Source organism: Nicotiana tabacum, chromosome 6 (genome assembly GCF_000715075.1).
Source record: "Nicotiana tabacum cultivar K326 chromosome 6, ASM71507v2, whole genome shotgun sequence".
NCBI lineage: Eukaryota > Viridiplantae > Streptophyta > Magnoliopsida > Solanales > Solanaceae > Nicotiana > Nicotiana tabacum.
In genome coordinates this window covers 54,185,624-54,257,712 of record NC_134085.1, presented here as the reverse complement: position 1 = coordinate 54,257,712, position 72,089 = coordinate 54,185,624, and the positions used below count along the sequence as shown (strand labels likewise).

General features: G+C 36.8%; 4 protein-coding genes across 14 annotated transcripts; 1 reads left to right on the top strand and 3 right to left on the bottom strand.

Moving 5' to 3' along the window:
• Positions 1–24,161: 24,161 nt before the first annotated feature.
• LOC107803029 (beta carbonic anhydrase 5, chloroplastic) lies at positions 24,162–27,858 on the top strand. 2 transcript variants are annotated; one of them, XM_016626624.2, is made up of 9 exons: positions 24,162–24,469; positions 24,547–24,614; positions 25,214–25,372; positions 25,465–25,513; positions 25,803–25,916; positions 26,041–26,094; positions 26,615–26,697; positions 26,816–26,918; positions 27,469–27,858. In XM_016626624.2, the coding sequence occupies exons 1-9, from the start codon at positions 24,407–24,409 to the stop codon at positions 27,658–27,660; spliced, it is 885 nt and encodes a 294-aa protein (XP_016482110.1). In that variant the 5' UTR covers positions 24,162–24,406; the 3' UTR covers positions 27,661–27,858. The 2 variants fall into 2 exon arrangements, with proteins under 2 accessions (XP_016482110.1, XP_016482109.1); XM_016626623.2 differs by having other exon boundaries at positions 24,186–24,469; positions 25,208–25,372.
• A 5,777-nt stretch (positions 27,859–33,635) lies between these two features.
• LOC107819530 (non-functional pseudokinase ZED1-like) lies at positions 33,636–35,278 on the bottom strand. Of its 2 annotated transcripts, XM_075254754.1 has the most exons (3): positions 34,905–35,278; positions 34,138–34,585; positions 33,636–34,056 (listed from the first exon to the last, which is right to left on the bottom strand). In XM_075254754.1, the coding sequence occupies exons 1-3, from the start codon at positions 35,185–35,187 to the stop codon at positions 33,831–33,833; spliced, it is 957 nt and encodes a 318-aa protein (XP_075110855.1). In that variant the 5' UTR covers positions 35,188–35,278; the 3' UTR covers positions 33,636–33,830. The 2 variants fall into 2 exon arrangements, with proteins under 2 accessions (XP_075110855.1, XP_016501131.2); XM_016645645.2 differs by having other exon boundaries at positions 33,636–34,585; positions 34,905–35,277.
• A 2,200-nt stretch (positions 35,279–37,478) lies between these two features.
• On the bottom strand, positions 37,479–47,825 carry LOC107819531 (uncharacterized). Of its 9 annotated transcripts, XM_075254751.1 has the most exons (11): positions 43,114–47,825; positions 42,725–42,833; positions 42,579–42,645; positions 41,320–41,359; positions 41,106–41,227; positions 40,407–40,481; positions 39,033–39,621; positions 38,714–38,840; positions 38,370–38,648; positions 38,171–38,287; positions 37,479–38,092 (listed from the first exon to the last, which is right to left on the bottom strand). In XM_075254751.1, the coding sequence occupies exons 7-9, from the start codon at positions 39,617–39,619 to the stop codon at positions 38,526–38,528; spliced, it is 837 nt and encodes a 278-aa protein (XP_075110852.1). In that variant the 5' UTR covers positions 39,620–39,621; positions 40,407–40,481; positions 41,106–41,227; positions 41,320–41,359; positions 42,579–42,645; positions 42,725–42,833; positions 43,114–47,825; the 3' UTR covers positions 37,479–38,092; positions 38,171–38,287; positions 38,370–38,525. The 9 variants fall into 9 exon arrangements, with proteins under 9 accessions (XP_075110852.1, XP_075110848.1, XP_075110850.1 ...); XM_075254747.1 differs by having other exon boundaries at positions 42,725–47,825; XM_075254749.1 differs by having other exon boundaries at positions 42,579–42,833.
• Positions 47,826–54,498: 6,673 nt separating this feature from the next.
• LOC142181823 (uncharacterized) lies at positions 54,499–54,969 on the bottom strand. Its single transcript, XM_075255377.1, has one exon. It carries the CDS (start codon positions 54,967–54,969, stop codon positions 54,499–54,501), a length of 471 nt encoding a protein of 156 aa, XP_075111478.1.
• Between the last annotated feature and the right edge of the window lie 17,120 nt (positions 54,970–72,089).

The following is a 72,089-nucleotide window of genomic DNA, read 5'->3' as shown; positions in this document are numbered from 1 at the left end:
CCTCATCCGCATCCTCATTATCAGATTCCTTGTCAGTGTTTTCATCCTCAGACGGATGAATGGGACTGCTTAGTGCTATGCCCAACATCTCCTTGGAAGAACTGGAGAGATCACTTCGCAATTGTGTGCGCTCCTCATATGACACCCCTAGCTTGCTCATAATAACATTGAGGGATTTGTCAAGATACCTGTTAAAATTTTCGTCCCTCTCATTCCTAGCAGCTTGGGTGAGCTTTGATGTGGACTCTAGCAAGTATGTGATGTATAGCAATGCCTTGGGTGCCTCCACTACCTCATCATAGCCAGGGTACTCCGGTACTCCACGAGATAGCATGTACTATGTCAGGATGTTGCCAAAAAAGAACCTTTTGTTCCTCTCTCCAAAATGGGTGCAGACCATCTCCCCAAGCATGAGCTCACCCACATTTATAGGGTGCCCAGTCATCAAAAAGTAGATCATGCACACTCGAGCTCGATTGCACTCACTATTATGCTCTACGGACATTAATCTAGCCTGCACAAAGTTCTGTCAAACCTTAGCCGTCTTGTTGAAGTCAAACCAAAGCATTTCAAGGTGAATATCCCCCTTAGTCCGCATCCACTTTGCATTAGAATCAACGCTACAAAGTGTGTGACGTATTGCTTGGTAGCGTGGACTTTTGATGAACTTTCGAAGCCTTCGTGGGTTCGGGCTATCAACTCCCAAAAAGCGACACAAGGTTTCCCTATCCATTGGAATTTTCATTTCTGTGACCCATGACTCATTCTTTTTCGTGTCCCAGTTTGCATATAGCTCTCTGACCATGCTTAGATTTGCATGGCTCGGACATTCCAAGAGCTTATCCATCTTCTTGTCGATCAATGTAGCAAGTACATCTGGGAAACTCCGTTCTAAGGCCTTCACATTTATCCCCATTTCAGACACATATCTCCTATATGGAACAAAAGTATCATGCCATTTCTTGGCGTCATCTCCTACAAGTTCCACCCGAGGCAATGATTGCTTCATAGACCCGCTAGCCATTTGCTTTCCCTTGGCTTGTTGGGAAGAGCTCTCGCATTGCTTGCGTTTCTTTAAAGGGGGAGCAGTATTGGAGGTCTTCCCCACCCCTTTTCCTTTCGCGGCACTATCACGATCCATAGAAACCTACACATGACAAACATAAAGATGAGAGTGAATCAAGAAATTCTCCTAAGGTCATTGTGAGGGGCAAAGAGGACCCCACACTTAAAATCGAAGGCTATGCATAATCAAATCAACACATTGGCTCAACATACACCAATGTGTCATCACAAGCCTATAGGTACTCAAGACTTCCCTATGCCATACAATTCAATTAGTCTAACATGGTCGTAACTTAACTATGGTGCAAGCATAACAAATCTAAAGTCCACATTACTACACTAATTTAGTACACTAACTACTACTTACAAGAGTTTACAACAAGATACAATACCCTCAAACACCCCACACTTCGCCCAAACTCATATACAACTACACTCGGCTACTTATACTTCACCGATGTTTAAATTTACTCTCTTAGGCATTATAGCAAACACCTTGTGGGCATCAATTTTTCTTCTTTTACTTCAATAATGGTGGTGCAAGGTGGCCCTGCCAAATTGACATGAAGTAGAGGAAATGATAATTTACTACTTCAAACACAAATTCACAATCAATTTTGGGACACAATTTCGTGCATATTAAGACCACCACCATACAATAAAGCATGTTTAAAAAACCTAGGGGATTGGGGGTTGTTGGAGAAGTGGAGATAATATTACACTAAAAAAAATTCCAAAATACAAGAAAAGAGAACAAGAAGAACACACCTTTAAGTCTTGAGATTAAATTGAGCAAGAAAAGTTGAAGAATTTGAGAGAGAGAGAGAGAGAGAGAGAGAGAGAGAGAAAGCGGGGAAAGAGGGGGGGGAACAGAGTGAGGGCCGTTTGAGAGAGGTGAGGTTTTTTGAGTTTTTGTTGTTTCAATTTAGGTGGGAGAAGGGTTTGGGTAATTGGGTATGGGTTAGGTTGTGTGTGTATATGGGTAATTGGGTTGGGTTATTTGGGTTTGGTATTTTAATTAAACAAAGAAAACGAAAATTAAAAAAGGAATTACTTACCTGACCCGCCAGCCCAGCGCCCCACGCTGGGGCTGGCATTGGGTTTTCGGAGCATTCTGGAAATTACGCCCTAGCCAGCGTGGGGCACTGGGCTGGGTGCTCAATTTGCTAAATTGTTTTTAATCCTGACTACCCGAGCACTCAATACATACAATACACACACCCCACTCCATTCTCACCTAAGATTTTTGCAACTACAAAGAAAACAAAAGGAAATAGTCTACTCTAACTAAAGGAAAACAAGAAATGAAACTATGAAAGTAGTAAAAATTGGGTTATCTCCCAACGAGCACCTAATTTAACGTCGCGGCACGACTCAACACATTTTAAGCATCGTCCAAGTCCACCGAGGTCTTGTGACGTCAATGTCACCACCCCAATAATGTTTTATTCTTTGGCCATTTACCAAGAAGGTACCATTTGAGCTCGTATCACAAAGTTCCACCGCTCCATGAGGCCTCACACTTACCACAACAAAAGGACCTGCCAAACGAGACTTAAGCTTTCCGGGGAAAAGCTTCAACATCGAATTGAACAAGAGAACTTCTTGGTCTGGATCAAACTCTCAATGTTGTATGTGCTTGTCATGCCACCTCTTCGTCTTTTCTTTATATAATTTGGCATTTTCATATGAGTGCAATCGAAACTCATCAAGCTCATTGAGTTGCAGCAACCTCTTCTCACCAGCTGAGTCCATATCCATATTTAGCTTTTTATTTGCCCAATAGGCTTTGTGTTCAAGCTCGACGGGCAAGTGGCACGCCTTCCCATAAACTAACTTATATGGAGAAGTACCTATGGGAGTCTTGTATGCCGTTCGATATGCCCATAATGCATCGTATATCTTCCTGGCCCAGTCTTTTCTATTTCCACTTACTGTTTTCTCCATAATCTGCTGTACCTCTATGCTTGAAACTTCCACTTGACCACTCATTTGGGGATGATAGGTAGTGGAAACCTTGCGCTTAACTCCATAATTTTCAACAACATTATTCAGCAATTTGTTGCAGAAGTGAGTTCCTCCATTGCTTATCAACACTCTTGGATTCCCAAAGCATGTGAAGATGTGCTTCTTTACATAGTTCACCACTACCTTTGCGTCATTAGTAGGAAGAGCAATGGCATCCACCCACTTAGAAACATAGTCGACCGCCACCAAGATATACCTGTGACCATTAGAGTATGGGAACGGTCCCATGAAATCAATTCCCCAAACATCAAAAAGCTCCACTGCCAGAATATTTTGCAGAGGCATCTCGTGCTTCTTTGTGATTGTTCCGGTTCTTTGGCATCTATCACACTTTTTAACAAAGTCATGTGCATCCTTAAATAAGTTTGGCCAATAGAAACCTGATTGTAGCACTTTTTGGGCGGTTCTATCCCCACCGTGATGACCTCCATATGGCGAAACATGACAGTCATGCAATATTGCATTCATCTCTTCCTGAGGGACACATCTTCGCACCAACTGATCTGTGCACTACCTATATAAGAATGGCTCATCCCACATGTAGAGCCTCACATCATGTAGGAATCTTCTTCTATTATTGGGTGTCAATTCTAGTTCTGTCACCCAGCTTGCAAAAAAATTCACATAATCTACATACCACGGGGCTTCACTTGAGGTGATTGCTAATAACTACTCATCAGGAAATGTTTTTTTGATTGACCCTCCTTCAGCTACGTGGCTCCAATTTTCTAATCTGGACAAGTGATCAGCCACTTAATTCTCTGTCCCTTTTCGATCTTAGATATCTAAGTCAAATTCTTACAAGAGGAGGACCCAACAAATCAGCCTCGGTTTGGCGTCTTTCTTTTCAAAAATGTATCTAATAGCTAAATGATCTGTGTAGACGATGACCTTGGTCCCCACTATATAGAATCTGAACTTGTCAAACGCCCACACAACTGCAAGTAAATCTTTTTTAGTAATTGTGTAGTTCATCTAGGCTGGATTCAGAGTTTTACTTGCATAATAAATGGAGTGAAAGATTTTATTTCTCCTTTGCCCCAAAACAGCTCTGATTGCTATGTCACTCGCATGGCACATCAACTCAAATGGCTGCTCTCAATCCGGAGCAAGGATAATAGGCGCAGTCCCTAACCTTCCCTTTAGCTCTTCAAATGCTTTCAGACAAGTATCATCAAACTTGAAGGGGACATCTTTCTCAAGAAACCTGCACAAAGGAGAAGAAATATTTGAAAAATCTTAAATGAAATGACGATAAAAACCTGCATGGCCCAAGAAACTGTGAATGCCTTTGACGGATGTCGGTGGGGGCAATTTTTCAATCACCTCCACCTTCTCTTTGTCCACCTGCAAACCACTTTTGTACACCTTGTACCCCAGGACTATACCTTCACGTACCATGAAATGACATTTTTCCCAGTTCAGCACCAAGTTCGTCTCTTCACACCTAGCAAGCGCTTTATCAAGATTCATTAAACAATTATCAATAGAGCATCCAAACACAGAAAAATCATCCATGAACACTTCCACAAATCTTTCAACCATGTCAGTAAAATAGCCATCATACACCTTTGAAAAGTCGTAGGTGCATTACAAAGACCAAAGGGCATTCTCTTGAATGCATACGTGCCATAGGGACACGTAAATATGGTTTTATCTTGGTCCTCTAGGGCTATAGCAATCTTATTATACCTCGAATAACCATCTAGGAAATAGTAGTACTCCTTACCAACTAATCTATCAAGCATTTGGTCAATAAAGGGGAGGTGGAAGTGTTCCTTTCGGGTGGCATTATTCAATTTTCTATAATCTATGCAAATTCTCCACCTAGTGACAATTCTTGTGGGAATTAAGTCATTATTTTCCTTAACCACTACAGTCATCCCCCCTTTCTTAGGTACACATTGGACGGGGCTTACCCATTTGCTATCAGAGATTGAAAATACAATACCTGGATCAAGCCACATAGTCACTTCTTTTCTTACCACCTCTTTCATGATGGGACGGGACTTACCCATTTGCTATCAGAGATTGGAAATACAATACATGCATCAAGCCACATAGTCACTTCTTTTCTTACCACCTCTTTCATGATTGGATTTAGTCGGCGTTATTGCTCTACACTTGGCTTGTGTCCGTCCTCTATGAGGATTTTATGCATGCAGAAAGCTAGACTAATGCCTCTAATGTCAGACATCATCCACCCAATTTCTCGCTTGTGCTCACGTAGCACTCTAAACAGCTTTTCTTCCTGCAATTTCGACAAGTCAGAAGAAACAATAACAGGTAAAGTGTCAGAATTGCCCAAATGAGCATATTGAAGGTGAGGGGCCAAGGGTCTAAGATCCAATTTTGGAACTTCCTCAATTGACGGCTTTGGAGGAGGACCACTTGGCCTATTCAGGGGATCAAAGGGTGTATCCCCTACATGTAAGCACAGGATGCATCTAGGATATGCATCATCTCCTCAACCTCATCATCAATCTCCAAGCTATCGAACAACATGAGTGCTTTCAATAGAGAATCATCTAGATATACACTCGTGTCAAGAAGTGCTCACACCTCCACAACAGATATCATTGAGAGCTCCTCATAGTGGCGGGGAAGTTGGATTGCTTTGTAAATATTAAAGACTGCTTCCTTGTCATCCACCATCAAAATCATTTTTCCCTATCTCACTTTAATAATTGCATCACCAGTAGCCAAGAGAGGTTGTCCCAATATGGTTGGAACTTGTTCATCAGCCTCATAATCCAGGATAATGAAGTTCGCTGGAAAGATGAATTTCCCAATTTGCAGCAACACATCTTCAATCACTCCTTCAGGGTATGCTATGGACCTATCAGCTAGCTACAACATCACAGTGGTGGGTCGAGGAGCTCCTAGACCCAATTTCTTGAACAAGGACAACAACATCAGATTTATGCTCGCCCCCAAATCACAAAGATCACGACCCACATCAATATTACTAAATTCTTATAGGGATGGTGAAGCTGCCAGGATCCTTAAACATTTGAGGAAGCTTGTTTTGGACCCTTGAAGTGCACTCCTCAGTAAGTGCAACTGTCTCGAATTCAGTCAATCTCCTCTTGTGAGCCACTATATATTTTATATACTTTTCTTACTTTGGAATTTCACTAAGTACATCTACTAATGGAATATTCAATTGAACCTAGCTCAACATAGAGAGAAATTTGCTGAACATGCGATCATCATTCTTTTTATGCAATCTCTGGGGGAAAGGTGGTGGTGACCTTGCAGCCTCCACTGGTTCTGAACTTGCTTCATTTTTCTTTGACTCGTGTGTTGCTTTAGGAATCAACTCCCCCTCAGGTATAGGCTTGTCTTTTCTCTTCTTTGGCACTTCCTCTAGTTCCCTCCCATTTCTAAGTGTAACTGTATTAACTTGAGGGTTCTTCTCTATATCACTAGGAAGAGCACCTGCAGGTCTAATATTTTGGTTTGCTTCTAACTGCCCCATTTTCCTATCAAGATTTCTAAAATCGGTCCTGAGCTGTTGATTGTCAAGCAACAACGTTTTTAACAAGTCATTCGTACTCTCTTCTATCTTTTGGAGTGGCTTTTGAGGTTGATTGAAATTTCCTTGGGGCCTATAATGATTCTGATTCGGTTGATTTCCGCCCCATGAGAAATTGGGATGATTCTCCCAATTTGGATTGTAAGTGTTCCCATATTATGCATGGTGATTTATTGGACCTCTGCTTTCTTTCCCCACATAGTATATAGATTCAGGATTCGTGGGGCATATGTCACTCATATTACTGTCACCACATAGTTTGCAAAAATTGGCATATGTTGTACAGGTTGCAACTGTTGTTTTTGTTGCATTGTTATTCTATTCATCTGATTTGCCAATTTTTCTATATCGGCTCTCATGGATGAGAAGTCATCAAACTCAATCAACCCAGCTGCCTTCTATTTAATTGCTCTTCGTGAATCCCCATCTCCATGCCAATTATGGTCATTAGCAGTGATGTTATTTAGCAAGAGTTGGATTCCACTATACGGCCTTGCCATGCAACTACCCCCACAAGATGAATCAAGATTCATCTTTGATGCCTCGTCTAGCCCATCAATAAAAGTGTGACCCAATACCTCATTAGTCTGACAATGATGTGGGCAGTCTCTGAGTAGCTTCTTGTATCTTTTCCAAGATTGACGAAGTGTCTCTCTATCTTGCTGTTGGAACCCAAGAATCTAAATCCTCAACAACTTTGTCTTCTTAGTGGGGAAAAACTTGATTAAGAATTTCATTGCTAGATCATCCCAAGTTTGGATTGAGTTTGCGAGATCCTTTTGCAACCATTTCTTAGCATCCCCCAGCAGTGAAAAGGAAAATAGTGTTAGCCTGACATAATCCTTGGAACATTCAGATAATTATAAATGTCCGTAATTTCCAGGAACTTATGAATGGGCCTCTGCGGGTCTTCATGAGATAGATCCACATATTGCCCTATGGACTGAATCAGTTGTACCATGTATTGTTTGAGTTCAAAATGTCCTGTGATCTCAGGCTTCACAATAGCCTGAGTCATATTAGCAAGATTGGGCCTTGCGGTTTCTATCATCGCACGCTCTTCGTTACCTGCCATCTCTGTTGGTCGTGGTTGAACTACGATGTCCAACTCTCTTTCTATTCTAGTTCTAGCTTCAAATTCCCTCCTCACTCTATGAAGTGTTCGTTTAATTTCAGGATCAAGAGGTAGGAGATTGTTTGCGCTTCTACTCCTCTGCATTCAAGAGAAGAGCCTGTGTTAACACAAACAAGGTAAATTGAAAATTAGAGCTTGAACAAATAACTAATAAAAGCTTAACTCAGTCAAGTAGCTAATTTCTAAGTCCCCGGCAGCGGCGCCAAAAACTTGTTGCGACCAAAACACTCATGTAAGTATACGTGGTCGCCAAGTAGTAGAGTAGTGAGTAGAGTATCGTACCCACGAAGACTTATGATTAACTTTTGATAGATTCAAACTTAATTAACTTATCAATTCAAGAGATTTCTCACAAAATATAGAAGTTAATAAGTTACTACCTAAAACTATCGAGCAATGAATTAACTAGAAATCAACAAAAATAATTAAGAAATTTCGAATAACAATCAGTAGAAGCGGATATTCCAGGGTCATGGGTTAGCTAACAATCATGTTATGTTCTTGGCTTACAATGACTAGTTGATCTATCTGGATTGTTGATTGACAGGGTTGATATTACTCATAAGAATCTGTCGAGTTCTTACTTGCCTATTCAAGCTAACTTAATGCCTATATGTCTATGGAATTAAGATTAACAGGAATGCATTTACAATTCCTGTATTTCAACCAAGCAAGACAATTAGGTATATGTCTATCCTAATAGTGAATTTGTTCCCCGATGCCCGGGTTCAAGAACCTGGTCTATTTAATTCTATATGCAATTTAGAGTTTCCACTTTCGAGTTCAACTCTAGATTCATAGATAGTAATTCACTGTTAGCTACTCAGCAAAATAATTAAAAACATAACTAAATAAACAACCCAATATGATAAAATCAACTTCGTCAAATTAAACTTCAAACATCAACATTCATGTTTCACCCATGACCCTAGAACAATAGGGTTCTTAGCCACTAATATTCATAAAATCATTAAAAAATAAGGGTTTCAAACATAAAATCAATGAGTACTAGAAAAGGGATGGAAGAATTGATCAAATCCGTGCTCCCGAGTGTTTGGCTCTTTTCTTCTCCTCTCAAAGTCACATCCCCCTCTTCAAAATAGGTTTGGGTTGGCTTTTATATCAATTGGGGGCATCTTGGGGTTAAAATAACCGAGTCCTAGTTGAAATAGGACAACTTTATATTTCAAGCATCCAAGAAGTATGGGGCGCTGGCCCTGGCGCCCAAAATATTTTGCTTCTATAAATTGTGCCACAGCCAGCACCCCACGCTGGCTGTGGCCCTCAAATTTCATTTTTTGTTTTTTCTTCCCAATTTCGCTCTAATTCGCTCCATTTCGTCCCAAATTGCATCCGAATGCTTCCTACACGTAGAAATACCACAAATGAGCATAAATAGTCATATTATACATTTCACAGTTTCAGAGGCCTCGGTATGATCGATTTACCTATTCTGGTTTAGGTCAGAGTTCGAGGGCATCAGGCTCACAATTTCATAGAGATACTAGTCAGACGAGACCCCCAACACCTCGTTGTGATCAGTGCGGCAAGGCCCACTTTGGACTGTGCCGTCGAGGTTCCGATGCGTGCTATTCTTGCGGACAACCTGGCCATATGATGCGGGATTGTCCTAACAGAGGAGGTGGTGGTATGGCTCAGCCGACTGGATCTGTGTCTGGTTCTCCCTCATTCATTCGATCGCCAGCACAGGGTTTTCAGTAACGACAGGTCATAGTAGAGGTAGAGGTGTAGTGCCAAGCTCGAGTGGTACTCAAAAATGAACCTATGCTGTAGTAGGTCGATAGGATCATGAGTTATCTTCGGATGTTGTTACAAGTATATTGTCTTTGTTTTCTTATGATGTATATGCGCTAATTGATCTAGAATCTACATTATCATATGTTACACCCTTTGTGGCTAATAAGTTTGGCATTGAACTTGAATTGTTAAGTAAACCACTTGCGGTATCCACTCCAATAGGAGATTATGTGGTTGCTAGAAGGGTATATAGAGGTTGCACAATGATGATTTGTAGTCGTCAAACCTCGGCAAATTTATTTGAGTTAGAAATGGTTGATTTCAATGTGATAATAGGAATGGACTGGTTGGCCTCATGCTATGCAAATGTTGATTATCGTACGAAGAAGGTTAGGTTTTAGTTTCCTGGTGAACACATTATTGAATGGAAAGGGAACATTGTTACACCGAAAGGTAGGTCTATTTCCTATCTTAAGGCAAGGAAGATGATCTCAAAAGGTTACATGTATCATCTTGTTCGCGTTAGGAATACGGAGGCGAAGCCGCCTACTCTACAATCAATCCCCGTGTCAATGAATTTCTAGACGTTTTCCCAGATGAACTCTCAGGCCTTCCTCTGGAAAGGGAGATTGAGTTTAGCATTGATGTGTTGCCTGACACTCAATCGATATCTATCGACTTGCTAGATAAGGGCTTCATTAGGCCTAGCACTTCACCTTGGGGTGTGCCAGTCTTGTTCGTGTGGAAGAAAGACGGGTCGTTAAGGATGTGTATCGATTATCGACAGTTGAATAAGGTTACTATAAAGAACAAATATCCACTTCCAAGTATTGACGACCTATTTGACCAACTCTATGGTGCCAAGTATTTCTCCAAGATTGACTTATGTTTAGGGTATCATCAGGTAAGGATTAAGAAGAAAGATATTTCGAAGACGGCCTTCCGATCCAGATATGGGAACTTTGAGTTCTTGGTGATGTCGTTCAGGCTAACAAGTGCCCTAACAGCTTTTATGGATCTCATGAATAGTGTATTCAGACCCTATCTTGATGTGTTCGTGGTCATATTCATTGATGGCATTCTGGTGTATTCTCGTTCAGAGGCGGAACATACGGGCCACTTGCGGATAGTATTACAGACTCTTCAGGATTGTTAGTTATATGCTAAGCTCTCCAAATATGAATCCTGGATGAACTCAGTAGCATTCCTTGGCCATGTGATATTTGACGAGGGTATTAGTATCGATACTCAGAAGATCGATGCAGTGAATAACTAGCCAAGACCTACAACACCGTCAGAAGTCCGCAGCTTCCTAAGGCTAGTAGGATATTATAAGCGGTTTGTAGAAGGGTTTTCCTCTATATCAGCACCATTGACTAAGTTAACACAGAAAGCTACCAAGTTCCAGTGGTCTGACGCTTATGAACATAGTTTTTAAGAGCTAAAGAATCGATTGACATTCGTGCCAGTGCTCACTCTCCCAGAAAGGATAGAAGGTTATGTGGTATATTGTGATGCCTCAGTATAGATTTGGGGTACGTATTGATGCAACATGGGAATGTGATTGGTTATACATCGAGACAATTGAAGAAACATGAAATGAATTACCGACTCATGATTTAGAATTGGCTGCAGCAATATATGCTTTGAAGATATGGCGGCACTACTTATATGGCGTCCATGTTGACATCTACACAGATCACAAGAGTTTACAATACATGTTAAAAGTAGAAGGAGTTGAATTTGAGGCAGCGTAGGTGGCTTGAATTACTGAAAGTCTACGATGTTGAGATATTGTACCATCCCGGTAAAGCCAATGTTGTGGCTGACGCTCTCAGCCGTAAGTCAATGGGAAGCTTAGTACACATTGAGGCAGGTGAACAAGGGTTGACTAAAGAGCTTCATCAGCTAGCCAATATGAGAATGAGATTGTTAGACTCGAATGACAGAGGTGTTACTGTACATAATACAATAGAATCATCTTTGGTAGCCGAGGTAAAAGAACGGCAATATGAAGATCCTACCTTAGTATGATTGAGAGAGGACATTCAGCAGCATTAGATTACGGCTTTCGATATTGGAGGAGATAGGGCACTGAGATACCAGAGCTAATTATGTGTGCCTAATATGGTAGGTTGCGAGAGACGATTGTGATTGAGATTCATCAATCCTGATATTCCATCCATCCCGACTCGACAAAGATGTGTCATGATGTAAGGAGCAGCATTGGTGGGATAACATGAAGAAGTCTATTGCAGAATTTGTAGCCCAATGTCCTAATTGTCAACAAGCAAAGATTGAGAATCAGAAACCTAGCGGATTGATTCAAAATATAGAGATTCCGACCTGGATATGGGAGGTGATTAGTATGGACTTCATTATTGGATTACCTCGCTCTTATCATAAGTTTGACTCCATCTAGGTGATAGTTGATCAACTTACAAAATTTGCCCATTTTATGCCAGTTAAGACAACTTACACAGCTGAAAATTATGTGAAGTTGTATATAAAGGAGATTGTTAGGCTTCATGGGGTGCCGGTATCTATTATATCAGACCGAGGATCTCAATTTAAAGCTAACTTTGGGAGGTCTTTTTAGGAGTGTTTAGACACACAAGTGAATCTCAGCACTGCATTCCATCCTTAGACTGACGGACAGGCTGAACGCACCATTCAGACACTTGAAGATATGATACGAGCATGTGTTCCAGATTTCAAGTGGAATTGGGATGACCATCTTCCACTCATAGAATTCTCCTACAATAATAGCTATCATTCCAGTATTAAAATGTCCCAGTACGAGGCACTGTACGGGAGGATATGTAGATCACCAGTTGGATAGTTCAAAGTCGGTGAAACCAAATTATATGGGCCAAATTTGATTAATCAAGCCATTGAGAAGGTGAAAGTAATACAAGAACGACCGAGGACGGCACAAAGCAGGCAAAAGTCTTATTCTGATGTCCGACGTCGTGATCTGGAGTTTAAGGTTGGTGATTGAGTTTTCCTGAGGATCTCACTGATAAAGGATGTTATTTATTTTGGGAAGAAAGGTAAGCTGAGTCCATGGTATATCGGGTCGTACAAGATTCTTTGATAAATTGGACAGGTTGCTTATGAGTTAGAATTACCATCCGAATTGGAATTTGTCCATCCAGTATTTCATGCATCTATGTTGAGGAAATTTATTAGAGACCCTTCTCGGGTCGTCCTTATCAAAGATGTACAAGTTACAGAGGATCTATCATATGAAGAAATGCTAGTAGCTATATTAGATCGACAAGTTCGCAAGCTGAGAACAAAGGATGTAGCTTATGTCAAAGTATTGTGGAGGAACAAGAATACAGAAGAAATGACATGGGAAGAAGAAGAGTAGATGAAGTCTAAATACCCTTACCTATTCTAGATTGAAGATAACGAGGATGCCGAGGGAACACAGGATGCAATGGAAGCTTAAACGGCTCTATGAGGTAAGCAATATCTTGAGAATACTCTTCCTTAATACACAATTGTGATATGCAGATAATGTACATATCCATAATGCTTTGTATAGCCTTGTGAGGCCATAGGTTGGATTTAACTGCTTGCAAGATTGGCTAGTGTCCATTTTATAGGGGAAACTCGGCCAAAAATTTCCGTTGAAATTCACAATGAGTTAGACTCCCTATAAACCCTTACATTCGAGGACGAATATTCCTAAGGGCGAGAGTGTTGCAACCCATATTCACGTACGTTAGATCACGCCTGTGAGCACGTAATTTTTGTCCGACTAGAAATACTCCTACAAAATTAAAAAATAGGTTTTTCTAAATTATTTTCGTTTTTATAGAATTTTGTAGGTACGTTTTGTTAATTGTTTGCATTTGGTTGCATTTTTGTGCACATTTAATATTTCAAATCATGGAAAATACCCTAAAAATGTTCAAAATTTCATGCATTGTATTTTAGATTGTTATTTGCATTTTTAAGGTTAAGTCGTTAATTAATTATTTTATTAAAACAAAAATCACAAAAAAAATATTTATTTTTATATTTTTAGCTTTTAGTATTAAATTAGTAATTTTCTTTCATTAATTTAGGATTAATTAATTATGTAAATAGTATAAATGGATAATTAGCCTAATTTTACAAATTATATTGATTTAGGATTTAATTTAGGATTTAATTTCATTTAATTAGACTTTAAAATCAAAGAAGAGAAAGAAAAATAAATAAAAGAAAAGGGGTTTTCTTTTAAAATCGGACTGGGCCAATTTTGGCCCAATTGCCCCAAAAATTCAGTCCAAATCGCCCAATACCCAGTTTAGCCCGTCCCCCAACTAAACCAAACGGCACCGTTTAGGTAACAATTGATCTCAGCCGTTGATTCTCTTAGATCCAACGGCTTGGAACTCCCACCCTATTTAATATATAAGTGTCCTAACACCTCTAAGCCCTCCAGAAGCCCCCTCACTCTCCATCTTCTTCAACCTAATCAAACCCTAGCCGCCACTAAATTCTCTCGTCGTCGTCGCTCACCAAAAATCGCCCACGGCGGCGGCGACACCCCAAGTCCACCCAAAATCTCACTATACACTCCCTGCATCCCCTTTAACCCAACTACGCTAATAGCTTTCCTAAAAACCCACCAAAACTGATAGATCTTAAATCCAAAACCCCTAGAAACCCTAGCTCCGCCGTACACCGCCGCCGAAAATCGCCCACGGCGGCGGCGAAACCCTAAACCTACCCAAAATCATATCATAGAACCCTACCACACCAACAGATCTCCTAAAAACTCCACTAAACTTGGTGGATCTCAGATCTAGATTCCCAAAAACCCTAGATCTGCCCCCTTTTTCAAATTTTTCTTTTAATCCCCCCTCAACTAGTTTATTTTTATTATTTTATGTTTATGTCTTCATTTGTTTAATCTGTTATGTTATTTAATTTCATTAAATAGAATTACTTAAGTTAAATTATACCAGTAATTAGTTAAACGCATGTTTGGTTTTGTCTGTTAGTGTTAGGGATTAGGCTTCACTGATTGGCCCATTTAACTTGGCTCAAAAGTTGGGCCTGTTTGTAAGAGACAGGCCCACAATAATAGTAATGATTAAGAGCCCAAGGTCTTTTAGACCAGAGTCACACGATTCAGCCCCAGAACCAGACCTGGTTCTGAGGCGATTTAAACCCTGAAGGGTTATTTTGGGACTTTTTTAATTTGATTTTTTTTAGTAAATATTAGGAAGCTTCTAGAATAGGGACAACTGTCCCAAGTTGACTAGGAAAGGATAAGGATAGGTTCTCAAATATCCAAAAATTGGACAGTTGTCCATTTTTTGTGATAAGAAGGTACTAGAAATTGGATAGCTATCCATATTTCTGTTGAGGAAAGATGTCTTTTCCCTAATTTTAGAGAATGCTGGCAGATTCGTTTTTGGTACCTTGACCCTTGTCCCTTTCACTCCCTCACTCTATATTAACACTCACCTTTTTTCTTCATTAGGGACCGACCTAGAGATAGACATAAAAATACACAGATAGATACACGCAGAAAATTCCCTAAAAATACATTAGTTCTGCACTGCTTTTGAGTCTCTTTATTTTATTTTTAGCAAATAAATCCTACCAGTTTCATATTTTTCCGGGATTTCTGAATTTGAATTTGAAGCAGTTTTGGTTTCCTGTTTGGTATTCCCTGCCGCTGTTTTACTCAAGCTTTTCAGAGACATTTTCTTTATCTGTTTGTTTTCTTGCTGCTATCAATGTACTATTCTAAACAATGTAAAGGTTTAATCTTGTTGTTATCCTGACTATGAATTTGTTGTTTATCAAGAGTTTGTGTTTTGTTTAAATATGGTCTGGTGTATGATTTAAATTACTGCATGAATCATGTGGTTTAAAGTTGTTTAGTTGGAAGTTATGTGTGAAACCATGTAGAACTAGTCATTTACATTGTTTATTCTATTTAAGTTATATTAGCATTATGTTAAAAATGTTCTGAAAATTGCTAAAATCGGTTTAAGCTTCATGTGTTCATCTAGAAGATTTATACGTTTGCATGTAATAGAAGAAGTAAAAACAGTATTTTTCTTTTCAGAAACTTGTTAGAGTAGTAATAGGTAGATTTGGTCAACATTAAAGAATTAATCTCATCATTTAGTTAATAAGTTAGTCCTTTCTATATTTTCTTGTATAAAGAGTTAGTTTGATATATTTATAGCTTTACTCTTTTATTCAAAACAATTAAACATAGTAATTCCAATTTGTTAGTTTTTGGATCATGAAAATTGGGTTTTTACGAGCAAACTGGATAGTAGGCCATAATACATTTTCAAGCCCAAATCAATTGGGTCCATGGAATTGTATTCTAGGTTTCGGTTAATAAATCAAGCTGATAGTTTGATTAAAAACATTTACATTCTAAAACTTTAAATACACAATGATTTTTAAACTAATCACTTTAACATAGTGTTAACATAAGAAGTAAAAGACTTAGGTAGAAAATTATCGAATTGAACAAGATTTTGATTTACTTTACTCGTGTCTCAGTCCCCCTTAGCATACTATTTTAAAAAGGTAACTGAAATATAAGTAAAATCCTATAATTCCCATTACAAAATTTGTCTCAAATTCGTTTGAACAAATATGCATTGGGCCAGAGTCATTTGGACTCATCATCGCTAGGCCCAAATCATCTTTGGATTAATTCTATTTAGCTGTTAATAAAATGTGCATTGGGCCAGAGTCATTTGGACTCAGTCATCACCAGGCCCAAATCATCTTTGATTGAATTCATCTAACTGCACTAAAACATGCATTGGGCCAGAGTCATTTAGACTTAGTCAGACCCAAGTTCTTTTCGAATTAAATTCATTAGCTGGTCCAAATAATGGACGATACGCGTCTTGGGCCAAAGTTCATTTGGACTCAACCTTTATCAGGCCCAATGCTCCTTTAAATATAGATCCATTGGGCAGTTAATACATAAGCTGCCCAACTAAATTGAATAAATGTATCACATAGTATTGAATCTTCACACCTAGTTACATGACATAGGATATTTAGCTTAGAGACATAACTTCAACTTAAGGTATATTCATAATCAAAATAGCTATTACAATTACGTACATATACGTGTGACATAGTTGTGATGCCAAAAATAAACCAAGGTACACATTCGCTTGACCATGGCCAAACATTCTTATTAAATAAAATGCCTTAATCAAATACTCGTAGAAATGCTTTTAGGCGCAATTTTTAAACTACTATCATAATTGTGTACATGTTCGCATGACGTGATTGTAATTTTTTTTCAAATAAATTCAAAGTACGTGTTTGCGCGACTTTGACCAAACTTTTTTTCTTAAATAAACTAAGTGTTGTGAATTATATACACGTACGCGTGACGTGATTCTTGATGCACCAAACTAAAACGAGTATACGTACGCGTAACTCGTATTAAGATAATTCTTTAAATACGAGTTATCGAGTGATTAGTAGCGTAAAAGATAAAATAAACATAGGTCCTAAAATGAATAATTAAATAAAATAAGCCAAGTATAAATTTCTAAGCGGCCATGCTAAAACCACGAAATTTGGGAGTGCATAACACCTTCTCCCATGTTAACAGAATTCCTTACCCGGTCTTCTAGTTTCACAAATTTAAACGGAGTCAAATTTTCCTCGATTTGGGATTTAAAGTAAACCAGTGACTTGGGACACCATAAAATTATTCCAAGTGGTGACTCTAATTAAAATAAATAATCTCATTTTGATTAATCACACTTAAATTGGAAACACTCCCTATCCCCACAGAAAAAAGGAGGTGTGATAGCTGTAAGTTAGTCGACGTAAATCTGAGAATAGATTATCGTTGAGATGATAAGAAGTTAATCATATTGGTCTTAAACGATACAAAGGTGTATAAGAGTGGTTCACAAGTATTAGAAGTTAAACAAATCAAGGATGTTATAACCCGTATTTTCGGGTAAAACTAGAGGTACTTAATATTCTCAAGAGGTCGTGTTTTATGGTATTTGAATCATATAATATCCGTATCATAAGTCTTGAAGTCAAATGAGTTATGAAACAAAAGTCGACAAAAGTTGTCTCAACTTACGTTCATAATTTAACTTAAACTTTATGTCAAATGTTACTAATCTTTTCTCCCAATTTACTTGGAATTATGGGGTGATATATCCACGAAATTGAATATATATGAGTCTATTTTATAACTCAATAATCTTTCGTCGATACGATGTCGGAGAAGAGAGATATTCGCATTTTCGCAAGACTACGCAAGGAGCTCTCTATGGGGGCCACATAGGCGGTTGAGATTTATTGATATATAAGAGATGACTTAGCCCCGTTTTAACTCATTATTTTTCATTCTCTTCGGACCCTAGACACCTAAAACACTCTCTCAAGGTTCTCTCATGATCCAAGGCCCAAACAAAGGGCAAACAACATAAATCAATGTCGGGAATACCATGGCGCTAGTAAGTTTCTTGTTCTTCTTGTTGTTGCTGATTTTTGTATTGTTCCAGCTCGTGTGGGAGGGTGTTTTAAGTGGTTTGTATTCTATAAATACTCCCTCAAGTTTTTAATATCAACCCTATGGGATTTCAAGTCTTCCAAAGTGATTCTATTGCCGAAAAATCCTAACTGATTGCTAGTTTCGCTTCTTTGTTCTTGTGGTAGCATTAGAAGGATATTTCGTGGTAAATTAAGGTTAAACTGGAGTTGTTATATATAATTAAAGGTGGGGAACCTCTTACTCTATATATATTTAAGATTATCCAAGTTGCGTCTAAGTCGTTGAAGCTAGAACTTGTAAGTTATTTATCGAAAGGCTTGTTAGTAATGTTGTTGGTTGGTGGACTATTTTGGGAGGATTTATATGATTATTATTAATGTTGTTTGGTCTATTTCGTGATTGTTCTAACTTGTGAGAAGTCACATAAATAGGGGAGATGCTGTCCGTTTCATCGTAAAATAGGGTGCGGTCGATATATAATAGTTACAACGCTTAAACAATAATGATAGTGTCATTTCTCTTGTTGTAGATTGAGGAGTCATGACATTTCCATAGCTTGAGGTTGGGCATTATATACAAGATATGTGAGGCTATCCCTTTCCTTCTTTTATATAACTCCGATTATACATTTTGTAATGAATGAGCTTCCAAATATACTCCACTCTTAGAAGCTAGCAGTACTTGCATTGTTTCCCTTTTATGGAATGATTGATGTTGATAATGCTTCTCTTATTATTATGTTATCAATGTTGTTGGTACTTCCTGATTCTTATAAGATCCATGATGAAGAATTAGTCCCTATAACGTGTACGGAGGTTACCGATCTTAAGTCACTTCGAAAGGTTAATAATGTGATTCCAATGAGTCCAATATGCATTATATATATGTACCTATTTTACTCTACCGAGCTGTACTATAGTCCACCGAGTATGACACTTATTGGGCAACCACTGATCAGTTGGGTTTTACCGAGCTCCTTGTGATCGGGTACGATTCTACCGAGCTTTATGATGGCCGAGAATGTTTTTACTAAGCCTATTATGGTCGGGTACGATATGATGATGATGATGCCTATAGAGGCGTATGTTTTTAAAAGTATATATATATATATATATATATATATATATATATATATATATATATATATATATATATATATATATATATATATATATATATATATATATATACATGTATTTCATGTCAGTCGCCTTCAGAGGCACTCAGATTGTTAGTTTATATGAGTCCACCAAACTATAGAGTACCTGGTCCTCTATGAGTTTTCACTGAGAATACTAATGAAAGAGTAAGTAAATGAGACACGAGATTTTTACATGGAAAAATCCCACTCAAAGGGATAAAAACCACGACCTACACTTGTAGGCTTTCAACTTCACTAACTTGTAAATACTCTATTATAAGCCACTTTGTAATGACTCTATTACAAAGACTTCAACTCAACTAACTTGTGATACTCTTTACCACATGCCACTTTGTCACTCACTAGTTACAAAGACTTTAACTTATGACTAACTCTAGTCACAACACAAACTCAGAAAGCTTATGGTTTTACACGGGAGTTCCTAAGCAACGCTTCTAGCTAAGCAATTTAGGAATTACAATAAGAACAATCACAAAGTTACAACTCAACTAAGGATGGCAAAATACTAGATTTAGGAACTGGTTCGTAGTAGCTTTTAACTTTGTTCTTCAAGCTCTTGAGAATTGAGTTCACTGTTTTCAGAAGACTTGAATGCTTGAAGTGAATTCTCAAGTGTCCAAGTGATGTTTTGTTCTAATGCTCTTATTAATACACCCTTGATGACATCACTTGAATGATGTAAGCACTTGGTAGGTCAAAGGCAAGTGACTGCAAAACTGCTGCACTGTGTGCACTATTTCTGTGGTAGTCACTTTCTAGTTGTGCACAATTGACTTTCGTGCTGTTGTCAGGGAAACACAAGGGATCAGGTCCTTGTCTTGTTTCTTCATTTTCTACACTTGCAGTAGTTCACATTAGCTGGAGTCCAGACTGGAATCCGTTCATTTGTAATGTGTACCAAGTGTGTCAGGTTCCCTATCTGGTTCTTGACAGTAAGTTTGTTAAATCATCAAAACATAAGGCAAAGACATTGAAAACCCATCACGGATATTAGAGGTTATATATTCTCTATCCCTTCTTACATTATTATTCTTATTTATGCCTTCCAGCCTTACATACTCATACTTTATTCGTACTGACGTCCCTTTTATTTGTGGACGCTGCATGTCGTGCTGTAAGTCCTGATAGACAGGTAGATGCAGCTCACCCACCACAGTAGGCTGCCCATATCAGCGGTTATTGGCGAGATCCCTTCTTCAGACTTGCCGTGGTCATGGTATGCATTTTTATTATTGACATTATGGGTATGTCGGGGCCCTCTTCCGACAATGTTATATCACTTATGTTCCTTTAGAGGCTCATAGACAAGTGTCGACTCATGTATAGTGTAGATTGCCTTGTCGACTGATTTTTGATTTATAGTCTCTCATGGAAGCTTGGCAGCTCGTACCTTATATATAGCTTCATGACATCCTTGCCGGTTAATGTTATGTATGTTCATGCCATTATCTATCATTGTTGGTTGTTCATGATTCATGTCTACAATTTATGTTGATCACGTCGGCCCTTATAGATAATAAGAAAGGTCAGATAAAATATACGTTGGTGCTCAGCAGGTATGACCCGGGTGCCAGCCATAGCCCTCTAATTTGGGACATGACAAACATTATGAGCAGATGTTGATTATGGATTATATTATTGATTAGTGGATCAGTTGCATGCCACAAAGAGAGCTTGGATATGGATCCGAATATCCGAAGTCAGGTGATTGCCCATATTACTTTGGACCCTGTGAGAGCACACACCCAGATTGGTGCTTTGTTTGGACACTTAGCCAGTGTCAGGCATATGGATTTGTGCCGTGTGGTATTGAGATTGGATCATGATTATGCATATGCATCATAGACTCATATAGTATGTCTCACATATAAACAATGATTGGTTTATATAATAATTTATTTTGGAAGTAATTGAGATATTTGACATTGAATTGTACTTCCTGTGTCTGTGTATGAAAAGCATGTCTATTGCCGGATCTTACTGTGCCTTTACTTTTGTAGCAATTCAATGATATCATGCCTTATCTCTTATTTATTTTTGCTTTTACTTGCTTATTAAACTGTTAATAAGTATTAGTGTCGCCCCCTCGTAATTAATTCTTGGAGGTTGTACTTGATACTTACTAAATACTGTTTTTTACTCATACTATATTTTTGTACATTTTGTATTAATTCAGAGGCAAGAACTAGTCGTACCCATTCATCTATCTAGGTGCTTGCATTTGGGACTTCGTGGTGAGCTGTTCTATTTGTTCAATCTGCATCACATAAAGTCCCCATCCCTTGTCTATCTATTTCTTTCTATTTACTTTCTTTCCAGACAAATATTGTTATTCAATTGAGACTATTTACTTTGATAGATATTCGTAATGATGTGACACTGGATTTTGAGAATGTTGTGATCGTGTTTAGATCCTACCTGAGACTTATGTATATCATGATGTTATTTTTGAGATTAATTCTGCTTTCATATCTATTTCAAATTCTGTTAATGATTTAATAATTGGCTTATATTGTTGTCATTGAATGTTGGCTTGCCTAACAAGAATGTTAGGCGTCAACACGACCTTTGGTGGGATATTGGGTCATGACAGAAGTGCTTATATGAGCTATTCGAGAAATAAGCAGCTCTATAGTTGATGATGGGCTCATTCACAAGGTATTAGGGATGGTGATAGGGTGGGGCGGGTTCAGCCTTAACCCGCTACGACTTTAACCCTCACCGTATAGTAAAATTTTCAGTTCTCAACCCGCACCGCACCGCCCCATTTAAAAAAAAACATTTCTTCCCATTAAAGAGAAGTTTTTCTTTTTGTATGAGTTTAATTTGAAGAACAAGTACCTATTTTAATTTATATGAATTGTCTTCGAAATTTTATTTATATTATATATTGCAATTATTCTCCGAGAGAGTACTTTGTCTTCACCGGAGGAACCAAGTGGTGTATAATGCATTGAAGATGTGATAGATTTTACTTAAATCTTTTGAATATTAACTACCTTATAAATAATCCACAATTACAGTTTGCTAAGGAAGGAATTTACTTTTAGAAATTAGTAAACTCTGTCAGTTGAGTAACTTGAACTAGTTGAGAATGACTATAAATTAGACATTAGCAATGAAACTCAAACTGTTATTCTGTAAATTAATTACGTCAGCTTTTCTAAGTTGGTGTAAGTACTCGGGAAAAATCTTTCTTTCTATAATGATTGGATAGGTATTAGTCAAATAAATACTTGTAACAAATAAATGTAACTTAGTGACATTAATTATCTATGAAACTATACATTGAAAAGGTCAAAACCAATCTAAAGAAAAGCCAAATTGAGAGAACGAGAGTCATTGGAGGCGATGAAGTGAAATTCAAGGTTAGTGCATTTAAATGAAACGAAGCTGGTATAGAAAAAAGTTGTAACCTGCAACCCGCCCCGCTAAAGTTTTAAAAAGATTTTCATCAACCTGCCCGCCGCACCCCCTCCCCGCCCCGCAATTGTGTTCCCCCGCACCCGCACCGCATCTTGCCCCGCACCCGCAGCCCCATTGCCATTTCTACATATTGGTATATGTTATCGGAGTTTTTCTAACAATTGGTTACGTGAGGGAGAAAGAGGGGGGAGGGAGGAGGTAGATAAAGAGAGGGAGCCAATTAGACTAAGATTAGTAGCATTTGATCAAATTCATAGAATTTTATAAATTGATTAATATTAAGTAATATTTTTTTTTTTTACTTTGGAAGCCAAAATGAATAGTTTCCGCAACGAAATTTTTACATGGTTGCTCTCTTTTTAAAAACTATTTTGATAAATGATAGTAATCCTTGTTTATTCCAAAACTGGCACATTTTTTACTTTTTTAGCATTTTCATGTTGGTAACTCATTAACTAAGGGATCCATTTTCCCTCTCTCTTCCATAATTTTCTTCTTCTCTTCCATAAATAACACTTACCAAATATATCAAAGATTCTAAAAAAAGAATATCTAAAAAATAATCCGCTCTTTAACGAGGTTGCACAATGGGAATTTTAGTATTTTTTTCTTTAAGTTTCAAACTTTTTACTGTATAATTTTATTTTTTACTCATAATATACCTTTAATATATTTCAAGTATATTATATTGTGATAATTTATAATGTAAATATTCCATCAATATGTCATATATAATTTTTATATGTATTTTATACCACATATAAATTTTATATATATACATCATAATATGTAAATAAACAAAATAAACCATACATATTCTTTATAAATGTGTATTATACTTTATATATACCACTATTATATAACTTATTACATATACCATTTAAATCGAAAATATATAAGCACCACCGATCAAAGTTATAACATGTTAAAATAATATGTTATTATCTAAATTTAAACTCTAACGAAGGAAATGCAAAGAAGAATTTTGCATAAGAAAATAAGAAAGAAAGGCATTATAAAAGGGAAGACAAAAAAATGGAAGGATTGTACCAGTTATGGAAGATTAAAAATTTGAGCAAAAAAATAGGAACAGTTTCCTATGGGATTGATTATTGTCCAGCTGACTTTTAGGATCATTTATTTGACAGCTATTAGGATATGTAAATATTTAGGTGCCGTTGATGAAAATAACTAATGTTGCTATAATTTTGCAAATTTTCTTTAGATATTGGCTAGTTATGTTTGGAAAACTATGGTCTGTTCGGAAAGCTGAAAATCTGGACACAGGTTGAGGTTAGCATTAAAGTGAAAATTAGAAGTCCAACCTAAACCCTAACTATAATCTGTAATGTCATTAATGGCCCATAGGATCATATGGAGCCCAAGACGAGCTAGATTGACCTTTAGATTGAACGAAGAGCCGTTTTAACAAGGAAGTCGTTATTGTCGAAATAGGAATAATTTTGCACAATGTGACAGCTGCGTAAGCTAATTGTAAACTACGTTCAATTGTTGTACCTTTTAAACTGGCGATAGCCAAATATCTTTTTTTGAAAATAGGAGTGCCTCGGATTTAAAAGACTTTGGTTTCTCCGTCTTTCTTGGAGAGGAACAGTTGCCTGTCACTCACTATACAATACTATAATATACATGTAGTTAGATCCAACCAACAACTTCACATGGTACAAACTACAAACTAACTTCTTAAGTTTTTAACTATAATAAACCTGCACGGCTAGTAATCAACAAAGCCCTTTTTGCAAGTTCTCTGTCATGGCTCGGTCTGTTATTCAATCATCCTCCCTCTGTAACTCCTCCTCTGTGGATCATTCAAGGGTAAAACAATCTCATCTTTCTGCTGCTTTTGTTTTATTTCTTGCTTTTTTGATGCGGGAGTTGGCTAATTGGTGCAGATCTTGAGGACCCAGTTGAGATTCTTGGGAATTGAACAACCCCATTTCAGATTGTTGAATTTGCCCAAGTAAGCTTTGGAATCGTTAGACCCCGCTCTTTCTTTCCTTTCCTAGTTATCCCCCCAGATTCACTTTCTTCTCGGAATGCAAAGCTTTTACATTTTTTGTTTATGCCTTTATAGTGTTTTATCTTAGAAATGAGGTGTTATATGTGTACCCATATTATTGCTTTTCCAAAAAAATTCAAAGCGTCTATCTAAGAATTTTGGTATCTAAATTTTAGTGATGCGCAGTTTTGTTTTGAAGTATCAATTTTGTTGTGTGATTGGTAGCTTAAAAAGTAAGGTCTTGCTCAGGATTTCCCTTTGACTTCTTTCCAGGCTAAGATTCTTTTATTTGCTTAGAACTCCTTACAATTCAATTTCTTTGATATTGCATAAATTATTGTAACTATAAATAATCAATGCCTCATGTAAAGATAGGTTCTTTTCCTGGTTCCCGTACTTGATCATCCTATTTGGGCAATGAGCCTGCCTTTTTTCTATTTGGACCAGTCACTGCCAGTTTATTGCAGAATTCCTTGTGTTCATGCATTAAGAGCTTCTAGCTTTACCATCAATATATAAATTTCACGAATTGATTTCAGAATATAACTTTTAAGCTGCAGGTATAACTCTGCTCTAAAATTGAAAGCCTTGAAGGAACCAATGACCCTAACCAAAGAAATGATGGATGAAAAAGAGATGAGTGTTGTGACCGAAAGTGAATCAAATGAATTCACCACGTTGAAGCATAGATTTTTGAATTACAAGAAGGACAAATACATGTACGCACCATCAGAAGCTGCTACTGTTGTTTAGCATGTTTGACAGTAAAGGCTTCTTTTCGTTTGATTTTTGTTTCCTTCGTTTGGACTAGGAAAAATTTGGAGCATTTTCAAAGTCTTGCAGAAACACAATCACCAAAGGTAACTTTCTTTCACCTTTTAGACATTTTCCAAGCATGGATTTTGTGCTGGTACTCAATTTTGATGTTACTTGGAAATTAATGAGACAAGGAATTTCCCTTTCCCTTGTCTGGTTTAATAATGAAAGAGGAAGGAAAGTGGAGAGAACACAAAACATTTCTCTTCATTTTTCCTTCTATTTTTCGTGTCTGTATTTTGTTCTTCTTTTCCCTTCCTTTCCATATTACAATCCATAAAGTTATTTTTGTGGTCATGTGTTGAAGATCTCGACTGACAATTTGAAGGGCAGTTTATGGTAATTTCTTGTGCAGACTCTCGTGTGTGTCCCTCGAACATACTAGGATTTCAACCAGGAGAAGCCTTTGTAGTCCGCAATGTGGCAAATCTGGTGCCTCCCTATGAGGTGATGCATACTGCACTTGCACTTAATAAATGTCGTTTTCCTTGATGGTGAACAAGCGTTGCAATGCTAAGGATGTGTATTAACAATGCTCAGAATAAACGTTTTCAATTTTCTTCTTGTGCAGAATGGTCCTTCAGAAACAAATGCAGCCCTTGAGTTTGCTGTTAATACTCTCAAAGTGAGTAGTATTTGTACAACAATTCTACAATGTGATGTTTCCTTTTATATTCTGCTGAGATGCCTGTTTCTATTATCTTTATGCTTTGTTAGGGTGATAAGAATTTGTAGAATATGGAATCGAGTTAGTTGAGAAGTGAAATTCTAAACAGGATGTCGCGATGACGTAATTCCGAGACCTTCGATTTAACTGGACTGGAACTCATTGACATTCTAAAACATGATTTTGATGATGAATTTACTTTATTCAACTTGATGTAAGTTATGTGTTATAAGTCATAAATGTTCCAAAACACAAGAGACACTTGCGATGATGAGATTATTTACTTTTGGTCATCACCAATGAGATTGAAGTTCCTATTCAAATTCCTCTAATTTTCTACTTGATTCTCTTTGGTTCATGCCCTCTTTTCTTACATTTATTTTTTATCTTTTGGGAAAGGGAGTGGGGACTTGCGGCGATTAGTCTCTCATCTTTTCTTTTCTCTCAAGTTTTCGGGTTTGTCTTCTTTTATCTGCAGGTCCAAAACATATTAGTCATTGGTCACAGCCGCTGTGGAGGCATTCGTGCCTTAATGAGTATGGACAATGAAACACCTTCAAGGTTTGGCTAGTGTCTCTTCTTACTAAGTTTTGTTAGAGGCTCTAACAAACTAATTGCTTTATGAAAAGCCGTAAAATAGTCTTGCTGTGTAATAAGCTCTTCTATTAATTCCTTGTAGCTTCATTAGAAGTTGGGTAGTAGTTGGAAAGTCTGCCCGGGCAAGCACAAAAGCTGCTGCTTCCAACCTCAGCTTTGACCAGCAATGCAAGCACTGTGAGAAGGTGCAATCTCCTTTCCACACTTCATTTATGTTTTTGTTATAATGCAGTTTAAATACACTTGAGGTATAACCACCCAAAGTCATGCCATGGATCCTTTCTGATCACTGGAATGCATGTGTCTTCCTCTTTCTTTTGGCTAGAACTTCCATACATTTTGCCACTTTTTTTTTTAGACACTTAATAGTTGCACGTATTAATTATTTCTTCATAATTTCTTTTCCCTTCAGAAAAAAATCATGTCTAGTTTCAGAGTCACATGCTCCACCCGGTCCTGCTAATTTGAATTATATGCAATATATAATACTGAATGCTTCTTAGCGCGAATTCATGTGTCAGTGCTTTCAAAATAGAGTGCTGAGTGTCGGTGTGTGCATGCTGATGCTGTAAAAGTTTGCTGGATTATGTGTATTTTGTAATTGGAATGGGTGGCCTAATCTGGAATGAGGAATTCGAAATTGCAGTTAGACATTGTAACTTGTAGAATTTTCTGTGTGTATGCATGCACAAGCTATTCTGAGTATTGACGCAATGCACATACTTGTACATCCAGGAATCAGTCAACTGCTCATTGATGAATTTGTTTACGTACCCATGGATTAAGGACAAGGTGAATAAAGGGGAGCTCTTAATTCATGGTGGCTACTATGACTTTGTCGACTGTACTTTTGAAAAGTGGACTCTTGAGAACAACTCTCGAGTGGATAATCAAGTCTCCATCAGAAACCGGGAATTTTGGTGCTGAGATTCTTCTTGTCCTCTGTTTGTATTTTTTTTTTTTCGTCCTCTGTTTGTGGTGTTGTATCAAGTTACCTGTAATACAAATCCCATTGTTATCCTTGTTGACAAACTAATGTTGTATAATTTTCAAGTGTGAACTCTATTTGCCACTTGTATTGAAGAAAAAGGATAATTTTGCAATATATAATTTGTTCCGCTAGTATCAGTATACGTGCCTCTATGCTTTTTGTCTATAGTCTATTACCCAGACAAATGCTATACGCTATGTAACTGCCCCTTCTGTTTGTCACTTGTATATATTGTGAATATCATTTGGTTTGGGTCTGCCATTTTCATTTTTAAAGAACCAGCAATGCCTTGTTTATGTCATTAAGATTTCATGCCTTGGAAATGGACTCGAAATTACCTTCTCCGGGTTTTGTTCTCTCCCTACACCTTTAATTTGGCTAAGTGAATGAAAATATTTATTGCACTACAAACCTATTTGGCTTTAAATGCATCTTAAGTGCAATTTTTGCATTTTTTTTAACTTCAGTCCCGATAAGTATGAAGTTGATCCTACTATGGGTAGACTTGCAAATATTTGTGCAAAGTGGGTATAACTTCAATTGTGACATCAAAAATGAGTATAGATACAAATGCCCCTCGGAAAGCTCATAGCCATATGGACTGGGTTGTAAGACAATGCAACAAAGGGATAGATCAACCCTCTAGCAAGAGCCCTGTTGATAGCAGGCTTCTTTTTGCTGCTTCTTGTTTTGCTTTCCTTGCATAATATGAACCTTTTCTTACCAGAACACTCCATTTTGTTTTGCTAGATAATGTCAAGGTAGACATTGATTGTCAAAATTCTTGCCTACAGAAGAGTCTGAACACAAGAACAGTGACAGATTCAACCATGGGTTGACAGATCAAGAGAAGCTAATATTTTGAGGTCGGACTCTATATAATGTATGAAATAAGTACAGATTGAGTTGGATATATACTTCAAAAATAACTCTATCGACTCAGAACCCACAACATTTAAATTCTACATTCTCCACTGAGTCTGAAAACCAAGTTATACTATGAGGTTTGACTGCATTTGACAAAGTTAGCCTCCGGAAGTTAGAAATGTTCATTCTCTTGCTGATGCAAACAACATGTTGATTCTCGAGTTCTTTTGCGACACTGATTATGTTTGGCATGTCTTGTGGGATCAGATTATGCTGCAACCACAGAGCATACTTAGACAGTACCTTGGCTCTGATACCAATTGTTGCGGAAGCCAAATGTATATAGTGTGAATAAGTCACAACTACTATACCAAAAATTATGACAGCCACCAAATAATAAATAAGACAATAAAGCAATAATAAAGGGAACACCAGAATTTACGAGGTTCGGCTAATTTTGCCTACTCCTCGGACACAACCAATATTTTATTCCACTCCAAAAATACAAGTGAAATAATACTAAAGAGAGAAGATACAAATGCCTTAAACAGATGAGAAGGCAAATGAGAGGTGTGTTTCAATCCTAAACATTAGGCCTTCTTTTATAGGGGAAAAATCCCCCCAAACTTAACTCCCAACCAATGTGGGACTTTGGCATTTTGCCAAACTTCAACAAATCTCCACCTTGGCAAAATTCCACATTTTCAATTCTCTCTCAATAACAAATTTTGGTTGTGTCTTCATCTTCAATCTTCAGTGTTCAACAATGTTGATCAAATCCAAACAATGTTGAAACTTGACCGCAGTCACCACCTTTGTCAGCATATCAGCAGGATTCTCTGTAGTATGAATTTTCTTCACCGTGACTCCACCTTCTTCTATGATTTCTCGTACGAAATGATACCAACATCAATGTGCTTCGTCCTTGCATGATAAACTTGGTTCTTCGCTAATTGAATAGCACTTTGACTATCACAAAAAATTGTGATACCTTTTTGTTCAACACCAAGCTCCTTTAGCAATCCTTGAAGCCAAATTGCCTCTTTCACAGCATCTGTAATAGCCATGTACTCTGCCTCTGTTGTAGACAAAGCAATTGTTGACTGCAAAGTAGACTTCCAACTAACTGGTGCCTTTGCAAAAGTAAACACATAACCAGTAGTTGATCTTCGTTTGTCCATATCACCCGCAAAATCTGAGTCACAATATCCAACTACAAACTGATTGTCTTCCTGCTCAAAAACTAACCCGACATCTACAGTATTATGAATATACCGTAGAATCCATTTCACAGCTTGCCAATGCTCCTTCCCTGGATTGTGCATATATCTGCTAATAACTCCAACAGCTTGTGAAATGTCAGGCCTTGTGCAAACCATTGCATACATCAAGCTACCAACAGCATTTGCGTATGGTACCTTTGACATATACTCTCGTTCAGCTTCATCCATTGGCGACATAGTAGTACTTAGCTTAAAATGGGAAGCAAGTGGAGTACTAACTGGCTTAGTCTTGTCATCTATGCCAAAACGTTGAAGTACTCTCTTCAAATATTCCTTTTGAGATAAACAGAGTTTCTTTGAACGTCTATCTCTAATTATCTCCATGCCAAGAATTTTCTTTGCCTCACCCAAATCCTTCATCTCGAACTCCTTCTTCAGTTGAATCTTCAACTTATCAATTTCTTCCGAATTCTTGGAAGCTATCAACATATCATCAACATATAGGAGAAGATATACAAAGGAACCATCTTTAAGCTTGTGCAAATACACACAATGATCGTATTTGCTTCTCTTGTACCCTTGCCGCAACATAAACTCGTCAAATCGCTTGTACCATTGTCTAGAAGATTGTTTCAATCCGTACAACGATTTTTCAAGTTTGCACACCATATTTTCTTTTCCAGCAACTTTGAATCCTTCTGGCTGAGTCATGTAGATTTCCTCCTCCAAGTTTCCATGTAAAAACGCAGTTTTTACATCCATCTGAACTAGTTCCAAATCCAATTGTGCTACCAAAGCCAACATAATTCTAATGGAGGAATGTTTTACAACTGGAGAAAACACTTCATTGTAATCAATTCCCTCCTTTTGAGCATATCCTTTAGCCACCAATCTTGCTTTGTAGCGAACATCTACTTGGTTAGGAAATCCTTCCTTCTTTGCAAATACCCATTTGCACCCAATTGCTTTCTTTCCCTTCGGGAGATTGGCCAATCTCCATGTATGATTCTGATGAAGGGACTGTATTTCATCATTCATGGCAATCCTCCACTTATCTTCTTCTGAACTTTGGACAGCGTCTTTATAAGTAGTAGGAACATCATCAGCTACAATTGAGGTTGCACAAGCAACCGTCTCTATGAGACGAACAGGTTTCGTTATTGTTCTTTTTGGCCTGCTGGTTGCTATTGATTCAAGTTGTTGTTGAGATTCCTGAGTTGGAATCTCCTCTACTGGCTCTCCTTCCAGAGGGTAATCTTCATTTGTTTCTTCTTCTGCTTCTTGTGTAGGAAAAATAAATTTTCCCTCAAACTCCACCTGCTTAGAAGCACCTTCATTTTGTTTGGTATCTTCTGTTACCTTATTTACCATAGCAAATTCATCAAAGGTAACATCTCTGCTGAATATTACTTTCTTTGTCATAGGACACCATAAGCGATATCCTTTGACTCTAGAAGTAATTCCCATAAAAATAGCCTTCTTTGCCCTTGGATCCAATTTTGACTCCGTCACATGATAATATGCAGTTGAGCCAAACACGTGCAAAGAGTTATAATCTACAGCAGGTTTTCCGTACCATTTTTCAAATGGTGTTTTGCCATCAATAGCAGCAGATGGTAGACGATTAATGAGGTGGCATGCATATGTAATTGCCTCAGCCCAAAATTCTTTGCCCAAGCCAGCATTGGACAACATACACCATACCTTCTCCAGCAAGGCCCGGTTCATACGTTCTGCCACTCCATTCTGTTGTGGTGTATGTCTAACAGTGAAGTGTCGGATGATGCCATCATTTTCACAGACCTTATTGAAATGATCATTTTTGTATTCACCTCCATTGTCTGTGCGAATACACTTGATTCTCCTGCCTGTCTGATTCTCCACCATCATCTTCCATTTGAGAAAAATTCCCAACACTTCATCTTTGCTCTTCATTGTATACACCCATACTCTTCGGGAAAAATCATCAACAAAGGTTACAAAATAGTGCTTCCCACCCAATGAAGGTGTTTTGGAAGGACCCCAAACATCAGAGTGTACATAATCCAAAATGCCTTTAGTATTATGGATCGCTGTACCAAATTTAACCCTTGTCTGTTTCCCTTTGACACAATGCTCACAAAACTCCAAGTTGCAAGCCTTTACTCCTTTTAACAATCCTTGATCTGATAGAGTTTTCAAGGATTTTCCTCCAGCATGTCCCAAGCGCATGTGCCATAGCTTGGTTGCTTCTGCCTCTTTGTCGTCACTGGATGTTACTGTCGCTGTCCCAATAACTGTACTGCCACGATAGCGGTACATATTATTATTCTTCCGATTAGCCTTCATTACCACTAGTGCACCGGAGCATACTCTCATCACTCCATTTTCTGCAATGATTTTGAACCCTTTTGATTCTAGGGCTCCCACAGAGATGAGATTCTTCTTCAAATCCGGTACATATCGAACATCTATCAATGTTCTGATCATTCCATCATGGTTCCTTAATCGTATTGAACCAATGCCATATGAGGTAAGAGGGCTGTTATCCGCTGTGTGGATGACTCCATATTCTCCTTCTTGAAATTCCATGAACCAGTCCCTGTTGGGACACATATGATAGCTACAAGCCGAGTCCATCAACCATATGTCTGAAGATGTTGATGACTCTGTTGTAACTAATGAGAAGTCTGAATCATCACAATCAGCTACATTTGAATCCATAATGGCCTTTCCATTGTTATGTTTGGCCTTATTCTTCAACTTCGGACAGTCTTTCTTCCAGTGCCCTTTTTCTCGACAAAAGGCACATTCATCTTTGCTGGGTCTGGATCTTGACTTGGATCTTCCCTTCTTTGTCCTCGTTTGATTTTGAGGACGACCCCTCACAAACAGTGCTTCTCCTTCTCCGCCCTTCTGTTTTTCTCGCTTTCTTTGTTCATAGCTGTACAAAGCTGAACAAACTTCTCTGAGAGAAACTTCGTCATTTCCATGGAGTAGAGTAGTTTCAAGGTGCTCGTACTCATCAGGAAGTGACGCCAACAACATTAAGGCCAAGTCACCATCATCATAAGTTGTATCCATATTTTGCAAATCTGTGACCAACTTATTGAAACTGGTGATATGTTCATTCATCGTGGTACCAGGAACATATGTGAAGTGAAACAGTCTCTTCTTCATGTACAATTTATTTTGACTGTTTTTCTTCAAAAATTTATCCTCCAGTGCTTTCCATAATTTACTTGCAGAAGTTTCCTTTGTGTATGGATATTTCTGCTCTCTAGCAAGGTAGGATCGAATTGTACCGCAAGCAACACGGTTGATAATTCTCCAATCTTCTTCTCCAATAACATCTGGTTTCTTTTCTTCAATGGCCAGATCTAGCCCTTGTTGAAAAAGGACATCTAGAACCTCGCCTTGACACATCCCAAAATGTCCGGACCCGTCAAATATTTCGACCGCAAATTTCGCATTTGACACAATTCTTGTCATAAGCGAAGATGCCAATGATGACGTATTGTTGACACTTGATGTAGATTCTTCTTGTTTATTGTCTCCCATCTTTGACACAAATATTATTTAATAGCTGACGACACAAATCAAGATTATTTCCTTTCTGGTGTGGAAGATCAGACTAAGCTGCAACCACAGAGCATACTCAGACAGAACATTGACTCAGTTACCAAGATAAATCTTTTCTGATGTGGAAGATCAGACTATGCTGCAACCACAGAGCATACTTAGACAGTACCTTGGCTCTGATACCAATTGTTGCGGAAGCCAAATGTATATAGTGTGAATAAGTCACAACTACTATACCAAAAATTATGACAGCCACCAAATAATAAATAAGACAATAAAGCAATAATAAAGGGAACACCAGAATTTACGAGGTTCGGCTAATTTTGCCTACTCCTCGGACACAACCAATATTTTATTCCACTCCAAAAATACAAGTGAAATAATACTAAAGAGAGAAGATACAAATGCCTTAAACAGATGAGAAGGCAAATGAGAGGTGTGTTTCAATCCACACATTACTCAAATTGCAGGATCTTTCTTGCAATATCGAGCATATCTGGTCTATTTTCTCCCTTAGCCTGGACACATCTTAAAGCGATATTAATGAAAGCTTGTAGCTGTTGATGATTTACACTCGATTCGTTCAAGATTTTAGGGTCCACAATCTGCTTGAATTGATCGTCCTTGTGAATATGGTCATTTACATAATTCACAATGTGTTCTGGATCATCTTCATTGGCCCTGCATATAGGACCTTGTCCATTTAAGAGCACAAGTAGAAGCACACCAAAACTATAGACGTCGGTCTTTTGAGTGACAAACCTTGAAGATTGGTACTCTGGATCGAAATAGCCAGGAATCCAAATCAAGTCATCTTCCACTTGCAACTCTCCAGGAGGAAGAGAAATAACAAATGAGAAATCAAACAGTTTGGGAACACAATGATGGTCCAAGATAATGTTATGGGGGTTCAAGATCCTGTAGATAATGGGAGTTGGAAATGCAGTGTGTAGATAAAGAATTGCACTGGCAATGCTTTTGGCAATCTTCAATCTACTTTTCCAACTTAACAATTTATCGCAATTGGGGTCAAGGAAATTAGCGAGAATCTCGAATCTGGCATCCTCATACACTAGTGCTGGATATCTGAATTCCAAACAACAACCTATAATCTTTAAAACATTCTTATCTCTGCTCATTAGTGATGTGACTGCAATGTCACGTACAGCTCCAGCAAGAATGTCAAAGTCGGAATGTGAGGCCGGATTACCTGCAAAGGCGGATCCAAGATTTTAATTCAACACAACTATACCTACTACACTACTTTGTGAACCATATATATTTAAGCTAAAAACACGCATAGATAAAATTATGAATTAATTTGAGAACCCACTCTCTTACAACACACAGGGGCGGAGCTAGAGTGTCGAGAGTGGGTTCGGCCGAACCAAGTAGCTTTGGTTCGAACTCTGTATTTATCTTAAAAGATTCATTGAATATGTATAAATTGTTAATTTAAAACCCAATAACTTAAAATTTCTGAACCCATATGCTTGAAAACTTGGCTCCGCCTCCACATGGTTGGTTACCTGGAATATTTATGAACATTTTGACCAAGATAGAGCGGCCTTGCAGAGTTCCTCTACAGATGTAACCGTAGGTGCTAGCATGGACACGTCCAGCGAAGTTGTTTGTGGCCTTAACAAGTTGTTGAGCGCTGTAACTACGGATAGGAATGTCATATGTTCCACTAGAAAAAGAAATAAGCTCTTCCAACAGTGCACTTCCATTTTGTAGGAACAGATTTGGTACATCTTCTTCTTCCTTCCTAAATTTCTTCAAGACCGACCACATCTTCGTTATGCAATCCATGGCTAGCTGGGTAGACTAGGAAAAAATTGCCCAATTTCGGGCGTTGAAAATTTGATCGAATCTATCATTTACGCGTTTCTAGATTCTAAAAATTTGGCAGACAACTTTGACCATTAAAATACATGGAATTAGGAGTGGCAAAATGGCGGGTCAGATATGATTCGGGTCGAAAACAAAAATGAATCAATTATCTGACCCGACTCATATTTAATACGGATAAAAAAGATTAACCGACGAATAATATAGGTAACTACATTATCCATAATTTGTTAAATATGATCACTTTTGGGAGAATTTCTATTCTCCAAACTAGAGGAACCCTCAATTTGAGGTTTTATAAATATAAAAGTTAAACTCATTGGTTATAAATTGGTTACCCATTGATTATACATTGGTTACTCATTGGTTATCCATTTCTAATGGATAATATGGTTCTTATCTATATTTGACCCGTTTTTAAAAAATTCATTATCCAACCCATTTTTAAAGAATAATATGGATGATTAACTATTTTCTTTTAACCATTTTGCCACTACTACTTAGACTAAGAGATATTAAAAATAATGGAACTAATATTTTTATAAAACATATAAAAGAAAACTAAGAAAGCCTCCTTCAACGTCGAGGACACTGCAGCCGACGAAATGACTCGTCTTAAGAGTTGTTGCCAATGTTGAAAAGAGAGATTTTGATGAGTCTTGAGAGCTCACCCAATGGATCTCGACGAATTGAAAGATAGTTTTGGTAAAAAATTAGCAAAATACATACTTTACCCATCGACCTTGTACTTAAATCTCTCTTACACACCTATTAAACACGGAAATAGTATTACACACTAAAACTTTTAAAAGTGTGTCAATTACACACCTCTTTTGCCATGTGTCATATACGTGTATTACACATAAAAGAAGCGCATGAAAACTACAAAATTCATCTGAAATTAAGTTTTTTATTTTATTTTTTCCTTTTTAACTATTTTCTTTACAAATTAAAGAGAAAAAAATATAACCCATTTCTTCTTCCCAAACTCACACCCCAGCGATTCCTTTCCCCTGTTTCGTCTTCTTCCCCAACCTCCATCCTAATTTTGTATAGCCCTTCATGTTTCGTCTCTTCAACCCCCATGACTAAGAAGAAAAAGAAAAGGAAGAAGAAAAGAGGAGCTATTGGGTCTTATAAAAATCATCATTATTGACCTTTTGAAAAAGCTTGAAAATTTAATCGGGTCTTGTTGAATTTGGTGTTCCATGACCTAGAAAATTAGTTTGAATTCGTGATTATTGTTGAATAAAAATTTATTTAGGTGATTAAATTTGATAAAATTCAAAAAACACCATTAACAAGTTTGAAGCTTTTTGAGCTTGATTTTGAAATTTCTATAAGGATTTATGATGGATGTTGTTAAAACTTGTTAAAAATCGGGCAAAGAGTTTAATCTATAGTTGGGGAAGAAGGTGTTTGTAGTGGAAGGGTTGGTGGTAGTATGGTGGTGGTGGAGAAGATGATGGGGTTGGGGAGATGAGGAGGGGGTGGGGGTTTTTTTCTGTATTTTTTTCTTTGGGAAGATGAGGAGTGGGGGCAGGGGGCAGAGGTTCTTTTTCAGTTTTTTTTAACGATTTATGACACGTGTCAGACGTTGATTGACGCGTGTAATAGTAATCTTTAAGACAGATGTGGTCAAACACCGAAGTCACTACTAGAAAATGCCAGATTTTCGACGGCCAAAACGGTCGGAATTCGGTCGGAAATCACGTATTTCCGACTACTTTCCGACCGAATTTGGTCGGTCGGAAAAAAGTTGGTCGGAAAATAATTTCCGACCGAATCCGTTGGTGATTTCCGACTAAAGTGGTCGCAAATTTCGAAAAGGTCAGACTACCAAATAATTCACCTTTCCGACTAAAGTGGTCGAAATTTACCGACTGAATCGGTCGTAATAATACAAGGAAAGTTAATAATTAAAAATTAAATTTTATTTATTTTCCGACGAAATCCGTCGAAAACTGTTGAATATTTTTTTTTTGAAATTTCCAACTGAATCTGCCGGAAATTAATAATTAAAAATTAAATTTTATTTAATTTTCGACGGAATCCGTCGAAAATTTCTGAATAATAATTTTTTTAGAAAAAACTTTCCGACCGAATCAGTCAAAAATCTGACAATTTATTGTTAAATCTAGGGAGCTTTCCGATCGTTTCAGTCGGAATTTGTACAAAACTGGGCAGAATTCTACCCAATTTCGAGCTACACGACCTGTCAAACTATCACAAACAAAAAATACCAACCAACAATCTAAACCAACGATACATTAATATAATAATACGAACCAACAATACATTAACACTATCTAAATTAACAATACATTAACAAATTCTAAACCAACAATGCCAACCATTAACACAACTTAAACCAACAATACCAACATTTAAACCTAACAATTTTGGGCATAAAAACATCCAAATAGCAGCCCATATTCAAGTTTAAAAGCAATACATAAATTAAAGTTGTTTCTCACATTCAAGTTTACCAATCAACCAAAATATCACAACTAAACTACTACACATCAGATTCAGTTTGTTCATCCTCATCATCAGATAAATCATGCCCATGTTTACGCATGAATTTCTGCATCTTAACAAATGTTCTGTATTGGAAGTCCAATTGTTGCTTCAATCCACGAATTTCGTTTCTCATATCTTCCATCTATTCTTGATTTTGAGGAGAAGAATTGGCTAAGAGTGGGTTTGGATGACCTATAGGTCGATGTACTCCTAGTCCGTAGACTCTGCCTTTGTTTGCTCCACCCGCTGCCTCTGTCCACAATGAAGCCATATTATCAGGTGTTGGTTGAGTTGAAGGAAGCTGAGTTTGTTGCTATTCTTCCAACCTTTTATGATAATCTTCCTAAAATGAAAATCATGACTATTATGTAAACAAACTAATATTAATAAACCATAAATAATTATGAAGTTAGAATTTTACATATGTGTCTGATGCACGCGTCTCCACCCAGTGTTCTCTTATACCATCCTTTTTCTTTTTCTTATGCGACTCCTCGAAGACCTCAGCGTAACTCACATCTCACCCTCTTTCCTTTTCCTTCATAAGAAAAAGTATGAGTTAGACTTTACAAACGTAAAATTCTATATGTAAAACTAAGAATTTTTTTATAAATAATTACCATTCTTAGTTTATGGGCCTCAAAAGTAATTGAACCTCCTGTATGCAACGAGCCACCGTTTTTAGAGGCACGGTTTGCCTTTGCTTGTTCACTCTTTGCCTTCCATTCTGGGGTATTCCATTTCTCAAGAAGTTTATCCCAAACATCTTCTCTTAATCATTCCGGCATTTTACCGGAATTTCGAGCAGCGCACATAGTATCTTTAATCCTTATAGCAGCTTTCTTCTCGAAAATACTATTTATTGCATTTTGATGCTGAGGATGCCATGTACACCTTGTCTGCAATATAAAAAAGTAACATTAGATGAAGACGATAATTAGTAATAAATATAATTAATTTTTACCCTAAATTGATTCCACATTTGCTCTCTGATGCTGTACGGTATCTTTCCCCAAGAAGTCCACGGCTCATGATAAAATGGCTTCATAGAATCTGTAACCAAATGTGTAGCTTGAAAGGATGGCAAAAACCTGCATTAAAGTTAACATATATATAATTAATAAACACCTTTTAATTGCAAATAAATACTCCTTAATGTTAACGTATCTAAATGTACATTCAAAACATAAAAATTTGTATAAGAACCTTATTACCCATCCTTGTGGTGGACGATTATCAATCGATTATAACTATTAAATTGTACATTCCCTCCAAGATTCTACCTGCATCTATGAGATGGTGCAGAAGCAGCACTAGATGTAGCTGGGCGAGAGAATCCAATATCCAACCTAGATATGCTGGGAATGGATGATGATGATGGACTGGAAGATGATGGAGCAACAAAAGATGCACCATCATGCTGACTACCATGAAAGCTCGGGGGTTCAACAGCTGGTAAGCCAGTATGCTGACTACCATGAAAGCTCGGGGGTGCAGCAGCTGGTGAGCCAGTATGCTGACTACCATGAAAGCCCGGGGGTGAAACAGCTGGTGAGTCAGTATGTTGACTACCATAAAAGACCGAGGGTACAACAGCTGGTGAGCCACCATGAAAGCCCGGTGAAGATAATGGTATAAAAGATGTGGGTACAAAGTTAAAAACGGTGTTACTTTGACCGCCTTTAGCAGGCATAGAATAATACTGAACTGAATTATTAGATGGAGCGGGGATAGTAAACATGGTGGATGACAATGAAGTCGATTGAGGAGGATGAGGAAGAGGATGACTCATATTTGGCATAGTTGAGAAAGTTGGAACAGATTGTTTTTTCTTCTTAGATTTTATTTTCTCCTTCCCCTTAGATTCCATATCTGTAATATAATCATAATAAAATACAAAACAAAAAATACAACAAGTGACAGTAAATATAAAATAATTAAACAACTAAAGAAACCAAATAAGTCAAGTAGCAACTTTATTTTTGGGTTTTACCATTCGGGCATGCACAACTTTATTTAAATATATATAGTCTCTAGAAAAGCATGAAAGTAACAAAGTTAAAATGGAAAACAGGAAGGCTTAATATCTGGACAATTAGTAAATAGAGTAGAACTAAAATAAGGAAGGTACACATGATAATTTTATGCTTAATTATCATCACATGTAAACTATTTTCTTCATATTTTACAGCAAGTTAGTTGTGTGTTATTGAAATAAAAATTACTCCTAAAGAAAAATAAACTGAAGAAATTAAGAAGGTTAAAGAGCAGAAGACCTCAACATATTTCGCATCCAGAAGTTAAAATCAATGACAAATTATCCCTTTCTGTCTATTGAGATAGTAAAGTCAAACAAACATGTGACTTATAGAGTGGTTTATTTAGCAAAATAGATAGGAAAAAGCTTAACTATTTGAACTGATTTACCACTCATATAATTGGAGCTAACACAAGCTCTCATATAATTGGGAGCTAAAATAGATGCTGGTTAGAGTTCTTTACTACTCATATAATTTGAGTCGATTCTTGGGCACTGTATATTTATATGAATCTATTTCCCTGTCCTCTTCATGGATACTTGATTTTATAAATAACTAAATGCAACGATCCAAATAGCTGCAAACAGATCAATTTATTATTCTGACAAGTTGTAGTACCTCCTGAAGAGCTATTATAGCCTCAGCTTGCCAGCGAGTTATCTCAGGTTTATAATTGAAACTAATTTGTTTAACCTGCCCCAGACAAGAGAAAGAGGGAAAACCAATTAGCTTTGGTGAAACATTAATAAATGCAAAGATTTAAATGTATAACCTATTTGGATAAGTTAAACCATTCATAATCAAGGATATCAAGATAACAGTTCTACAACACATTTACATCTAAAAGAGAGCCAGCTACAGATGGTCAGAATGTAGATCTTAACATGCACTCCTTAGTCCACATCAGAACCATGAAACCCCTAACATTAGTCTCACTGATACTCATCAATTAACTTCTGCCCCTTGAAACCCCTAACATTAGCTTCCTCGCTAGTGCTAGTGCAACAATAAGTCACATATACTCATTGCAATCCACATTAAATAAGGCAACTACAACTATTTAGCTTTAGCTTCAAGCTTCATTCTCCCATTTTAGCCAAATCACATGGTAACTAAGCACAAAAGCAAGCTATGATATATTTGGAGTTTCCCCTATTTCATCTAATCATGTAGCTGATAAGCTCAAATAACGCTAGCAGTCTAACTTTATCCCTTTTGAGTAAGCACATAATCATCATGTGTGTAACAGAAAAAAGAAGGGCAATAGCAGAACAACATCGATATGTTAGGTTCTTAGAGACAGCAACGAAATATTACTAGTCTGATGAAAGGAACAGCTGGAATAAGAAGATTCCATGTCTCCAGAAGGCACCTAATTTCTCGAACAGCCACTGTTCCAGGCCTGTAACGCCTCTTCTTCTTTTGCAGCCTCCACGGAGCTGAAAACACACAAATATTCTCCCATCATTTTGAAACATCACTTAGAAGTAAAGAAATGCACATTCATTTTACATATATATAAAATGCTTACCTGTAAGTACTCAAGAGTGAGCAAACCTTCACTTATATACCTGCAAACCAAATCATGACAGTAGTGAAATTGTACTATGGAAATTTCTTAATTAGGTTTACAGGTTTTTGGTTGGTTATCTAATTGATGGATTCATAAACAGGAGCTAGTAATATTTACTAAAAAATGCAGAAAAAAAAAATAAAAGATAAATAAGATTTTTTTTCAACTTGAAGATAAATCAGATCAATTCTTTCATAAATGGAAAAAAGGGAAAACAAAAGAAGCAGATCTTATTCTGAAGTTAATGAAGTAAAAACAAATGAAGATATTAAAGACCATAAATTTGCAACTCCAAAATACAGACACCTCTATCTTCGTCCTCATTTGTAATCATCTAAGAATAACAAGTTAATCTTCATCTCTATTTTCATAGTAATCATCTAAGTCTTCATCATCGCCTGTTTCACTTTCATCTTGTAATTCTTCCTCATCACTTGTATCATGTTCTACACCTCTATCTTCGTCCTCATTTGTAGCAAGGGCAGAAGGATCAAATTCTTCATATATCCCTTCATTATGCTGCAATTCATCTGCTAATTCATCATCCACTATTGATTCAATATTTGAAATGTCATTCTGGTACGCCACATCTAATGCATCTTCGACTATCACTCTACCTACGAGCTTTGTTTTCAAAACTACCCGCCATGCAAACTTATTCTTGCTCAAAGGATAAGGAGCATAATACACTTGTTTCACATTTTGTGCAATGATAAAGGGATCATAAAGTCTATATTGTCTCGTGTGTTTAATTTCAACTATGTTGTATTGGGCGTGCACCTTTGTACCTCTATTCGGTATTGGATCATACCATTTACATCGAAAGAGTACCAACTTTTTCTTCGGCCAACCTACAACATATTCCAATTCCAAAATCTGTTGAAGCACACCATAATAATCAACATCTCCATCACCTTTCACCCATACCCCACTATTGTTGGTTTTCTTTCCATTAGACCATTCTTCTGTATGAAACTTGTACCCGTTGACTACGTATTTAGACATCATTCTTACTCTAGGGTCAGGTCCCCAAGCTATATCACGTAAAAATGAGTCTTTAATGCCATTAGCTGGATCATGAACCCCTCTCTCTCTCTCTCTCTCTCTATATATATATATATATATATATATAAAATTAAATATAATTTAGAATTTTAAAAATATATATAATTAATTACATATAATAAAAATCATGTTAAATAATAAGTAATACTTACAAATTCTTTAAACCACTCTGAAAACTTGGGATAAACAACATCTTGCCCATATGTATCCACAGAGTAACTGCCATTATAATATTTATTAGTTAAACCAGTGGTATATTTAATATAAAAGTCCGTAATATATACGAATATATACCTACCTATAATAAGGTTGGACCTCAGGGCAATTTAACAATACATGTGTTGTAGCTGACTTTAGCTCCATCTCAGACAACCTTCACTTAGGACTATTTTTTGGACCTCCTTTACCTGGTTGATTAAAAATGGAAAAGGGTGATGCCAAAGGATCGATTTCGCCTCCATTGTCATGCCGATTCGGTCTATTTCTCAAACGTGGCATATCATGTTCAAAATAGTATGAACAGAAATAAGATGTTTCTTTAGCCACATATGCCTCGCAAATCGAACCTTCAATTCTTGATCTATTTTTATGGTCCGTTTACATTTGCCAATAGTACTGTATAGTGTTATTTTTAGACAAAACAATCTTTAAAGCAAATACAAAAGGTAAATGATTAAATTTCATTACCTCTCGAAGGGATACATCCATCTACATTGAACTGACTCTCCAAGCCGTGCCTCTTGTGCAAGGTGAATTGGAAGATGTTCCGTTACATCAAAAAAACCAAGAGGGAAAATTTTTGCCAGCTTGTTTAAAGTTAAGATAATGTTACTCTCCATATAAATTAAGTTCTCCACCCTCAATGTGCTAGAACACAAATCCTTAAAAAAATAACTTATCTCTGTAATCGGTTTCCATATTCGATCAGGCAATGCATTGAACGTAATAGGCATTAACGCTTCTATGAAAATATGACAATCGTGGCTTTTCATTGACGCCAACTTCCCTTCTTTCATGTCAACACACCTACATAAATTTGATGCGTACTCATCAGGCATCCTCAAATTGTTAGCCCAACTACAAATCTCTCTTCTCTCATCCAAAGTGAACGTGTAACTGGCTTTGGGCTTCTGTATCTTGTTATTAAAGTACGTTAGATACAACTCAGTTCGCCTACAATATTCCTTTAAGTCCATCCTAGCCTTCAAGTTATCTTTGGTCTTGTTAGTAACATCCATAATAGTGTTAAACAAGTTGTCAAAAAAATTCTTCTCGATATGCATGACGTCCAGATTATGCCGAAGAAGATTGTGCTTCCAATAAGGTAATTCTCAAAATATGCTCCATTTAGTCCAGTTGTGTGTGACACCATAACCTAGTATCTTAGATGGTGGAGACTGTGTTACTTTAGGCATATCCCTTACTCTATTCCAAATTTCTTCTGAACACAAGCAGGCTGGTGGCTCCTCAAAATCAATTCGGTTCTTCATAAATGCACTTGTATTTCGCCCAAATTCATGATTCATTGGCAAGAATCTACGGTGGCAGTTGAACCATGTATTTTTACCTCTATGTTTCAAAGTAAATGCTTTAGTGTCTTCCATACAACAAGGGCAAGCTAACTTTTTAACAGTCGACCATCCGGACAACATTCCATAAGTAGGAAAATCATTTATAGTCCACATCAAAGCAGCATGTAATCTGAAGTTTTGTTTGGTTGATATATCATATGTTTCCACACCTTGATGCCATAATAATTGTAACTCATCAATCAAAGGCTGCAAGTATACATTAATCAAACTTTTTGGATTGCGTGGACCTGGAACAATACAAGTTAGGAACAGATATGGACTTGTCATACACAACTCTGGCGGAAGATTATATGGAGTAACAAACACCGGCCAACATGAATATGGTGTAGTAGAGACAACAAATGGAGTAAATCCATCTGTGCATAATCCTAACCTAATGTTTCTTGTTTCACTAGCAAACTCGATGAAACCCTATCAACATGCTTCCACGCTTCTCCATCTGATGGATGGCAGAGTATACCAGGTGGCCTTCTATGTTAGTAGTGCCATCTCATATGAGGAGCAGAGCTCATTGATGCATACAACCTCTTTAACCTAGGTATAAGAGGTAAGTAATGCATCGCTTTAACTGGAACTTTCTTTTTTGTATTGGCATTTGTGACTTCCTTAAAACGAGGCTGATTACAAAATTTACAGTTCTCTAGAGATGTGTCATCCTTATAGAACAACATGTAACCTTTCTCACAACAATCAATTCTCTCTGATGAAAGACCCAACTTAGAAACTAATTTTTTAGCAGTGTAGAAATCTTTTGGTAAGTCAATGTTACTCGGATTAAGTTCATTCATAAGCCCAATAATAGAATCCATGCCCACTTGGGAAATAGAACTATCCGATTTAATACTTAGCAATCTAACCGCAACAGACAACTTGGAATGCACCGAACCTTCATACGATGGACGACTAGCTTCTAGTAACTGTTCATAGAAACGCTTAGCCTCATCCTTTGGTTCGGATTGAAACCCAGAAAACGTCCCAAAAGCATCCCTCATCATTTCATTGTATCGAGAATTTTCAACATTATGCTCCAAAATGGGGCTACCCTCACCATCAAAATAATTATGAAAGTTAGCATCATCTAAACTAGCATGATTCTCCCCGTGAGCAGTCTATATATAATAATTTTCTACAAACCCTTTCTTGTAGAGATGGACTTTAACTTCGTCTGATTTCAATAACTTAACACATTTACATTTCATACAAGGACACCTAATCCTTCCTCCAATAAGAAAATCATCAAGTGTTTGAGCCTTAACAATAAATTCAGCAACCCCTTCAATAAATTCATCCCTCAACCCCGCACGATTAGGATGATTCCTATTATATATCCATCTACGATGCACAAATTCTATCTACACAAATAGAAATCTATAAATGAGATATTTAAAATAATTTGATTTATTTAAACTGGTTACAAAGTTATACTCTTTCAAAGGTTCCTTTTAGAAATATACATATCATTGTGTCAAAGCACTTTAGTTAATATATTTTATTCTTTAAAATAATATTTTTAACACTCGAAATCTCACATTAATCCCTATTCTAAATACTATAAGTCTTTAAATATACTAATTAAATTTGAATAGCTTCTTAAACGTTCATATAATCTAAATTAATTAATGATTTCTCAAACAAAAGAAATAGTCATAACTAACAAGTGGAAGTGTTTTTATTTGGTATTGAGGAGGACAAAAGGATCATAATCTTGAAAACTGAAAGATCCAAAAGACAATTAGCTTTCTGTCTAAAGAGTTTTAACAAGATCACTTTCAACACCAGAATCTTCAGATCTACCACTTTAAAAGAATGTAAAGAGAAAATGTAACAGAAGCGCCAATTAGAGTCATTATCATCAATGACAATATAGCTTTGACTCACAAACTATAAATCAAGTTTGACAACACCTCTAAAACAGAAGAAAACAAAATCCACAACATATTTACACTTTGTTCACTGTGCTAGTACTTTCACTTTTAATGGAACCCAAAAAAAAAACTCAGTACCATAAACAAAGAGAAATGGGATTAATAGTATAAAGAACTTCAAGATTTGGGGGGCTTGGTTTCTTAATTTTTTTTTGGCTTAAACTTCATGTGACAGAGTTCAGAGTTTGCAGGGACACCCAAAAATGCTTCTCATTTTACTGGAACAATGATTTGGGTTTGTGATAAAATTAATCATGATTATTGGCTTAATTTAGAGTAGTGCACAAAATTAGAACCAATTAACCAAAGAGGTAATCAAATTAAGTCAGCTAAATAGTGAAAATAAAGAAATTAAAAGCTCGTGCATGATGTAAAAGTGCAAATAATTCCCGTCATGCAAGTTGTACTTGAAGTAATTCTTTGTAGAAGTCTCCAACTCTTACCAAACTTTAAATTAAAGTGCTTTGACTCTCTTATCATATGATATTCATCTCGTAATTTGACAGCAAGACTACACACATGTTCGTCTTACCAACCCTTTATTGAAATTACTTTTATTGCTTTTATACGTGTAGAGATAATACTGAACTAATTATGTGAGTAATTAGCAGATTTTTCCATCAAAAAACAAGTCAATTGTAACAACTAAAAGAAAAAAACTAGAGTTCTTGTTCTTATTTTAACTGCACATTCATCAGTAAGATCCAGAACAACAATAACATAGCAAATAGAGGTTTTCTAATACCACTATATTGATCCTACTTATGGAAGTAGTATAATTCAGGCTATTAAACTCCTTTTCATATAGTACGTGAATATCCAGCAACAAGACACCTTAGTAAACAATTGAGAACTGACGACACAAAAAATTTAATCTGTAATTCCATGGATGGCAAGATATAAAACTGCTAGAGAAACTATGACATCAAACTATTTGCTGAAATAATATGAAAAAAGGAACTTGATGAACTATGACAGCCTTCTTTTAGTAAATCTATGTACTGACTTCAGCAATCCCCAGGTATGGAACTATAATTCCAAAGAACACTTCTCATTTATTTACTGAATTTTAAAAAGAAAAATACATTATTTTAACATAAAAATACATTATACAGGAAAGACGTGTATGGAAGAAAGAAGAGCTTCTTCTACTATAAAAAGAAATAAGTGAGTGAAGAAAAAATCATGATGTTGTAATTTTGGCACTGGGATACAACGTGATGCCTTTGGCCATCCGAACAAATCAAAGCTTGTATACTTTGGGCCTCAAGTCCTATTTCCTTTTTCTCCCTCAACAATTTATTTAGTCTACTTGTCTCGTTCTCAAAATTAGTCGTTTTGATAAACTGAATTTGTTTTAAATTGTTTGACATTTTAAAAAAAAGGCCATCTAATAGGAGTAGTATTTTTCTCAAATCTGCTCTTACTGTTCTAACTAGTGATTGTTAATTAAGTACGACAGTTAATAGAGATAAAAAATAGTTTAAACAAATATTAGTGTAATTAATTCCATAAAATATATTGTTAGGAGTGTGCAAATTGTAAAAGCAAAAAAGACGGATAATATGGACAACTGTAGAAGGTAGCAATGCACAAGAAAGGATCAGAATGGGTATCCAATTGTCTCTCTAGTTTCGTATAAACTTTTGGCATCTTAATAAAAATTAGAGACACACAAATCTGATGTGATTTAATAAAAATTTTAAACAGTCAAAGAGAATTTACCGGGCAGTGGAGACGGAGCTTCAGCAGGTTGGTGGCAGTGGAGACGGAGTCTCGACAGAGCGCCGATGGTGCCGCTGGTTGGTGGCAGCAGTGGGTTTGGGTGGGGGAAGTTTAAGTGAGAGAGAGAAGAGAGAAGGAAGAAAAGAGGGAAAGGAAAAGAAAAAAGTGCGCTGGTAGGTTTTAAAAAAATATTTCCGACTGATTCGGTCGGTAATTTGGTCAAAGCAGTCAACCTCGTTTTACTAAAAATTTCCGACCGAATCGGTCGCTATTTTTAAAAAAAAAAAAATTATTTCCGACCGAATTGGTCGCTAACAGTGGCGCGGAATTTTCCGCCAAAATTTACGACGGATATAGATGGAATATTAGTCGTAACTATTAGTAAAAATTAAAAAATAAATTTTTATGTATTTTCCAACTGATTCCGTCGGAAATTTCCGACTACTTTTTCAGTCGGAAATTTGCCGTTTTTTAGTAGTGAGTGGTGTGTAATTGACACACCTTTAAAAGTTTTGGTGTGTAATATTATTCCCATCTTTAACAGGTGTATAAGAGAGATTTGGGGACAAGGTCGATGGGTAAAGTATGTATTTTGCCTAAAAATTAAACTCACCACGTGGATCGATTGAACCTCAATATGTGTCAAATAAGTTACGGAGGAAGCTGATAAATGATGAAAAATGTTTATTTTTGAGTATATTTGCATATTAATTCTTGTGTGAGTCGCGTGAGATTACATTGTTTTTGATGTGAAATATACTCATTATGTGTTTCTTATGTGTAGGAACGAGTTTGGATGATAAATGATCAAAAGATGACAATTCGACACAAAAAGAAATTATCATCTTCCTCTAGTATCCCCTCTTCATCTGTGTCTTCATAAGATTCTTTGGATTCGTTATCTGAATGGTAATTGTTGTGTGTAGTTGAACCCGAAGCTTGTGAGATATCAGTACCATGTTCCCCCTCAGTTGTAAGGAGGTTTGTGAAATCCAGATCTAGGACGGTAAAGTTGTCAGTTGCCTGCTCCGCTTCTACCGGGAGAAGGGTGGTCATGTCGAACTCTAGTGTTTCCATCTTATGCAGCTCTAACTTTAGCTCAGCTACATCTTTTTTAGTTGAGGCATATCACCAACTCCACCTCACTCAATCTTCTCAAATCGAACATCCAAGTGATTGAGTCGGGCTTCATATGATAAATGTTGTTTTTGAAGCTCACTCACTGAGGTTTGTAGCGGTGTCAATGCTTGTCGGATAAGCTATGGCAATTCTTTTGTTAGTTTGTCTACTTTGGAATTGGTATATTGTGCCAGTAGACCGAGCTTGGAGAGTGCCGGCAGTGAAATAGGTGGTGGCATAGTGACTGGTCCAGGAGTAGGTGTAGAGGTAGCTGGTGCTTAATAAGTGTCTGGCCTTGATGAGGATGCAGGTGCTGCTGAAACAAATGAAGCTGGAGGGAGAATAGGCGATTTCTCTAATTATTGCTCTGGTGGATCTTCAACCACTATCTCTATAGAGTCATTGTGCTCGGTGATGTCAATATCCTGAAAAGATTTCAATATACGGTCATGTTTGGGGTTCAAGGGAACATTTGCATCTATACACAAAGCATGGATTAAGCATGGGAATAGGAGTGATGTTTGTTTCTGGTTTGCCCGGATCCCAATCTCACTGAATATGAGATGTCCCACATCAATTATTATACCCAACATGATGCAAGCAATGAGGATCGCCTTCTCTATACTGATGTCGGTCTCATTTCTGGAAGGCATGAGACAAGAATACACGAAACTTAGCCAATAGTGCCTTCTTGAGTGAAGTCCCTCTTGTGAATTCTTTGGCATGGTGTAATCCAGGGTGGAGTTCCCGTTGCTATGACAGAGGCTACCCACACACGCTCTACTTCTTTATTTGCCATCTTAGCATCAAACTCTGTTATGCATTAGTCCCAAGAATCACATTATGAATCATTGATCGAGATAGAATCACATAGTATTTCAACTCCTCGGACTACAACAGATTTCAAGAAAACATGGTTTCTCTTTTGTTCTGCGTTCCTGGATGTTGCATATGCCGCATAATATTCCTTGACAAGTGTTTCATTGTACTCCCCCGGAACTTCAGTTAAAACTTCCCACTTTCTCATTTCGATGTTTTCTAATACATGCGGGTAGTGTTCCTTTAAACCATTCAAGCTCAGATACTTTTCTCCAAGGATCTTTCTTGTTGTTAGTACCTCTTTGTATAAACTCCAAGAGCCGGGAATCTCAAGATTTTCGCGATGCTAAAGATTTCGCGATGCTAAAGATTTCTTTGGTGCCATTCCTACCAAACAATTAGAAGTGAGTATATGATGAGGCATGTGTAAATATAACATGTATAATGAGAGACAAAAAAATTTCTGCGACCCCTTTTTGCTATCACATAATAGATATGCAAACCGCAGAACATTCTGCGATGTGTGACCTGACATAAGTATTACATTGTGAAATCTCATATTGGTCGCATATCAAATTTTGTGATCGCAGATTGGTCGCAGAATGACTTTCTTACTAGGCTTCATACTAATTTTTTCTGCAACCATTATGCGGTCCGCAAACTATTTGTGCGGCTGCATAATCACCCTCATAGTTACCTTCCCCCCAAACACATACGAACTTATATTTTACCATACCAGTTTGTTTCTATTACACAACTAACTCCTAATTTTATAGAGTGGGCACCTAACAAATAACATCAGATCAGTTCTAGGTGTCACACATAAGTTTCTTTTGTGTATCTCTCATAATCACTGAACCTCAAACTCAAATTAATGATTCTAACTCTAACCACCCTGATTTTAACAGACCCACAGTAAACATTGACTCCAAATTGGATTCCCAGATACAAGAAAAGGTGTCATAGAAGAGGTATTAGAATGAAGTAAGGAGTTTGTACAACTACTGATTCAACTTAGCAGAAAAGAATCTAGAAGTTACTCACCAGATTGTTGGAAGATTTTGAGCAAGTGTTGTGGAAATGATTCGCGGGAACACGGTGAGTTTATCTTGTTCGACTTTCTTTTCTTTTCTTTTTAATTCCAAAATTTTCGTTTGTTCTTCTTTTGTTAGCCCGAATGTTGTTGAAAGACGGTGGAAAGAGATGAGACAGAAGGTAGGTAGGTTTTATACCTTGACATTCTACGTTGCATTTACCATCGCGAACCACACTACACGATTGCATATGGGTTTCACGATGGATTATTACCTGTAAGACTTAAGGTGGTTTTGCAACCCATTATGTGGTCGCATAATGACTATGAGGACCGTAGAAATTGAAATGCCTCCGCATTTGGAAGGATGAATTTGGATGATTTTCTGCTTGTGTCTGCGACCATTATGCGGCCCGCAAACTCCTTCTACGGTCACAAATGTTGTCGCAAAAACAACAATTGAAGCTCAGCTTGTTTTCCTTCCTTTTCCTTCTATATTTGCACCTTCTTTTCTTGTATTTTGGGTAACCTACATTCTAACAAACACGTTATATTATTCAACATGGCTAATAAACCTACTAAAATCAAAATTTAACCAAATATTCGTTACCAACATTTGGATTGCCTCCCAAGAAGCGCTTGATTTAATGTCACGACACGACGATGTTATCCCTGTTTTGGCTATTCAGTAGTGGGGATTGATACATCTCCATCCTTTAGTGCAAATTGTTCGACCAATTGCCTTTATCCAATAGTACCGAGGTAATACTTAACCCTTTGGCCATTTACATTGAAAGTTCATGTCCTATCTTCAGATTCTAATTCAATAGCACCATAGGAAGACACACTCACCACTTTAAATGGGCTAGACCATTTGGATTTGAGTTTCTCGAAAAGAACTTCAATCTAAAATTGAAGAGAAATACTAAGTCACCGGATTTAAAATCCCGCTTCAAAATTTTCTTGTCATGAACGAACTTCATTCTTTCTTTATACATGGCTGCATTCTCATATGCATGGAAATGGAATTCTTTCATCTCATTTAGCTGAGTCATTCTTAGATTAATAGCTTCGGCCCAGTTAAGATTTAATTTCTTTAATGCCCATATGGCTTTGTGCTCAAGTTCCACTAACAAGTGACAAGCCTTACCGAAAATCATCCAGTAGGGTGAGGTACCAATGGGTGTCTTTAACATAGTTCGATAAGCCCACAATGTATCATCTAGCTTCTTTGACCAGTTGGTCTTGTTTGCATTGACAATCTTTGCTAGAATATTTTTAATTTCTCCGTTGGAGACTTCAACTGACTTCTTGACTGAGGATGATATGGGGTTGCCACTTTGTTCTTAACTCCATATTTTTCTAGTAACCCGGTAAAAGCTTTGTTGTAAAAGTGAGAACCACTGTCACTAAGGATAGCCCTTGGGTTTCCAAACTGATTAAATATGTTCTTCTTCAAAAAGGTGGTTACACTCCTTTCCTCATTAAATATCCCCTCGCACATCAAAAATCTCAACCTCTATCACAAAGTTCAGGCATCTCATGTCTTCTAGAAATAGACCCTTGTCTTTGATATTGGTCACATGTTTTGACCATTTGGTTTGCATTTTCATAGATCGATGGCCAGTAATATCCGCATTAAAGCACCTTTGCATTAGTACAGTTTTCCTTGTGATGACCCCTAATGGGGGAGTCATGACATGCTTTGAGAATTTGCATCACCTCCTCTTCAAGAACACAACGCCGAATGATATTGTCGGAACAAATCCGAAACAAAAAGGCTTCCTCCCAATAGTATTTCCTACATTCCCGCAAGAACTTTTTCTTTTGATAAGCTTCCAATTCATTTGGGGCAAGATCACTAACCAAGAAATTAGCGATTCCAGCATACCTGGGGGTGGAGGTGCTAGATATCATCAACAGGTGTTTATCCGGAAAGGCGTCATTAATTTCAAGATTTTCTTTTAGTTTCCCTGCCTCTTCAAGCCTAGATAAGTGATCTGCAACTTGATTCTCTGTTCCTTTTTGGTCTTTGACTTCAAAGTCAAATTATTTTAACAAGAGAATTCATCTAATCAATCTGGGTTTAGCATCCTTTTTCTCCATAAGGTGGCGGAGAGAAGCATGATCTATGTAGACTATCACTTTGGATCCTAACAAATAAGCTCGAAATTTTTCAAAAGCATAGACAATAGCTAGCAGTTCTTACTCAGTTACAATGTAATTCATTTGTACGCCATTGAGTGTATTACTTGCATAATAGATTAGATGAAGGATCTTGTTATGTCGTTGACCCAACACTGCTCCAATAGCCATACCACTAGCGTCACATATAAGTTCAAATGAAAGGGATCAATCGAGTGTGACAATAATAGGTGTTGTGGTGAGCCTTGCTTTCAAATACTCAAAAGCTTTTAGGCACTTCTCATCAAATTCAAATTTGGCATCCTTTTCAAGAAGCTTGCACACGAGATTAGCAATTTTGAGATGTCCTTAATAAATTGCCGATAAAAACCGGCATGTCCCAAGAAACTCCGAACACCTTTTACTGAAAGAGGAGGAGGGAGTTTGGAAATTATCTTAATCTTTGCTCGATCAACCGCAATTCCTTTCTTGGAGATTTTATGGCCAAGGACAATGCCCTCGTCCACCATGAAATGGTGTTTTTCCCAATTGAGCACTAGATTTGTCTTCTCACATCTTTTGAGCACTTGCCTAAGATTATCGAGGCAATGCTCAAAATAATCACCAACTACTGAGAAGTCATCCATGAACACCTCTAAGAAATCCTCCACCATGTCCGCGAAGATTGACATCATGCATCGTTGGAATATAGTTGGTGCATTACATAGCCCAAATGGCATCCGACTAAAAGCAAAGGTTCCATAGGGACATGTGAATGTTGTTTCTCTTGGTCCCCTAAGGCTATGTTGATTTGGTTGTAACCGGAATAACCATCCAAGAAGCAATAAAATGACCTTCCCGCTAGCTGATCAAGCATTTGATTAATAAAAAGCAGAGGGAAATAGTCTTTGCAAGTCACATTATTGAGATTCCGATAGTCCATGCAAACTCTCCACCTGATCACCGTCCTCATTGGGATGAGTTCATTTTTATCATTATGAATCATAGTCATACCTCCTTTCTTTGGCACACATTTCACCAGACTCACCCAAGGACTATCAGCAATGGGGTAGACAACCCGACATATAAACATTTTATGATTTTTTCTTCACCACCTCTTGCATGGAAGGACTTAACCTCCGTTGATGTTCCACGCTAGGTTTGCTATCTTCCTCCAATTGTATCTTGTGCTTAAAAATTCTAGCGGGAATCCCTTTATATCCTCTATAGTCCAACCAATGAATTTTTTGTGCTCACTCAAGGTCTCCAATATGTGGTCAACCTGCACATCATCCAGTAAAGAAGAAACAATTATGGGAAGAGTTTCATTAGGGCCAAGAAATTTATACCTTAAGTGTGATGGCAGTGGCTTGAGCTCAAGTTGTGGTGGCTCGAAAATTGAAGGCTTAGCAGAAGGAGTGGCTATATTCTCTAAGTCAAGAGAAAGATTCTTCGGTGCATAAGCATAGAGCCAAATCCTTCCAAAGCATTCATCAATTCAAGGTATCATTCCATGTCCTCCCCATCAAAATTTACCAAGATAGCTTCTAATGCCTCATCAAGACATTCCTCTTCCATTTTCATAGCAACAGCCTCTTCTACCACATCAACCAAATTAATGACTGAAATATTCTCGTATGCATGTGGTAATTTTATACCTTTATTTGCTTGAAAGGTAACTTCTTTGTCATTAACTCCACTTAATTTCATTCCATTTCGTGTCCATCAGTGCTCTTCAGGTAGCAAGGAATGGTCTCCCCAAGATGATAGGTATTTCTTTATCAATAGCACAATCGAGAATCACAAAGTCAACGGCGATGAGAAACTTCCCCACCTTCACAAGCACATCATCAGCTATTCTTAATGACCTCTTTAATGAACGGTCAGCCGTTTGTAACCTCATACTTGTAGGTCTAGGAATTCCCAATCCTGCTTGCGTGTAAATGACAAGGGGCATCAAGTTGATGCTAGCCCCATTATCACAAAAGGCTCGCACAAAGTTACGCAACCCGATAGTGCATGGAATTGTGAAGGCTCCTAGATCCTCTTTCTTTTGAATGGCGGTTGTGGCAATAATAGTACTAACCCAATGAGTGATATTCACCACTTTATTTTTAGTGGTTTTCTTCTTAGTGATCAAATCCTTCAAGAACTTAGAAAAACCTGGCATCTCTTGAAATGCTTCCACGAAGGGGAGGTTTACCATTAATTGCTTTAAAATGTCATAGAATTTCTCAAGTTTGCTATCATCAACCCATCTAAGTAGTCTTTGAGGAAAAGAGGGGGGGGGGAATTTGTGATAGAGGTTTTGATGTCTCCATTACCTTTTCATCAACCCCTTCGCAGCTTGCTTTTTGAGCCTTTTCCTTCGCAGCTTGCTTTTTGAGCCTTCACCTTCATAGAGGGTTCTTCAATTTTAACAATATTTTGTACTTCAACCTACTTCTCAATTTCCTATTTGGGTCCTCCATCGTTAACCACTTGTTCGTGTTGTAATAGCCATACAATGAGATGTTGGATCACTCCCACCACCTTTTGGGTTTGCAATAGTGTCTCTTGGGAGTGTACCTCTCTACTTTGGAATTTGTTCTATTGACAAATCCCTCATTTGCGTCTCCAACTTTTAAATAGAAGCAGTGTGAGAACCCACTAGCTCAGTCAGACTTTATATTGAAGTGTCAGACTTCTCTTGATTTTAATACTCTTTCAAGCATACTTTCTAACATGGACTCACTAGAAGAATTTTCCTTCCAATGTGGAGAATTAGAATATTGCCACTTTGGTGGAACCTAGGGGTTTGAACTTCAATTTGAGAAGTTATTGTTGTTGTTCCAATTTCCCTGATTTGAACCACCTTGGTCATTTCGCCATTGTTGGTTTCCTTGCCCTTGTGGGTTAGATATACATTGGTGTGGTTTTATGGTACCTTAGTAGGATTGTCTTTGATAGCCTTGTTGTGCATTGTTGATATAGTTTTATTCTTCATAGTCCTCATTTGACATTTATTGCACATCTTCCACAAAATTCACCTTTTTTGTTTGGTTTTCAGTGAGAATATTTGTCAACACATTGACATTTGTATCAAGCCCAGCAATTACTTGATCCCTTTCTTGGTTCTCGTTAATCATGTTGGCCAACAAAGGAGTGCCATATGCGATACCACCCATGGTGTCCTCCGAATGCCAAGCTTGGTTATGCTCGGCCATTTTGTCAAGAATTTGTGTGACCCTTGCAAAAGTTTTGTCCATAAATGATCCATCTGCTACATTTCTTGTTATGGACTGATTCATAGGATCCAAACCCATGTAAAAAATTTCCAACAGCATATGATCCGAAAATCCATGATTTGGCAACCTCACCAAATATAGCCAAAATCTATCTCATGCCCCATGTAGATGCTCTCATGTTAATTGCATGAAAAAGAAGATTTTATCCCAAAGCTCGGACTTTTTGCTTTGTGGGAACCCTTTTGCCAGGAATACTCGGACAAGTTCAGGCCAAGTGTGAATAGAATTTGGAGAAATGACTGAGATTTTCCGAACTTGTATACCTTTCTGAGGACCTGGCGTAGACCGCACAAAAATGTGTTGTGGCCGCACCGAGTGGGAGAAAAATTGGGGCTTCTCTGAACCCTTCCAGCGCGGACCGCACTGTTTTGGTGCGCGGCCGCGCTGGTTGACCTGAAACCCTAGCCCTCAGACTCAGCCACGCCGACCGCACAGAAAGGCATTGCGGCCGCGCGGCTCCAGCGCGGACCGCACGGAAATGACCGTGGCCGCGTGCGGCTCCAGCGCGGACCGCGCGGAAATGACCGCGGCCGCACTGGTGTCTGCAACACCTGAACCTGCATTTTCTTAAGTCAAAGACCTCCCGGGCCCCATTCAAAACTCACCCGAGCCCTCGAGACTCCAAACCAAACATGCACACAACCTTAAAAATAACTTACGGACTTACTCGTGCGATCAAATCGCCAAAATAACATCATATACATAGGATCAAGCCTCAAACACATGATTTTCTTTCTTCAACTTTCATAACTCAAATTCTCCATTTTTAGTCCGAAAAACGTCATATGACGTCCGTTTTTAGCCAAACTTAACAGATAGTGCTTAACACATATTTAAGACTTGTACTGGGCGTCGGAACCAAAATACGAGCCCGATACCTATATTTTCTAACCCCTTTTTCATTTCAAATTTTCATATCAAATTTCAGAAAAACAATTTCTTTCAAAAATTCATTTCTCGGGCTTGGGACCTCAGAATTTGATTCCGGGCACACGCCCAAGTCCCATATTTTCTACGGACCCTCCGGGACCGTCGAATCACGGGTCCGGGTCCGTTACCCAAAATGTTGACCGAAGTCAACATTATGCATATTAATACCAAAATTCATCAAATGTTTCACATAATTCACATATTCTAACATAAAAACTTTCCAGCTACGCGCTCGAACTGCGCACGCCAATCGAGGCAACTAAAAGCGAGGTTTTCAAGGCCTCAAAAGCGCGGAACAAGGAAGAACTACGGTGATGACCCTTCGGGTCGTCACATAAACGTTCAATGTAACTATATATAAAGCGCAACAATGTCATTAACTAGTGTCAATATCTACTTATTATTTATATTTCATAATTAAATTACTAATTAAATCCTAAAAAATAACGATTGGCTATCAATATACGCATAACCTTAATGAATGAAGTTATATGTTGGCTACTATACACATATATATAGACGTTCAATGTAACTATATATAAAGCGCAACAATGTAATTAACTAGCATCAATATCTACTTATTATTTATATTTCATAGTTAAATTGCTAATTATATCCAAAATATAATGATTTTGTCAATTGACTAGTGGAACCATAGTAAAAGTAATTATATGGTCGCTATCAATATACGTATGACCTTAATGAATGAAATTATGTCGCTATCAATATATGTATGACCTTAATGAATGAAATTATATGTCGGCTACTAACACACACACACACACACACACACACACACATATATATATATAGACGTTCAATGTAACTATATATAAAGCGCAATAATGTAATTAATTAGCAACAATATCTACTTATTATTTATATTTCATAATTAAATTGCTAAGTATATCCAAAATATAACGATTGGTGTCAATTGACTAGTGGAACCATAGTAAACGTAATTTATGGTCGCTATCAATATCTACTTATTATATATATAGACGTTCAATGTAACTATATATAAAGCGCAACAATGTAATTAACTAGTATCAATATCTACTTATTATTTATATTTCATAATTAAATTGCTAATTATATCCAAAAATATAGCGATTGGTGTCAATTTACTAGTGAAACCATAGTAAACGTTATTTTATGGTCGCTATCAATATCTACTTATTATATATATAGATGTTCAATGTAACTATATATAAAGCGCAACAATGTAATTAACTAGTGTCAATATCTACTTATTATTTATATTTCATAATTAAATTGCTAATTATATCCCAAAATATAACGATTGCCGTCAATTGACTAGTGGAACCATAGTAAACATAATTTATGGTCGCTATCAATATCTACTTATTATGTATATAGACGTTCATTGTAACTATATATAAAGCTCAATAATGTAATTAACTAGTATCAATATCTACTTATTATTTATATTTTATAATTAAATTGCTAATTAAATCCTAAAATATAATGATTGGTGTCAATTGACTAGTGGAACCATAGTAAACGTAATTTATGGCCGCTAGCAATATCTACTTATTATATATATAGACGTTCATTGTAACTATATATAAAGCGCAACAATGTAATTAACTAGCATCAATATTTTCTTATTATTTATATTTCATAGTTAAATTGCTAATTATATCCAAAATATAATGATTGGCGCCAATTGACTAGTGTAACCATAGTAAACGTAATTATATGGTCACTATCAATATACGCATGACCTTAATGAATGAAATTATATATTGGCTACTATACACATATATATAAACGTTCAATGTAACTATATATAAAGTGCAACATTGTAATTAACTAGCATCAATATCTACTTATTATTTATATTTCATAATTAAATTGTTAATTATATCCCAAAATATAACGATTGTGTTAATTGACTAGTGGCACCATAGTAAATGTAATTTATGGTCGCTATCAATATCTACTTATTATATATATGGACGTTCAATGTAACTATATATAAAGCGCAATAATATAATTAACTAATATCAATATCTACTTATAATTCATATTTCATAATTAAATTGCTAATTATATACCAAAATATAACGATTAGTGTCAATTGACTAGTGGAACCATAGTAAACGTAATTTATGGTCGCTATCAATATCTACTTATTATATATACTAGTTTAGTGATAACTATAGTTGCATAGTTATTTAAAATATAACTATAACTCCCATGTAGTAATACTTTTTTGATATTGCATTATGATCTTGTTATTTTTGTCATATGCTCGTATTTAAATTGTATTAAATTATTAATTTTTAATTATCACGACCCGAATTTTCCGCTCTCGGGGGTCGTGATGACGTCTACTAGTGAAATCTAGGCAAGCCAACCATTTGAACAAATTACTTTTTCCCATTTTAGTCCTTTAACAATTATGAACCAATAGTTACAAACAGCGGAATTTAGACAAGCGAAAGAAATAAATAAAATCATTTAAATATTTTCAATACATTTCTTAAATAAAGACTACCCAGAACTAGTATCACAACTTCACAGAGGGCCTAGGAATACTACAAACAAGGTCCGAAAAATAATTACAATACTGTTTTTGAAATACGTAAATGAAACAGAATGAAAGGATAGAGGGAGACACCAAGGCCTGCGGACGCCTGCAGGACTACCTTGGATCTCTGAATGGACTGAAGGCAGCAACCCAGAGCTACGATCTGTATGCTCCAGTACCGGGATCTGCACACAATGCAAAGTGTAGTATCAGCACAACCGACCCCATGTGCTGGTAAGTGCCTAGCCTAACTTCGGCGAAGTAGTGACGAGCCTAAGACCAGACTACCAAATAAACTTGTGCAGTTAAATCACATACAGCGAAAAATAAAAGCAGAAATATACAGTTAAGGATGGGAGGGGGAAACATGCTGCAGGGACATCGAATAATAACAAAAGAACAACAAATAAATATGAGGATCACCACAGTTTATTTGAAAATAGGAAGGGGGAATCATGGTGCGGGGTACAACAAGTATCAACAGGAAACCAACACTTAAATGTAGAGAAACCATAACTCAACTATCAATAAAAATCAGGAAATCAAAGATAAGTGCACGACATCACCCTTCGTGCTTTAACACTCTCTCACCAAAATAATACACGGCATCACCCTTCATGCTTTAACACTCTTTCACCAAAACAATTCACGGCATCACCCTTCGTGCTTTATACTCTTCCTCACCCAAGCAACAATCACAAAGCAATTAGGGCAAGGGAATCAATAACATCACAATAAAGTCAAGTAACAACAGAAAATCAGTAAATAAACGTAAAGAACACCATAACTCAATTATCAGCAAGAATCAGGAAATTAGGGACAATTGCACGGCATTACCCTTCGTGCTTTAACTCTCGTCCTCACCATAAAATCAATATAGATGGCACAACATCACCCATCGTGCTTTTACCTCACATAATAATGACACGGAATGATCCTTCGTGCATTATCACTCGTATAAAGGCACGTAATGGTATATCGTGCGGCATGACATCACCCTTCGTGCTTTAACACTCTCTTACCAAAACAATGCACGACATTACCCTTCGTGGTTTAACACTCTTCCTCACCCAAACAACAATCACAAGCAATAAGGGCAAAATCTATCAATATTTTACCTTATATAAAGTGTGCTATTTGAAAATAAATCCATACATGTAACATGTAGGATGTTTAACGTGATTAGCTAATTAAATAATTTATATTAAGTCATCGGTTCATCACGAAGCACTATAAAGAAGATATAAAATTCATTCAAAACACAAGCACGTGAAATTATCTCAACAATAAACAATTAATTACGCATTTTAAAGACTTTTATTTTTATCATACAAAATAAATAGCTAATGTACAATTAAATTCATATAAAACTGCACAAGCCAAACTGTGTATATATATATATTAAAAGTATGAATACCCTTAGCGAAATATCGCTTGCTTTTTTTATCTTTTTAATATAGAGTTTACGCTGGACAAAATAGTCATTTTTTTTAATATTTATGCTTTTTAAATTAATTTATATTTTGATTCTTAAATGTTTTCTTATTTGAGTTAGGTAAAAACTCCTAATACTTAGGAATCTAATATCGATTAAGATTTTACTTATATATAAGTATAAATTCTTTTCTTGTTTGAATTATCTTTATTGTAAGAATTATTACTTAAGTTTTTCAAAACTACCAAAACAACAATCATTAAAAGACAATAGAAGTCTTTCGCCACACAATACGAATTGTTATTCATGTTTTAAAAAAATATTTGTTTTTTGGAAAAGGGAATGTGTGTGTCTGTTAAAGAAATAAAAATATACTATAATAATTGTTCTATTTACTTAAACAACGTAGTAGGTGGCTTTAAACATTTCAAAAATGTTATGAATTTTTGAAAACAATGGCAACTCCGTTATTTTGGCTACACCTTTTTAGTTAAGCAAGAAAATAATAAAGCTCTAGACAATTTTTCTTTTATGGATTTGAGCCAAAATTAAAATACACAATAAAAAAAAATAGTCATTTGCATCTAACAAAAATAAGAAAAATAATACACAATTAGTACTTTATTATCTTAGCTAAAATTATTTTTATTTATGGTGAAACTCCAGCTAAATTTTTACAAATTTAGCCCCCAAAAAATAAAATATACAATTTGATCAAATAGCCACTGTATTTTAAAAAGAAATTAAAATACAAAGTTAGATAAAGTATGCATTGTATATTAAGATGAAGCAAGAAGAAATACAAGTTTATATTCTAACAAATAGATAATTATATTAAGGATTGAAAAATATTACATCTGAAAGTTGATTTTTATATTTTTCTTCACATGCCTAAGGGAGAGTGTATATATCCATGCACTTAACCACGTTAATGTCCGGGAGTAACAACTATCAAATGGCCAGCTTCGGGGTAACTAAGAATATAATTTGTTTAAGGGTTTAACTATTTTGTGCAAAGCATAGGGATTTTTTAACATAAGCTCCATATTTTTCGCTCATATATTAATATAGTCCTTTTAAAATCCTTTAACGGTAAGCAATTCCATTATAATTTTACTTTTACTTCCATAAAAGAAAATACTCAGATGCATATGGTTATGTGCTTGAACGGGGAAAGAAAACGCACTCCAAAATGAAGAAAGAGTAGATTAATCAAAATATAGCGACTGAACAATACCTTTTGCAATTGTATTTAGTCTTTTCTAATATGTTGGAAATAATTCATATGCCATTTCTTATTGATCCTTATGAGCACGTGATTTTTGCCTCACACGAATTACTCCAAAATAATTCCCAAAATTAAGTCTTTTCTTTAATTATGTGTAATTTTTAGGAATTATTATGCTATTTTCCTGATTATTTGCTTATGTTTGTGTACATGTTTAATTTTATTAACGCATTAAAAAATATAAAAATATAGTATCTGCATTTAGGATTTGATTTTATATTTTTTGAATTAATTAATAATTAGGTGTTTTACAAAAATAAAAAATCAAAAAAAATAACATATTTTTTGTATTTTTAGTCAAATTGTGTGATTTCCTTTTAATTTAGTATTTAATTATTCGTGATAATTATCATTTAGAATAATTAGTATTTTTAAGATTAATTTTGGTTTTATAACTTAATTTAGGATTTTAATTTTAGAAAAACTAAAACAAGAAAAAGAGGGAATTAATTTGAAAAGAAAGAGGAAAGAAATGAGAAATCAAAGTTTGGGCTGTTCTTCAAACCCAAATCTACAGGCCCAAAATTATCCTCAAAACCCAACCAAAACCGGTCCAAACCCGCCCTAAAACCCAGTCCATCACCATACTAAACCAAACGACGTCGTTTGAACATGCTTTAATCTGAGCCATTAAAGATCGTTCATCCAACGGTCTAGAACGTGCCCCATCATCCGTATCCGACCCCGACCCGTTTGTCAAAGACCAATCCGGTCTCAAAGGTGTCTAAAACGTCGTCGTTCCATTTAGTTAGATGATCCAAGCCGTTGATCTCGTTTGATCGAACGGCCTGGATCCAATTCCACCCTCAGTATATAATTGCCCAAACGGACCCCGCCCCCCTCAGAACTCCCCATCTCATCTCTCACTCATCTTCCTCACCCAAACCCTAGAGACCAGCCACCACCATACCCTCACCGCCCTAGAGTGGCGGCACCGGCTCTGTTCACCGCCAAATTTACACCTCGGAACCCCCAAATCCCCCTCAGTCCAAATACCCGCTCAGTTTCCTTCGAATCTGCCTAGAACTCTTGGAATATCTAATCTGAGTTCGAGCCTTAGAACCGTAAATTCTGACCAGTGCATGAAAGGTCATTTTGTTGGATTTCTAGGCTTATTCAAGCCTGTTTCATCACAAAATAATGACGCTCGTTTGTTCTCCACCAAGAACAAACGTTTGGTATTATTTTGGGTTGATTCAGAGTGCCAATTCCAAGTTCGAGCCTAACCGGTAAGTTTTCCGAGTTTATTATTTATTCTCGATTAGTAATATTCTGTTGTTCATCCTTCCTCATCTCTTTTTCTTTTTCTGGTCGATTTCAATTGAAACTCGACCAATCCGTAGGTTTAAAATAGCTTCCGTCCATGGGTTTTGTTGATTGTGAATATGTTATTTGTTTCCTTAATGGTATTATCAGTCTTATCTTGTTAATCATTTAGTCGATTTAACTAACATTAATCTGATAATTTGCTTAATTTCTTGTTGATAAGAATTGATTAGTGTAAGTTCAATTCAAGTGTTTACCAAACTTAAGGAAGCTTCTCAGTAGTGGTCGGGTAGAAATTGCATTACTGAATTAATTAAAGGCACTAGGCTAGTGGAGATAATTAAAATGGAAAAGGGGATTGGTAATGGAAATGACACTAATTGATTAATTTAGAAACTAAGTCAGTGGGGATAATTAAAATAAGGGAAGGGACACCCGTAATGGGGATTGCACTAATTAGTTGCCTATAAAAGGCTGAAGAATACAGAGAGTTAAAAAGGGAGAACATTCTGAGATTCTAAAATACTGAAAAAGGGAGGAGAACAGTCGGGTACTCTGAAATACATAGATTCTGAGACTCTAAAATACTGAGAAGAGTTAAGAGAACATTCTGAGAACTCTAAAGAATAACACTGTTTCATTAAGTTATTCGTGATTTCTGAAGTTTCCTTAGGGCTAATACAAATTCTGGATAGCTGATAGTTGAAATGAGTTGAAATCAAGTCGGGTTAAGGTCTTCTGGTTCATTTTCTTGGATTAAAACTGTTTTCCTGGGCTGTTATTTCATTTTTCTGGGTTTGAAACTGGTTGAAAACTGCTGCTGATTGCCTGCTGCTATTACTGCTGATTCTTCATTTTTCTTATTTCGTTTACTTCCGGGTACTTCTTGCATCCTGAATCGCGGTGCAAATATATGTTCAACATGGAAGACTAATGATAAATGTTGAAATTCAATTTTTGTCTTTCAAAGATCTTGTGATTGCTATGTAGTTTATGCCTTCTTTACATGTTTTGGTTGTTCATTTATATTTCTGGTTTTAATCTCATTTATAGGATAGCCCGGTGTCATAATTTAGCAAGTTTGGGTTTGTAAGTTAGCTGAAGTTCGTTTGTTTGGATGGGAGTATAATGTTTAAATATCTTGTAGTATAGTTGACTTCTTCACCCTTCTGATTATGGAAACTGCAACGCTAAAGTTAAATCTTATCTCTGTTTCAAGCTACAATCTTCATTTTCTGTTGTATAACTTTCATTGCTATTGAGATATGGATAGCATTAGGGACCAGTCTCTGGGCTGTAGGTTAGTGTTGTGTTAATTTTCAAGCAATGAGGCCTACTGCTGTATTTGTGTCACAAGAGTAAAAGCAGGAATGGTCCTGATGCTTGTCTCATTTGGAACTATTAAGCCTTGAATTTTGGGTCTCATTTGGTCCTGTTTGGTTGGTAGGTTATTACTTCATGCATGGATTTGAAATTAGTAGTGGTTCATGTTAAATAATGAAACTGAACAAAATGGCATTTAATTAGCACATTCATTGTTTGGTATGAAAAGATTTGTATGAAAAGTATGCTGGATCTTGGTTATGCACCAATGAATTTTTCAAACCATTTCTTAATTGAATTTTGATTTTTCTTGGGGTGGTTATGTTCTCTTGGATTGCTAGGTGACATAAATTGTTGAGTTTGTTTAATTAGTTGAAGTTCATAAATAATTTCATTAGTTTAATTCCTTGTCTTCCTATAGTTTTCAACTGATTGGCTTTATTTGGTCGAGCGAATATGGGAATTCATAGAACTGGGCCTAACGTTGGCCTAATTGAGGAATCTCATGACATACTTGGCAGTTTGTCACATGTTTTTTGGATCTTCTCGTCCATTTAAAATGGGCTCCTCCCAGGCCAAGTCTCAGAAGACATTCATAAAAAGACTTGTGTATTTCATGGACTTGAATTTGTTTAATTTTGCTAAATCCATCCTTCGTCCTTGCGAGGGCATCTTTGTTGGAACAATTCTCGTTTAATAGCTTAGTCATTTGACGCAGGATCAGCTACCAAGTAGACTCGATTTTCACTAATTAGTACCCCTTCAATGTCTTTCCTTCAACTAGTTTCCTTAAAATGAATTGGGGAAAGCCACATTGGAAAAATAATAATAGTTATGGCTCTCCATATTTTAGTTTGATTAATCCTTTTAATTTAGAATTGAGGTGTGCTATGCCAAACAAAAATGATAATTGCATGGACCTCATTTAATTAATCTTGTATTGATCTTTAGAATTCGAGGCGTGCCGTTTAGTTTAAATTCCATGGCCCTCGTAAATTGCAAACGCGTAGTCATTTTAGGCGCGTTATTTTAATAATTGACTTCCTTAAACTCGGGTGTGCATTTCATATGACCCAAATCCAAATCCTAATAAAGTTGAATAAAATGTGTTTCAGATTACGGGTGCATTTCATGTGGCGCGATCCAAAGACATATTTTAGACGATGTTAAATCTTCTATAAAAAAATGCGGTTAAAAGTTAAAATTTGCACATAGGTTCAAAATGTTCTAAAATCATATAATTAAGCCAAATATGACAGTGGAGTGACCATGCTAGAACCACGAAACTCGGGAATGCCTAACACCTTCTCCCGGGTTAACAGAATTCCTTACTCGGATTTCTGGTTCGTGGACTGTTAAACAGAGTCAATCTTTTTCTCGATTCGGGATTCTACCGGTGACTTGGGACACCATAAATCTCCCAAGTGGCGACTCTAAATTCTTTTAATAATAAATCCCATTTTGATTATCCTCTAATTGGAAAAACTCCCTTATGCACCCTTCGGGGTGTAGATAGAAAAAGGAGGTGTGACAGCTTTGGCGACTCTGCTGGGGAACCGCACCCAGAATCTCTGGTTCAGGGTTCAAGCGAGCTTAGAATAACTATTATACTTGGCTTTGTTTATTATCTGATTTTTACATGTTTAGCCCTAATGTGCTAAATGCCGCTTTTTACCGCTTTGATATTATTTGAATTGTCTATAAAATTGCTACGAATCCCTCCTCTCTCTGAGTCTTCTAAATCATCTGGGAAGTGTGCACTTCGTGTGACTTCTTTTCTGTTAGAGTTATATCCCAAATTTAGAACGAGGTTCGGACAAGTTGCAAAGCCGGTGAAGCTTCTGTATTCCCGGTACGCTGCCCCTCCTCGGCTCGAGTTGTCCGCTCGGGTAAGCCAGGTCTAGAACAATAAATCCAGGTTTTCAAACCTAGTATAACATAGCCTCATGCCGGATCCCTAGTAGGAGCGCTTGCTTGCATCATGTGCATTTTGACTTTGGGGACTCAACACAGGGGTTGAGTCCGTCTAGGACAGGTGCACCCAAAATAACAGACCATCTTGATGCATCCTATGTGCTGCATGTTGCATTTATTCAAGGGTAAAAATGTCATTTGGCGGACCAATGATAGTTGAGGGCAAATGAAAAATGAAAAAGAAAAAAAAATGAGAGAGAGTGAAGTGTAGAGATAAAGCGATTTGGCCCAATTATGTTGTTAAAAAAAGAGCTTGAAAATTCAGAAAAAAAAGATTTGCACTTTTTCATCATTTTCCGAAAATCAGAAAATCAAAAAAAAAAGAGAAAAAGAAAATCCTAAAAGATTTTGCATGTTTCATCATTTTTCAAGAAAAAACAAAAAAACTATGTTTTCTCTAAATTAGTTATTTTTTTTAATTATCGCCCGTATCCAAGCTGCCCGAACTACGCGAACCTGATTCTCCACTCTCGGGGTGGGATACGTAGGCAATCCACATAGGGTCCAGTCTTCCTAGTAAATCTTAGGTTCTTGGCTTTGCGGGGTCTTAACCAAAATTTGCACTTCTAGCCACCTTTTGGCCAAATAAGCCATTTTGCAAAAATAGCCTCAATCATGTCTTGCATGTGTCCAGTAGGGAGTGTTATTGTCTCACGTAGTGTTGGTTTAAAGTTTTGTCATACACGTGTGGATTTATTTACCGGAGTTTGAGCATGACAGACACCCCGTGACCATCCAGTCAGGATCGCTCAATCAGGAGTTGCTTAAGGAGATTTGTTTTATTTTTATGTTTTGAGTCCGTTCTTCATTTTATGTCGTCTTTTACTTTCTAGTTTTGTACAGTAATGTCAAGTCTTTTGTTATTGTATTTTCTTCTTTATATTTGAAAAAATGTGCTGTAACTCAAAAATCCAAAAAAAGAGATATTGCATTTTATATTTCTGTTATAAGTTTTCTTTAGATTACTAATTCTAGAAATGGAAAAAAGAAAATTTTTTGAAGTTGTTTTCCTTTAGGCAATTAATATCTAGGACTTAAAATGAATTGTTTTTATATTTCCTTTAAGTATATTAGGACCAAAATTTTTTTAAAAAAAGAGAATTTTCTTTTAGTACTTCTTTAAATGCTTTATTTAAGGTGTTAATTCAAAATTCAAAAGATTTTCTTTTGAGAAGTTTCTTTGGGAAATTAGTGAAAAATGAAAAAACAATTCTTCTTGTTTTCATTAGAACTTTAGGATATTGTACATAGAAGAAAAAAAGACAACATACTTTATCTTTGATTTATTTTCAGAGTTTTTCTTTTAGGCAATCAAAATTGAAACCCAAATTCTTTTTTTTTGCTTGTTTCGAAATCTTGCGTCAAGATATCAAATGAAAATTCAAAATATTTTTCTGTAGTTTATTCTTTAGATTTTCTTCCTAAAAAAACAGAATCAAAAAAATATTTTTCTCTTCTAGGATATTTCCTTAATAGAGTATTTGTTTCAAAAGGATAAAAAAAAACATGCCCGTTAAGCTTGAGTTTAGAAAGGATTTGCTGGTTTTATTTCTCTTTTCTCATCAGAGTAGTCGTTGAGGTAAAAGAAAAAGAAAAAAGGAGAATGTCAGTTTGTTTACTTTATTCCCGTTCTTCCCGAACTACGCAAAGATCTGATTCATGCGGGGTCATGATACGTAGGCAACATACATAGGGTTCGATCGAATCATTATTTTTATTATTAAAAAAAAGAGAAAAGAAAAGTGAAATTATGGGATATGAGAAATGAGAGGAAAGAAAAGAGTGATAATTAGAAGGGAAAAAAGGAAGGAAAATGAACAAGCAAGTGCTAGAAAAGCAAAGAAAAGAGAGGTTGAAATGAACAAATCGGGATGATGTCGACTGACCTTTGTACCCTCGAAGTCATTTTATAACCGATAATTGTGGCTAGGTGCATTGCACATTAAGTGAGATTATCTTATGTTAAATTCCCTAACGCTAACGTGATGGCTTCATTTTATTATATTCATAGAAGAAGGTTGGTTGGTTTGTGGGTTTTAAAGTGGTAACTCTTCTCTACAACACAAAGTCAAAAAGCAATGACAGACAACAACAGAACTGAGTTGGTTGATATCGGTGCCCGAAAGTAGTTGGTTGAACAGGACAATGGGTTGGTTGAAGAGGTAAAGATGTTAAGACAACACATGGTGGACATGTATCAGGCTTGGATGACTGGGGAGGCACTGCCCCCGCCACCACCTAGCTTCCTAGATTCTGCCCTTACCCAAACTCCGCACACAATGCCAGATGATCATCCATACTCTCCAGATCCACCCGCTTATCTCCAAGATCATGATGCCCAATATTACCCCTCAGAGGTTGCCCACAAGGTTCCCTACTCATACAAACAGGGCCCGCAGGATGAGCCTCATGTTAAAAATGAAAGGTTCACAAGAAGAGAAGGGAAAGATGGGATACCCAGGAGGCTGAAAGGCATAGAACAGTCCTTAAAGAACAAGCAAGGAATGGGAGACCAGGGTAGCATATCTTACAAAGAACTGTTTGTGTCCCCTGACGTTCGCCTGCCCGAGGGGTTTAAAGTGCCAAAATTTAACTTGTATGATGGGGTGGAGATCCGGTAGCCCACCTCAAGGTTTATTGCAGTGAAATAAGAGGTGTTGGAGAGAAAGATGACTTGATGATGGCGTATTTCAGTGAGAGCCTGACTGGGGCAGCTTTGGATTGGCATGATCGTCAAGATGTTGGCAAGTGGCCTACATTGGGTGACATAGCTCAAGATTTTGTTCGAAACTTTCAATACAAATCAGGTGTTACCCCAAACCGCTCCTCCCTATCTAAAATGGAAAAGAAACCGGAGGAAAGCTTTAGAGAGTTTGGCTCAGATGGAGGGATTAGGTTGCTCGAGTAAATACCCCGATTGGTGAAGAAGAAATGGTTGAGCTTTTCCTAAAAGCCTAGGGGCCCACCTACTTCAGTCATTTGATCCCGGCCTTGGGAAAGCTTTTCAATTATGTGTTAAAAATGGGGGAGCTAGTAGACGAGGGAATCAAGTCAGGCAAAATCATGAGTTGTTCGAAAGACATTCATAACATCCCAGTAAGCTTGGGTGGAAGAAAGAGAAAAAGAAAAAATGATCCAATGGGCTTTCCCGATCAACACTTCTAGCCTCGACATCATCCCCGTGGATATCCTTGTGCACCAAATGATCCTCCCCAATGCCACTTCTCTCCATAGAACTCCCAAAGTTGTACATCACTTTCCCAGTACCCAACTCCACAAAATGCCTATCTACCCCCATGAGCCTACCGAAAACCCCCTGGATTAGGTTTTCGGCCCAATCAAGCATTTAAGAATGAGAGGTTACGGAAGAAGAAAATCTTCACTCCATCGGGAGAGTCATATGCCAGTCTGTTCCAGAGGCTAAGGAAATTGGACATGTTGAAGCCGACCCAGATAGCAATGCCAAATCCTCTTCCAAAGAAGTTTGATTTTTCTCAAAGGTGCACATATTGCTCAGATGCCCCGGGGCATGACATAGAGAAGTGTTGGAATCTGAAGATTGCGATTCAGAAGCTTATTGATGTAGGCGACTTTGTCGTGCAAAGTCCAGATGCAGTAGACACTAGCCAAAGTCCATCACCTGTGCATAATGAGACACATATGGTGGGTATGATTTGTTTTGAAAAGGAATATGAGAATTCTTCTGAGGTCCTCGGAGGACCACGTGCTGCGAAACTTTCAACGCTATTAGAGGTTGATCTTAAGAATGAGCCGGCAAAAGGAACCCAAAAGCAATTTGTTAAGAACAATGTGATGAAGACTTGTGAAGTTCCTAGTATTGGTGATGTAGAATTCAGTGGCTAAGATACCGTGCTTGGTAATTGGAAAGACGCTACATTTCTTGGTCAGCCGGAGAGGAGCTTTGGTGGCTTAGTTTGTTGTCATTTTTGTTGGCCGGGTTATTTCAGGGTTGTAATTCGGATATTGTCTTGTGACTCAAACCCTTATATCCTTTATTTTATTTAGTTCCTTTAGTTGTAGTGTCTCATTTAGTGTTATCTAGGTTGTTTTAGGGTTGTACCCTAGTTTATTTTGCTTGTTTTGTTGTTCAAAACCTTTCACCGTCTGTCTAATGCAATTCTCCGTTTTTTGCTATTTCTAGTCATTTGTTTTAGTTCTCTTCTCCTTTTTCAGTTCTTTTCATAATGGTTCTAGTGACATGACATGTACAACATAATTCTCAGTCTGATCTTTAGAGGTCAGTTTAGTCAGGAAGCAATGAGACAATTTTGAATATGTGGGGACATTTGAGGGAAATAAGTAAAGGCATTGTGAGATCACTTCAAGCCCAAATTGTGTGAAACTGGGGCAGATAGAACATAAAGAAACCCTATTGAAAAGCATCATGACACATTAGGTTTGCCAAAATTGACAGGGGCCGTTCGTAGTAATGAGAGTGAGGGTGTTGTCAAATGGTGCTTTGTAGTTAACAGATGTAGAAGGCGAATGTGTTGATATAGTTATCAAGTCTAGTACAATCAAAAGATATTACAAATGTTTTCCTTGGTTTGTTTAATTATGTAGTTTGCACTTGGCATGTTTTGGAGATTGAAATGACGAAGGCATTTTGTTCTGCTATCTAAACACTTTATCCTTTGTTACCCCTTTGAGCCTTATTTATTTTCTTTCATACACCTCTTTCGGAATTAGTAGCAAAGATCAGAAACGCAAGCGTGAAAGATAAGTAAAGGAAAAAGAAGAAGAAGAAAAAGGAAGAAAAAGAAAGAGAAAAAGAAAAAACAACAAAATAACAAAAAGAGAAAAAGAAAGAAAAGAAAAGAAGAGAAAGAGGAAGAAAAAGGAAAGAAAAATCACAACAACAAAGTAATTTCTAACGTTCGATCTGATTCCTTTAAAGGATACATAGGCAGCCTCACGGTTCGGTCCCATCAAAAGAAAATCCAAAAGTCCCCAAGCAAGAAACTAGGGCAGAAGTTGTGCTTGTTGTAAGAAATCTGATTCCGAAAGTTGTAATTTTTAACCCATTTGAATTGTTTGAGCCTTTTATACCTTTTCTTTCTAACATTATCCAAAAGCCCACATTACGGTCCAAAGAAAGACCTTCCAATCAGTCTTCAAGAGATGCCAGGTCAAGCGAGTACAGGTGAATCATATTATGGGGCAACACTCCGGTCCAAACAAGGGAAATGAAGAATGAGAGAGTCTTATTGATGAAAACCCTCACGGGTACCGGAAGGCGATAAAA

Bases quoted from the DNA above. Each gene is read 5' to 3' on its own strand.
- LOC107803029 (XM_016626623.2), top strand. From the start codon at position 24,407: ATGGCTCGGTCTGTTATTCAATCATCCTCCCTCTGTAACTCCTCCTCT. The intron at 25,373-25,464 runs GTACGCACCATC...CGTTTGGACTAG, and splicing joins TACAAGAAGGACAAATACAT to GAAAAATTTGGAGCATTTTC. The intron at 26,919-27,468 runs GTGCAATCTCCT...TTGTACATCCAG, and splicing joins AATGCAAGCACTGTGAGAAG to GAATCAGTCAACTGCTCATT.
- LOC107819530 (XM_016645645.2), bottom strand. From the start codon at position 35,187: ATGGATTGCATAACGAAGATGTGGTCGGTCTTGAAGAAATTTAGGAAG. The intron at 34,586-34,904 runs GTAACCAACCAT...CCGCCTTTGCAG, and splicing joins AATGTTCATAAATATTCCAG to GTAATCCGGCCTCACATTCC.
- LOC107819531 (XM_016645651.2), bottom strand. From the start codon at position 39,619: ATGGAATCTAAGGGGAAGGAGAAAATAAAATCTAAGAAGAAAAAACAA. The intron at 38,841-39,032 runs GTAGAATCTTGG...ACTTTAATGCAG, and splicing joins GCACCATCTCATAGATGCAG to GTTTTTGCCATCCTTTCAAG. The intron at 38,649-38,713 runs GTAAAAATTAAT...TTTATATTGCAG, and splicing joins AAATGTGGAATCAATTTAGG to ACAAGGTGTACATGGCATCC.
- LOC142181823 (XM_075255377.1), bottom strand. From the start codon at position 54,969: ATGGTAAACCTCCCCTTCGTGGAAGCATTTCAAGAGATGCCAGGTTTT.